Here is a 67,685-nt window from a genome sequence, read left to right on the forward strand (position 1 = left end):
AGCGATCGTACATGGGGCTGGGGGAGGCGGGGGACCAAGCACGATGCTTGGATTCTGGCATGGACAGCAGCCAGGTCGGCAGTGACTGACAAATAGCTTGAGTTGGAGGAGAAGATGTAAACTCCTTTTCCGTGGCACATAAAAGTAGATGCTAAAGCTGCCTCAAGAGATTGGGATGGGAGACTGGGAACTGTCAGGATGGGGATAGAGAGCTCACGTGAGCTCCGTGAGAGAGCGCACTGTGGCCAACGTCCCGTGTCCCCAGAGCGTGGACACACAGCAGGCACTCAAAGCACCTGCTGAATAAAACATTAAACGAAACCACAGCATCAGACGAGGTCACCTGGGGACTGTGTAGAGTGCATGAGGAGAGTCCAGGGCAGGGAACGCCTAAGTGATAAATGGAGTTATTATTATTACAATATGGGTTTTAAAAAGCCCATCGATTTTGGTGGCAACGAGGTGAATGACAACAGCCTTGGAAAGCAATTTCAGTGGCGTGAATGGGAGTGAGAAAGCGGACTGTGTTAAGGAGAAGAAAACAATAAACCGAAGGCTGAAGGGCGTGAGGGAGTCAAGACAGGGCTTGTTAGGCTGGGAGAGAATGAAGCACATTGCATTTTCACATTTTCAAATTTTAAAAGGATAAAAGTGTAACTGTGGCGGACAGATGGTTCCCACTACCCTTCCCCTCGGGACCTGGTGATGTGCTTCTAATGGCTGGACAGACTATTGCAAAGGCAATGAGGAGCCACTGCTGTAATTAGACTTCAATGTAAGACGTCATCTTCCTCACTCTAGAGACTTTCTCCCTAGCTGGCTGCAGTAAACGGTCCTGTGCTGGGACCCACGTGAGACGCAGCCTCCGGGGACTGAGGGAAGATGACCGCTGACGGCCAGAAACAAGCTGGGGCCCCCAGTCCCGCAGCTGCACGGAAATCCTTCCTGTCATCAGCCTGGGTGAGCTCCAAGTGGGTTCTTCCCCTGTCAAGCCCTCGGATGAGCAAGTAGCCTGGCTGCCACCTTGACTGTGGCCTTGTGAGACCCTGAGCAGAGGACAAAGCCGCACCTGATCCTGAGCACAGGACTGGGAGAAAATCAGTGTGTGCTTCTTCGAGCTGTTAAGTTTGTGATGCTTTGTTCTATAGAAACAGGTAACTAATGTAATAATGTTTTTCTGTTCTTTTTCTCCTACTTAAAAAAAAACAAACAACTAAATTCATTACACAACAAATATATACAACCTGATGAATTTTTATGTGTGTGTCTACACCCATGAAACTGTCACCCAGATCAAGACGTAGAGCATTTTCTGTGCCCCAGAAAGCTGCCCCATGTCCTGCTCGGTCAGACCGGCCACCCTCGTAGGGCATCCAGCCTGCGGCCCGCGGGCGGCGTGCGGCCCAGGGTGGCTGTGAATGCAGCCTGACGCCAACTTGTAAATTTACTTAAAACATTATGAGATTTTTTTGTGTGTGCTTATGTGTTGCGATGTATTTCATGTGCGGCCCAAGACAACTCTTCTCCTTCCACTGTGGCCCAGAGACGCCAAAAGGTGGGACCCCTGCTTAGGGCAAAACCACTCAGCTGACTTTTCTCACCATTCGTTTATGTTGCCTGTTCTTGAAATTCGTATCCACAGGATCATACAGCACATTCTTCTTCACTCAGAGATGTAGCTGCGTGTCAGGGGATCAGTAGTTTGTTTTTTACTTAGTCATGTTTTATGAATATACTACAATTTATTTACCTGTTCTGCTGTTGATGAACATTTAAGATGTTTCAAGTTTTTGCCTATTATGCATAAAGTTGCCATTTAAAACTCTGTACCTGTCTTTTGCTGGACGTAGTCGCTGATTTCTGTTGGGCATATGCCCAGGGGCGGATGGTTAGGTTACAGCGCATGCTTTAGCTGGTCCTGCCAAACATTTTTTCCAAAGTGGTTGCATCAAATTATACTCCCTCCAGCAATGTTTAAGGAGATGAGCTTCCAAAACTCATCAACACTTGTATAGTCAGCCTTTTTAATTTTAGCCATTTTTGGCGTGTTGTGATATCTCACGGTGGTTTTAATTTGTATTTCGCTAATGACTAATGAAGTTGGACACACCTATTAGCCATTTCGATAGCCTCTTTTTGTGACGTGCCTGTTAAGCCCTTTGTGCATTTTCAATTGCGTTTTCTCACTTTTCCTTATTTGTGTTCAGGGGTGATTTACATATTTTCACATGAGCTCTCTGTCATATATTATGTGTTTCAAAATCCTCTCCCCGTCTGTGAAGCACTTTCACACTTATGGCAGGGTTTTCTTTTTGTTTTTGTTTTTGATAATCAGAAGGCCTTAATTTTAATAAACTCTCATTTACCACTTTTTTCTTTTTATGATTAGTGTTTTTTTGTGTCCAGTTTGAGGAATCTTTGCTTATCCCAAAGTACATAAAATATGTTCCCATTTTTTAAGAAGATTGTTTTAGTTTTCAAATTTAGGTCTATGGCTCATCTTGAATTAAGTTTTATGTATGGTGTGATATAGAAATTAAGGCTCTTTTTTTTTTTTCTATACCAATATTCAACTGTGTCAGTACCTTCTATTGAAAAGAAGACCTTTTGTCTCCTGAAGTGCAATGGAGCCTTTGTCACAGGGCAAACGAGCTCTGCATGTGATGGTCTGTTTCTAGACTCTATTCCATACTGTTTCAGTTCTGCTGACGCTACACTGTCTTCGTTATTATTGCTTTCTAGTTAGCTTTGAAGTCTGGTGGTAAAGTCCTCCAACTTTGTTTTTCTTTAAGGTTTTCTTGGATTTCTTAGAGCCTTTGAATTTCCATAGGCGTTTTAGAATTAGCTTGTCAATTCCCGCCCCCCCCCCCCCAATAAACTGTTTGCATTTTGAACAGGATTGTTTTAAATCTGCAGATACACTGGGGAGATAAATGACATTTTAACAAAACCTAAAGCTTTCCAATCCAAGAACATACATGTCTTTATTTATTTAAATCTTCATTTGTGTTTCTTAGTAATGCTTTGTAGTTTTCAGAATCCTCTTTCTTTGTGGTAATTATTTCTCCAGCTCCCATAACCTCTCCAGGGCAGGAAACTTAATTTTGTCAAGTAAGGACAACTTAGTCCTTCCGATCCGCAAGCCATGATCTGTCCTCGCTGGTCTCTCACTGGTGGCCACTGTTTCCGCACTTACCTGCCATAAAACTCCAGTCTCACACAACCCACACGGCACACCAGCCCCCTCGGTCCCTTTTGCTCCCCTCTTGGGAGCACAGAAAGCTTTCTGGGGCTTTCACTTCCATCCACACGGGAGTGTAGGACTCCGTGTCTGTCCCCAGGCACAGCCCTCAGCCATCTGTACGGCACGACTGGCTCCATGCTGTCTGGACAGGCCACGTCTCTAAGGGCCTTGCAGTCTCCACAGATTGCAGCCTGGGATGTGAAAAAGCACCAGCTCTTTAATTCCTCTTATTTGATCTGTGGTGTTGGCCTCCACATTTCTTGAGGGACTTAGTCAGCAGGGGACCGATGTGACAATCCCAGCCTGAGGAAGCCCTCTCTTCCTTCATTTCCCTTCTCCCTCCCTCCCTCTTCCAAACTCCTACCCTCAGTTTAAAAATGTCTTGGATGCATTTCCTCTAGGAGGGAAACTGGTCTTCACCTTGCAACCGCATTCCCTGCACTCTGTCCTTTGCTGAGCGGACTCAAGGTCTCAGCTCCCAGTCCTCTCTTAACTTTGAAAGCCAAAGCTTGCAGTAGCCGCCACTCCAGTTCCGCCCTAGCAGGGCCCTGGGAGTGCCTTCCTAAGGGGGTCCTTGGTGGTCCCGCTCTCGTCTCAGCCCTGTGGCTGGATAGCACTTAGCCACCTAGCTGACCACCCCGCCTTTGGGAAGACCTCACAGAAGGAGCAACATGAAAATTGGATTTTGAGGGAGGAGCTAGAGTTTGTTAGGTGATGAAGTGGGGTTGCTGCGGAACGCAGCCCTGTCCCAGTCTTTGGGACGAAGAAAGAGGAGGAGGGAGGGAGAGGGGTTGGTGGGAAGCACTTGGGTTTGGACTGTGGGGCATCATGTGGTAATGAGCCTGGACATCAGATGGAGCTGGGTTCAAATCCCTGCATTGCCCCTTAGCAGATTGGTGGCCTTCGGTACTTAATTTAACCTCTTTAAGCTTCCGTGTCCTCAGCTGTAGAGTAGGGATATGAATGCCTGCTTGTCTGGGCTCGGGTGCAGACAGAACAAGTGTAAGGATCACACCACACAGACCTCACACCCCAGAGATGCCCTTTTGCTGTAACAGTGGGATAGTGACCCAGGTCTTCTGATAAATATGGGACAACACTTCGAAGCTGCCAAGGGTTAAAAACAAAAAGTGAGCTCTGGTTGGTGTGGCTCAGTGGACAGGGTGCCAGCCTGCGAACCAAATGGTTGCTGGTTTGATTCCCACATGCCTGGGTTGTGGGCCAGGTTCCCAGTAGGGGGCGCTCGAGAGGCAACCACACATTGATGTTTCCCTGTCTTTCCTTCCCTTGCCCTTTTTCTAAAAATAAAATAAAATCTTGTTTTTTTAAAAAAAAGTCGTTGAAATGTGACCAGCTCAAAATGTAAGCCACACCATTTATTTCCGTCTGTGGTGTGGGTGAGAGAAGCCATCGCCAGGGCCTCTGATACCAGGTGGAGGTGTCTCCCTAGCCCCAGGCAGCGCAGCTTCTGGTAACCTTCGGGCTGGAGGCGGGGGCGGGGACACAGGGAGGCCCCGAGCCTTCCCGGGAGGGGCCGAGGGTGCTCTGGCGGATGATGACGGGGTTCAGTGGGCTGGCTTCAGGCTCCCCCAGCAATGTCCCTGGCCCTTGGAGGTGGGCAGCGGGAGTCAACACCGACTCCATTTTACAGGCAAGGGAAACGAGCGTTTCTGGAGCAGTGGGCGGCAGTGCCGGCTCAGACCAGGACTTCAGGGAGCCCAGCGGAGCTGGGGGGCCGTCGGTGTCCTCTGGTTCAATGCAAAACTGAGGCCTAAGGACGTGGGGCAGCAGATGACAAGGATAGAGCAGGCCCTGGGGCCCCGAGTCACGAGGTCAGGCTGCTGCTAGCTCCGAGGTCTGGGGAGCTGGGCTCATTACTCCCTTCTGGAGGGTTCTGGGCTCTCTGAGCTTAATGATCTTCCCCAGGTCTGAGAGCTAGGGCAGCCCCTGAACCTGTATCCCAATGAGGCCGGGGTTTCCCCAATGAGCAGAGAGAAATGCAGAGACCCAGAAAGGTGGTGGGGCCCAGGGGCATGCCATTGATATCAACCAGCTGTTTTAGGAAAGAAATCGCTGTGGGAAATGTGTGGGACAAAGGTCCCTGGGGAAGACTTCACTCGAGGGCCAAAGTATGTGAGGAGCGGGGAGGGGGGTCTGCCCCAGATTAACGAGGTGGGGGTGGGGAGAGGCTGGGCCCAGACGGGAAAGGCTGGAGGTCAACAGGCCAGAGCGACCATCTACTCGGATGACTCCTTGGGCACATATGCCACATTGTCATAGGCGGGGGGCGGAGAGGCCGCAGGGCTGGGGATGTTGAAGTCTGTGTTGAAAGCGTTTGGCAGGAAAATCACAGGCTGCAAAGAAAAAGAAAACCCAATGACAGTCTTAGGGGAGCTCCAGCCTTGCAGGGGGTGTTGCTTTAGTGTCCCCTTGTGGGTATTCTGAGAATAGCACCCTAGTAATGAATTCTTCGAGTCTGAATGGGCCAACTCAGAAAGCGTGCTCCGTTCAAGTCATACTTCAAAAAATAGTTACTGGAGCCCACGATGGCCCAGGCTTTGGGATTACAGCAATGAACAAAACAGACAAAAGTCTCATCTCTCTAGAAGCTGAAGACCTCTCTGGTCGGCCCTGCATTGGTTCAAGTTTGCCATACATAGCACTAGCTTCCTTGCCGCAGGCGTGCCTTCAGCCCCCACCGTTCTCTCCTCCTCGTTCACCCCCTGCATTGGACAAACCCTCTTGATTGATTTCCCTGGGCCCTGCTCTACTCACTCTCCCCCTTGAGCACATGTCTCTGCTCAAAGGCTTTCGATAGCCTCATCTCCCATTTTGCATGAAGCCACCTCTCCAGCGTACCCTCCACGCTATGGTCTTCATTTTCCTGCCCGAGGCAGCCGTTACTCCAGCTGGTTCCCCTGCCACAGACACCCTCTTCCACCCCTTTTCTGGCTTCATGGTGTTTGGGAACCGAAGCTCACTTTCCAGTGAGGCATGCTGTCCTTTCTGATGGCCTCTGTCTCTCTCATGGCCCGCGAGCTTCTAGGGTCCTACTCAAATGTGTGCACCCCTCCGGCTTGTCCCCTGGGCGCAGGGCCTTCCATTGTTCTGCATCAAGGCTCTCAGAGCAGCGGGCTCATGGGTGCTGGCGCCCTCTTGTGGCCACTCACAGAGCAGCGTGTCCATTGGTGCTGGCGCCCTCCTGTGGCCATGAGGATAATAGTCCCATCTTCCTGCAAAGACTTCCTTGGATCCCTTCATTTATGAGTGGAGCTCATCGAAGCCCAGTCTTTCCGGGTTGCTTCCCAGAGGGAAGCAGGGAGGGTCTGGAAGCAGAGAGCCTTTCTGGCAAACAGCTTTCCTCAGCAACGCAGGTGGGGTGGAAGTACTCACCGCGTTGGCTTGGGCACGGGTGGCTTGGCACCCAAAGTGGGTGGCAATGACAGCGATGAAGAACTCCAGGATGGTGAAGATGGTAAGCACAGCCAGATACCCCCTGCCCACGTCCTGGGGACCGAAAACCCACAGTTAAGGCAAGGTGAGAATTCTAGAATCGAGAAGGGCAGGAGGTCAAGAGTGAGAATAACTGGTCCACGGTCACACAGCCAGTTGGTGGCAGAACGGGAGCTGGAGCCAGTCCTCCTGCTGCCTGTCCTGTGCCCTCCCCTCTCTACCAGGCTGTCTCTGGGTCCCCCCAAGCCCATGCCTGGGGCGGGGTCATGGGGTCAATATGCTCATGGGGTCTAGCAGGGCTGGCAGGCCCTGCCAGTGCCCAAGGCCTGGCCTCCCGGTGCCGCAAACTCCTGCCTTCCCCACCCCCTGGACAGGACTCTCCCACTCTCCATGTTCCCCCACTGCTGGGGGAGTCTGAAAACGCACCCAGTTAGTGACACCGAAATCCATGAGCAGAATGGCCGTCCCGGCAAAGGCCGCCATGGCACTGAGGATGTTTGTCCCCAGGCTGCTCCTCACCTGCACGAGGGGGAGAGGCGGGAGGGAAAGGAGGAGAGGGAAGAGGCGGGGAGAAAAACAGAGGACCAGGAGCCCGAGCCTCCCGCTGCCAGCCCGCCCCCCCCCCCACGGCCTGGGGGCAGTGACCACTGACTCCAGTTCTTGTTGACCCCTCTCTTTTCTTCCTGTCTCTCCCCAGGACCCCCAGGGAATGGCTCTGTTCAGCAGTCCCCTGCCCAAAGCCTGGGTCGCCTCCCTGTTGCCCACAGATGGCATCAGAACCCTCCATGATGATCTGGACCTCGCATATTTGCTTCTACATTCCTTCCACTTCCCTTCCCGGATCGTGAATGAAACCACGCGTGGCTTCTGCAGCCGCCCTGCCCATGGCCCCCCTTGCAGCCTCATGCTTTCCCTTCGGTGTTTCTCAATCCCTTCTGCTCACCAGGGCCCAGCCTAGCTGCCTCCTCCTCCAGGGGGGCTTCTTGCATCTTCCCTTTCTTTCTTTTTTTTTTTAAGTTTTGTTTATATTTTTAGAGCGAGAAGAAGGGAGGGAGAAAGAGAGGGAGAGGAACATTGATCAATTGCCTCTCACATGCCCCTAACTGGGGACCTGTCTTGCAACCCAGGCATGTGCCCTGATGGGAATCGAACTGGTGACCTTTGGGTTTCCTGGCCAGCACTGAATCCACTGAACCGCACGAGCTGGGGCACATCTTCCCTTTCTCTGAACGACCACGAGCGCTTTGTCTGAGGACTATCACTTTCTGCCCCATAGTGTACTTTGAAAGCGTATTGTGGCTCCTCCCCTCCGGCAGGTAAGGCAGGCCCTGCCTGGGCAGTTGGGTGCTGTCCTGCACCTGGCTCCCAGCGAGGCCCCGGGAAGTGCTGTGGAAGGAGCTGAATGGGTGAGTGTATTTGGGGTCCTGGTGCAGTGGAGTCTCGCCATGGCCCCACGCTTGTCCCCAGTCTCCTGATCAGACTTACCAGGCAGCTGGTGTGGTTCTTCTCGGCTGCCACCGAAAGGGACCCAGAGATGATGAACTGTGTGGGGGAGAGGGGACTCTGTGGGGCTTTGGCCATGACACTGAGCAGGGCACACCCTGCCTGGCTCTGTTGAGGCCGTGGGCACCAAGGAGAGGGCAGCAGCCTCTTGGCTGCCCCCTCGCCTGTCTCCTGGCCAGGCACCTTGGGACCTCTCTGGTTGCTAGGGACCCCTGTGCAGGGAACTAGCTGAAGCTTGCAAGACACTGTCATTGATATCTTATCACCAGAGCCTCACAGGGGAGGCACTGGGCCTTCAAACATTTACTGAGCAGCAGCTACGTGCCAAGAACAGAACAAAGTTGAGTAAGACCGACAAGTCCTCTGCTCTGCTGGGGCTTCTAGTCTAACCGGGGAAGACTGGTACTTAGCCAATAAACAATCAAGAAGTCCCATTAGCGAATGTTTCCTTCAGCCTTAGGCAACAATGGCCTGTTTGAGGGGCGACTGTGCCCCAGGTTCGGGAACCCCCACTCACCGGAAGGATGTCCTTCTCACGTGAGTCTCTGACTCTCTCTAAAGGGGGAAGCATTACAAGCGACAATCATTATTTGGTGCAGAATCAAGGCTTGGTCATTGGCTCCCATGTGCATTAACTCTTGATTTCCTCCAACTATGGGATGGGCAGGGCCAGAGTTACTGGATTTTTTGGAGAAGGAGGCTGAGGCCTGTGGCTTAGACCCTGCCCTCCTCACCCCAAAGCCTGTGCTCTCCTGAGGGACCACGCCAATGCAAACGTGCTCTCTTCAAGCTGGAGATTCTCCAGCAGGAGTGAGGGGCCAGGTCGGCCTGGTACAGGCAGAGGGAGGGGCTCAGGGTCTTCAGAGCTGGCGGGACTCCCAGACGACTGAGCTCATGGTGGGCTGGGACTCAGGAGAGGAGGTGGCAGGTTCCTGCAGGTCATGGGTTTGGACGCTGAGTGAGGCTTAGGATCCAGGTAACACAGGTGGTTAGTGTCCTTATCCTCTGTAGCCATCCCCTTCATCCCTTCCTTTCTGGGAGACTTCCCTGTGCCAGGCTCTTTGCTGGGAGCTTGGCATACCTAGCGGTCTGGCTCAGGTTTAGGATTGAGGTTTGCGGTTAGGAGTTAGACTTAGGCTGAGGCCCCCACCTAGAAGTGGCTGTGCTCAGGAGAATGTGATGCCGGGTACGCACAAGGGAGGGAGGTGAGCCTGGGCATGGCCCCCAGATGACTCCGCACTCACGCAAGCTCCTCCCCAGAAGGGGACGCCGCCTTCGATGAAGAGCATCCCCACGCGGCCGCGGCGGACCATGAGCAGCACGCTGCCGAAGCCCAGGTGGATGAGGCCAATGAGGATCTGGACCGTCTGCGGGGAGCGAGCGGCAGCTCAGCCAGGCGGGCGCCCTGGCTCCACGCCGCCCGCTGCTGGCGCGGAGGACAGAGTACCAGAGCCCCGCGCTCCCCCAGGAACTGAGAGGTAAACTCAGATTCCGTTCTTTTGAGCTATCTTTGCAACAACCTTAAAGACAGTTTTAAGAAGGAAAGGCAGTTCCCCAGAGCCTTTGGGACCCACCTGCCTGTTTCCATGTCTCTGCGGGTCTGCATCCCGCTTTGTGCAGTGACCCCTTCGCTGTCAAGCATCACTCTGTGCTGCTCACTGGTCTTCTTTGCCCTCATTTCATTTCCCACACACAGTGCCCCACCTTTTCCTTCCTCGCCTTCCTCATTCTGCACTGAGTATCGTCTTGGGCATCTTGCTCATTTCAGTGTCTCTCATCCCTTCATCCAGCCGTTGCTTGGCGCTGACCCTACCCAGCTGAAATCTTTTTTTTTTTTTTTTTTTAAAGAGGTGGTTTAGCAGCACCCCACTGATCCATCCCCAGAAGTGGAATGGTTTTCTCCCAGGTGGAGACATGTTGGCTTCTGGTAATTTCTGCCACGTTTCGTTCCAAATGTTTTTTGGTAATGAATGAATTCTAGAACTGAATGGCAGGGGCACTAGAGTTCCTTGGATTCAACCTCTGCCCAACCCAGGGGCCCTTTCCAGCTCCTGAATTCTACATGGACTCCCTCGGCTACAAGGTGCTCTCCACCACCCAGACCAGTGTGGTCCACTTATGGGCAGTTCTGCCTGTGAATAGCGGGGAATGTATTCTTGGGGCCCAGCATGTTCTAGCCACAGCTCCTGGGTGCTGTTGAGGCAGTGGGGTGAAAGCAGAACTTGACAGTCAGGTCATCCTAGGGTACGGGATGCCACTTAACAGTTGTGTGGCCTTGGGTCAGTGGCCTCGTCTTGGCAAGCCTCAGTTTCCTAATCTGTCCCGTGGGGACTAGGAGTCTTGTCTCACAAAGTGGTGATGCGAATCTAAGGAGACAATGCATGCAAATTCCTCGGCAGAGTGTGTGCACCCCTTGGGGGTGCTCAATAAATCAGGGCTACCATCATCATTATCTTATCATCATCATCTTCATCACCATTGCTTAAGCTATGTTTTCATCTTCCACTCGGAGAAATGGAGGCCAAAGGACAAACTGAAGATACAATACGTGTGTATCTAGACGAATGCGTGTGTCTGTCTGTTTACCTATTTATCCATCCAGCCATCCATCCACCCACCTACTATTCATATTTTATTCCCTCCCAGGGACCAATATCACAAGGCCATCTGAGACTGGAAAAGGTCACAGAGCCCGCCTTTCATGGACTGTCAGCTCAGTAGGAGCTGGCCCTCAGCTACCACTTCATCTGTATTTCCTCTCCCTCCTCTCTTTGCTCCTTACATTCCTGTCATGTCAACCTTGTCTTTTGCCCTTGAGAAGCCACGCACTTTCCCACCTCAGGGCCTTTGCACTTGCTGTTCTCTGCACCGGGGAGCCCTGGCCCCCAGAGCGTCTTCCCTTGGCTGGCTCCGGCCCAGCAGCTAGGTTTTAGCTTAAATGTCATCCCCCGGGGGGACTTTTCCATTCACCCTCCTGGTGCTGCCCCTCCCCCACCGAGCATTTTCGACCTCATTCCCCTGTTCGGACTTGTCTCCATCATTAGTTGACGGCTTTTCCCACAGGGAGGGGTCTCTGCCCCGCGCACAGCGGAATCCTCAAGCGCTCACCGCGTGTTTCTGACGGCCGGCCCCTTCCCCGAGGTATGCGCTCCAGCGCGGGGCGCCCACGCCTCAGCCGTTGGGAGAGGCCGACCTTACCCCTAAAGCTTTAGGCTCTCCCGTCAGGAATGTCCCCGCAGGCCGCAGGTCGGGCGGCTGGGTGGCCCCTGGAGTCTGTGCCCCGAGCGGTGGCTCCTCCAACTGCATAATCCCGGGAGGCTGGCACACGGAGGTGGGCAGGACGGCTGGTGGTGGGCGGAGGCCGCGGGCGTTGCTGGGCGGGATGACCACAAACACCCCGTTGCCAGCTGGTGCTGCCGACATCTTGCTCCTGGGAGCTCCTGGGAGAAAAAGGCTCCGCAGGTCATCGCGGTAACAGGATGGCTACACGTACGCATAGAACTCTTTGGTTTATAACCAGTATGCGACCTGCCCCTGTCCACTGCAGCCCCCTGCGGCTGGCGCCACAATCCTAGACTGTCTGTGTGGGAGCTTCACTTGGAGACGTGAGGGGCTGTCCTAGGTCAAGGGCTTCCAGGCTAAGCACGGCGGAGACTTGAATTCCAGTCCCTCCGACGCAGAAGCCACCTGCCTAATCTCTGCTCCATTACATGGAGAGGACCTTTAGGGGGAGCATGTATTTAAACCTCCTCCTTTCCCCGGAGAGGACAAGTGACTTGCTCAAGAACACACAGCCCGCGCGAGGCAGAGCTCAGCCAGCAGGGAGCCGTCTCCTCACCTGTGCCTGGAACTGCCCTTTCCTGACCCTCAGCCCTGGCTATTGAGCTTGTGTAAATAGTCACCTGCTATGTGAGTGTTTCTCTTTGGCCACCCAGTCGCCATGAATGTAGCATGGATTGTGGGTTATGGAAACTTCACGAATGTGTGTCTGGCCTAAGCAAACACTTGGGGGAAGACCGTCCAGCTGCCAGGAGATGAGTTTACCAGCAAACAGCAGGGAGAGGGATCGGCCCGATTATACCGTGATATTAAAGACAGTCATTCTTCTCAATGGCATTAAGTGGTTCAGCACGTCTCTGGAAATAGAAGCCAGGATTTGAACCCCGGGCCCTCTAGTTACTGTGAGACATGCAAAAAGATGGCCACCTTCCCTTGCCCCGGTTTCCTTCCCTGTAAAATGGGGAGAATAACGCTGGTAGGAATCTCATGGGGTTTGGTGTGAATTGGATAGAAATAATACATACAAACCTTATAAAAATCCCCCTTTTTAAGAGAGTGAATATAAACAGGAGTCAGATACAAAATCCCCACCCTCAGGGTGTCTACCGCTTAGGAGGAGGGGCAAGGGAAGTTTGCAATCCAGTCCGACACACAATTACTGAGCATTTATTCTGAGCCCCAAGCTTAGGGGCTGTGAATAAAAGGCAAATTAAGACCAAATGTCCTGTTCTCACAGGGTTGGGTAAGGCAGGGTCACTGCTTCTAGGGCCACCGCCAGGAGAGAGGGGTCGGTGGAGGGAGGGACGACCCATTCCACCCTGATTGTGGAACTGAGGGGTGACTTCAGGGAGCACATGCACCAACACCAGGGTCCTCAGAGGCGGCTGCTCCTCCTCCCTCCCTTCCTTCACCCCCCCATTCCTTTGCTTTCCCCTTTCTCTCTTTCTAATCTTTGCTTCCTCCCTCGCCCATTGGTCGTTTCCTTCCCTGCCAGCCCAATGGGGGATGAGTAGACAGTTGCCCCGTGACACAGGAGAGTAGGAAGCGAGGAAAATTCCTGGGCAAGTGGAATGGGGAAACTGAGACAAGAAAATTAAACTAGGTCAAACCGTTTGAGCAACTTACAGCCAGCTGGTGAATCACAAGACCTTATCTCCCCTAGCCTGGGACCCTTGAGAGCAAATGGCTTGTACTTCTCCTTCCTGACCAGCGAACACACACAACCTCTCTGGCCATAAACCACAGGTGTCCTGGGAAGAGAGGAATTCTAAAAGCAAACACAGGAACAGAGGGGGCCAGCTCAGGAAGAGGCCGAGAGACACCCCCCCCCCATCATCTCCCTCCCCTTCCAAAGAGGAACAGCACGTCTGCACCCCGCCTAGGAATCTCCCCTCCCAAATCCCCACATTTCCCCCATAGAAACTTGCTTCTGAAAGCTCAAGGGAGGGTGGATGTTAGGGTTTTTACCTGCCACCTTCTCAGACTGCTGCCCTCTGATACTAATAAAAGCGCAATTATTATCCAATCCCTGTCTCTGCTTTTTGGCTGAGCGGTGACAGACAGCACGACCCCGGGGCTCCGTTGCCCTCTGCTGAAGACCACCTGGTCTGAGAGCCCAAGGCAATGGGCGTGGAGAGCGAGATGGCAGTCAGATGGAGGGTCTGCACTGAGGAGGACCCCCCGCCCCGCCCCCCAGGTCTTTGCTTCTTGAGGTGTGAATGGTGACCTCGTAGGCCCTCGTCATTCTAAGGGCAAGACAGGCATGGGTCATTAGTTGTGCTTAGAGATGAGGAAACGGGTAAGGGGACCAAGGCCACTTTCTGGGGCCCCCTTTCCCAGAGCCGGCTGGGCCCCACAAGCCTGACTGACCCGAATTGTTTCATCAGCCTTTATCCTCAGGACTAGGAAATTACCAGAAGCTCCCTGAAGGCGCAGGAGCTCCAGCAACTTGTGAAACAGGACAGGCCAGACCACAATGACCATGGGACCCTGCACCCAAAGATGACATCGAAATACCTTGCGGCCCGGCTGAAACGCCTGGCTCTCCAACCTCCCTGTTCCTGGATAAAAACTCAAAGCCACAACCCAGTGCAGTGCTGGCGCCTTGCTCTGCACCCAGCCCTGTCCCTCCCTCGGGAAGGTAAACTAAAACCTTTACTCCCTGCACGTTCTTCCCTTTGTGAATTCTTTCCCAGCCCGGTCACCCACCGCCCTAACAACAGGCGTTCAGAGAGGGCAACAGCGCCTCCTGTGGTCACACACTGCCTTGGTGGGACCCCTGGGACAGGCCCCGGACTCCCATCTCCCAGGAGAAGAACTGCTGACTTTTGTGGAATTCACCGGCTCCGGGGTTTGAATCCCACCTTTGTCAGAGTGAGGGATCAAGACTTACACTTCGTTCCTTGGGGCAATAGATCTAAAACGCTCAGAGGCACAGATCAGTCAATTAAAAACACTTGGCCGACTTTCCACTCCCTCAAGTTCCCTTAAAGAAATCATCCGTGTTCTCACCACCGTCTAGAAGGGATACTTAACACTAGAGAGGGAGGAAGAACATACTTTTAGAATAAAAGGACAAAACCTTTAAGTGGAACCAGTTTAACTGGGTGAAAACCTCACCGTTTTGCCTGAATAGTTGTCATTTCACCAGGGATGGGGGAGGGCTGCCCAAGGCCCGTGGCGATTTGTGACGTGTTTATGAACATTTTCTGGGGTCCCCGAAGGTCGGTGCCATGGCTGGGCTCCTCCTGGGCTCTCTCACGGGGGCTGAGAGGCCCCAGGACGGCGCCCATGCGTCATTAACTACATCTCTCCTGGCAGGTGGTGAGAAATGTGTTAAAACCGAGACCTCAGCCTCCTCAGGAAAGGAGAAAACACCTACAAAAATAGGCCGTCTGCTGATAAGGCGGGTTAAGTGGCAATAAGTGGCAATTCCAAGCAAGAAAGTGGCACATAGTTCCGAGACTTGCAGCGTCCTCTGCCTACCTCCCATCCCCGCAGCCGCCGCCACCAGCATCTCTGCACCCTCAGGCCGGGGACCACCCCTCTGTCTATTTTGGAAGCCACCTGGCCCACGCCCCCGGCTATGTGCCACCAGCAAGAAACCTGTTTTCCTTACTAACCAGTCAGCCACGGACAAAATCAAACACTGGTGCATGTGTGCCAGAGACAGGCAGGTGGACAGAGGGAAGTCGCCGGTCCACCGAAGGGGACAGATGCCTGTGGCAGAGACACTGGAAACCTCAGACACCCACAACAGACATGTTATCAACAGCTGGATGGGCGGTGGTGGTCTCACTTGCGCTACTTTGTGCAGCCTGTAGAGCAGTCGTGTGTGCTAGACCATAGGTCCTTACCCTGCGCGGTCGGTCTCGTTCAGAAATTGGTGATCGGGGCCGCGGTGTGGTTGGAGGGTGGGACAGGCTGTGAGCCTTGAGTTTGGGCGTATTTGTCAGAGAGGTTAAACGAGAGGTTTCAGCTAAGACAACATCCTGGAGTAAGCTGTGGTGGCAGGTGGCTGAGAACCTGCTAGGTGACGTGGACACCCTCACCCACAGCGTTGGGAGTGGAGACTGAGGGTGATTTTGGAAAAGACCACTTAGGGTGGTGTGTGTTGAGGGGGGCAGCATCCTGTCCGCCCTCAGACCAGATGGAGAGGCTGGCTCTAAGGGAGATTTGGAGAAATGGATATGCATGCCCTGCATTTTGGGAAAGAACCTGTTGGGGGAGGTGCGCAGGAGAGAGACCCCCTCCCCCCCGCCACCGTGAAACACCTCTGCAGAGAAGTCCGCTTAAACACTGCCAGTCTCAAGGATGGTGACACATTTCCCTGTCCCCTCCACCTCCACCTTCCTCTTGTCCAGCCCTGCGGAGGGCGGGCGGAAACAGTCATCCAGCTGGAGTTGGGGGAGGTGGAGGACAAGCTGGTGGGAAAGCGAGGGGGAAGCCCACCGATGCCTCTTTCTACCTGCCTTGTGCTGGGCAGAGGACCCAGGCGTTCTACTTCACGTTGTGACAGAACACAAGATTAGACACTCTGATGACTAAATCAGGGCTGTTTGCTTCCCCTAGGAGCAGCCAGAAAAAACACGTGACTACCCACATTTCACCCTGACACAGTCGCTGTGAGCTCTAAAAGAGAGGATGCTCACCTAGTGCTCAGCACAGTGCCTGGCAGGCAGGGTGCATTCAAAGCTTTTTAGCTTCTACTGCTGTTAACAATAGCGCCTTAGGAGGGAGGCGCTATTCTTCCCATTTTGTTGATGAGGAACCTGAGCTCAGAGAGGTCAAGTGAGGTGTCTGATCTCGGGTCAGTCACTTATTCCCCATGTGCCTCAGCTTCCCTCACGTGTGGGATGGTCTTGGTGGGTCCCTAAAGCCTCCTCCAGCCACTCCTGGCTTCTCCAGAACTTGAGGTGAAGCAAACTGTGCTCTTCCTGGGGGCTTCTCACTAGAACCCCCCTGGGCAGGCAGGAGAGAGGGCTCATTACCTGTCACTTTGCCCCGACTGGGAATTGAAACCCAACCTTCCGGTGTAGGGGACGATGCTCCAGCCACGCCAGCCAGGGCACCGGTCATTCTGAGGGTGAGCACACCTGGGTCCTCTGGCTCCAGCCCCTGCTCTTCCCCAGCTCCCAGCAGCCCCTTCAATCTAGTGGCCACACAGTTTGGACACAGGGGTTGTACCAGATGGCCTCTGCGAGCCCCGGGACACTGACTCCACTGGCTTTCCTTGACTCATTCGAGGTCCCCTGGTCCTGCACTAACCCCAAAACAAACATCACTGTCTTTGGCTGGTCTGAGCCGTGCCACAGGCCACCCAGAGTCACAGGCTGAGCCACCCCTGAGCAGCGAGGACTGGCCCCATGAGCATTTCTGGGCATGATCTCAATTCCCGAGGGGCTGGAAGGCACTTCGGTCATTCACAGTCGGAGCAGCAGGAGCAGGCGCTACCAGCTGGAAGAGAGACGCTCTAAGGAGAGGGCCTTGGAAGAAAGGCACAGGAGCACATGGGGGGAAGGGGGAGGGAGGGCTGCACATCGCACATCTGGGAGGAGGCGGCTTTGCTTAGCGGGTGAGGCCACAGACACTGGGTTAGCTTGGGAGGAATCGACTCCGCCACTCCGAGAGCTCAGTCAGCTGCGTGACCCCGGCAAGCTGTTTAACCTCTCAGGGTCTCAGTTTCCCCACTTGTCGAATGGCTGGCTGTGATGTTGGTGGGAGGAGAGGTACCTTAGGCCTCCGAGGGTGCCCCTCTACTTCCCCAGGCTACAGCCCTGTATCCTGGCCACATCCCTTTGTTGACCAGGTCAGAATTTGCTCCTTCTGTCTAAGTCTGGCCCTGTGACATCAGGCTGCAGGAGGCTCCTCCAATCCCAGTCCTTGTAGGACGGCCCAGCTTGCCCCACTGGCCTGGAAGGGGTGTGAGCAGATGCAGACACAGGATGGAGGAGGGCAGGCCTCCCCACGCCACACCCGCTAGACGGCACCACATCTACTGCCTGGGCTCAACAGGCTCCGCTCCACCCTGCTGCCCAACCCCCACTGAGGGCCTAAAGGGGACAGCCCCGTCCCTTCTCTGGGCCTCCATTTCCCCATCTGTAAGTGAGGGGCGAGACAGTATTGGCCTCCAAGCCCCTTTCCAGCTCAGAATCCCAGCCAGGTCCTTCTCTTTTCCTTGGAGCACCTGCATCTGGGTTGGAACCGCCTTTCTGCCCAGCTGGCGTGGGGGATGGGAGTGAGCGCAGAGGAAGACACCACTTCCCTGGCAGGATGGTTAGGCTCCTAGATCTCTAGGGGATACCTGAGTCATCTCAGTGCCTGGCTCTGAGGACAGAAGCCAGATGCCCCTCCTGAACCCCTCCCCCTTCCCCACCCCATGCCACCTGTGCGGTGGGGCCGTGGGTCCTGAGCTGGCGGGTTGCTGTCAGTGGGAGGCCAGTAGTTCAGACTGCCATGGGAGCTGTCCTACCCCCGCTCAGTGGCACGCGGAGTAAGACCCATGGGTCACAACCTCCTCTGCCCCTGTGTCTCTTTCTCCTCGCGGGGGACCTGATGCGCCCCTGCCCAGTCTCCCCTGCTCCGGCTCAAGGACTGGCCTGCCTGGGCCACAGCTCCTGGCAGGACAGTGGGTACTCACCAGCCGCCACCGCTGCTGCACCCGCTGCTCCGCGCGCTCAGCGCTGCCTCTGTTCTCCCGCAGCTGCCTTCTCGACTTCACACATATTTTCCTGTGAAAGCCTCGCTGTTCGCGTGGGGCTTGGGAATCTGTTCTGTTGGGAGCTGCTGCCTCTGGGAAGTTCAGTCCCTCCTGGGGCTGAGTCCTGCAAGTACCTGGCCCCTGGCGGAGGCGCCCAGGACGCTGCGGGTGGAATTGTGGGCCTTCCAGCCACAAGGGCCCCATGAGAGACGGCCTAGCTCCTTCCTTCAATATGCAGAAGGGGAAACCGAGGCCCAGGGAAGCAAGTGTTCTGTTGAGGTCCCACTGTTAGTTCAGCGCTGGGAGCAGGATCTGCATTGGCTTTCCCCTTCTTGCAGCTGAAACGCTGAGGGTAACCAGGCAGGTGCCGGACCGTCTTTTCCTTGAGCTTGTCCAGCATTAGGTAAGAGAAGCCAGGTAGTGCACAGCTTTCCAGTGGCGGGGGCAGAGTGAGGGTGCTGGGTATGCGCATGCATGTGAGCGAGTGTGAGAACGTGTGTGAGGGTGGACATGTGTGAAGACGTGTGAGCTTGTGAAAACGTGCGTCAATGTGTGTGCACATGAACATGTATGAGCATGCCTGCATGTATGTGTGAGTGTGGGTGCCGGTGAGTGTGTGAGCATGCGAGCATGTGTAAGTGAGAATGTATGACTGTGGATGTGAATGTGGGTGTATGTACGGGAGTTGTATGGGGATGTGAACAAGTGAGTGTATGTGGGTATGTGTGAGTGTGTTTGAGTGTGTGAGCATGTCTGAATGTGTGTGTGCGTACACACAGAGTGGTAGTCAAGTGGCAGATGCACAGAGAAGTTGTGCACCATTTCTGGGTTCAGGCTCTCACCAAAATAGCCTCTGAGGCATCTGTGCAAAGTCAGAAAGATCTCACAAGACCTATGGGCTGAAGATGGCATGGGAGATGGTCAGGAATGGCCTCGGCCCCTAAACCAGGGATGGGACAGCGTGGCAGGTTGATTGCAAAATGGCCTTGGTTCGATCCCCCTCCATGTGTCCACATCTCTTACGGCTACAGGAGGAGTCTACTTTCCCACCTCTTCAATCTAGGCTGCCTTGGGCTTCCTTGCCAATAAAATGCAGCAGAAGTGGCCATGTGCCTGTTCTGACCTGAGGCCTTGGGAGACCTCGCCTGCCTCTGTCCTTCTTTCTTCCAGAGTTACCTGGCTATGAAGATGAGTCGTGTTCCCTAACCTCCCTGAGCCTCAGCCTTCCCGTCTGGCAAATGGGCTTGAGGTAACAATCCCTGTCACTTCTACCTACAAGTGGGCCATGGAGCTCTAATGGGAGAATCAGGGTGGAATTACAAATGGGGAGGCTAGGAGCACCCTTGAAGCTACTCTCCAAAGGAAGTCACTTCCTCTGCCATTGGGAGGGCTAGAAGGCAGTAGGGTTGGAGCACCAAGGGCAGATGTGGGGCTTGCTGGGAAGCCACTTCAAAGAAGACAAGGAACGGGACAAGAGCTTGCCCTCCCTAAAGGCTGCCATAATTATAACACCAGTTCCTGAAAGCTTGACTCTTCCAGTTGTGACCACGTTCTTCACAGATGGGACTTGTTCGTGTTCAAGGTGTTGACCCAGGCGCAGGTGTTCCCGTCACTGCTGTACAGAGAAAACAAACCTGGAACAAAGTCATCAGAGTGATAAGCTAGCCTAAGATCCAGCGACCCAGTGCTATGTGTTAAGGGCAATGTGGAAAACTCTAAATTTGTAATTAGGAAAAAGCAGATTATATCGGCCTAATAAATTTTTCTCATGGTGAGTTTTTTTTTTACATATGTATTTTTCTAGGGAAGGATATTTAACATCTTTTCCACTTTTCCCCCTTCAACTCAGCATGTAACAATCAATTTGGGTTTATCAAACAAATTTCAAAAATGCAAAGTTTAAAATAACAGTGGATTAAGGAAATTCTTTGACATGTCTGCTGATGTCATGATAATGCTAGAGATAAATGACACCAGAGCCACGCCCACTCAGGAAGAATTATGGGCAGATCTGGACAGTCACCCACCCGGGGGCAGCTCCCCTGCTTTCCAGCCAGATGATCTCTCTGAACCACTGTTTAAGATGCTTCAATTTCCTCATTTGTGAAATGACCATTGTAGTATTTCCTACCTTATATTGCTTTTCATAAGGATCATTGAGATGCTGGCTGAGAAACACTTCTAAATACTAAAGTAATCTGAAAAATTTAAAGTAATCAGCTGTTTGTAACACAGATGAATCTCCCAAACACAATGTCCTGTGGGAAAAAAATATCTATGGCCTTTATGCTAGGAGAGAGTCAACAGCATAAAGATAGGATTTAAAGCCAGTACTGAATAGCGCTAAAGAGAAGAGACCCAAGGACTGAGACCTGGGAGACCCCAATATTTTGAGTTCAGGGAGAAGATAAAGATTGTGAGGAGGTGATTTTGTGAACGTGGGTCCCTCTCAGCAAGGAGAGAAAGGTTTAAGGGGGATGAGCATGAAGGAGCGAATTAATGCTGCTGATGCGCTGTGGAGCCACTGGGGCTTTGACAAGAGTGGTTTGAATGGAGAGGTAGAAAACCTGGCTAACGTGAGTTCAGGAGGGATGGGAAGAGAGGAACTGGAGACAGCAAGCAGAAATTGTTTTTAAGAGATGTCTACAAAGGGGAGTAGAGAACCAGGGCAGCATCTCTAGGAGGTTCTGGGGGCTAGAAGAGGATATCATTTTTCAGAAGGGAGAAATGACATTATGTTTGGGTGCTGCTGGGAATAATTTAGTGGACTGAGAAAAACTATGATGTGGGAAACAGTGAGTAGATGAGAGGGGTGGAATCTTGATGTCAGGCGGAAGGAGCCGGAAAACTTCCTCTGTAGTAATTGGTGGGAGGACAGGCTCTGGGGCACAGAAAGATCTCGTTTTCCAGATGCATTCATTTTCCTGGGGAAACAGGAAGCAAGCTCATAAGGTGAGAATGAGAATCAGGGAAGAGGTACTGGGGTTTGCAGAAAGGGGAGAAGCTATGAAATGGTTGCCTAGAGGCTGGGAGAGAATATAGACTAGGGATATGAGAAACAACAGTTAGACGGTTATTGCTGGCACTAAGTAGACAGATGGTGGGGTAAACCAGAGAGGGTGGCAAGGGATTTGAGAATGATTTTAGTGATGAGCCATAGAGTCTAAGATGAGTGATGAGAGACTGATAGGCTGTAGGCCCTGTTGGAGTTGAGAACTATTGGACTTGGGTGGTAAGCTGGAAAGATAGAAGGAGGTAGATGTTGAAGAGAGGGACTCAGAAACTGAGGTTATGGAGGATTTGCAGTTGTGGAAATGACCAGGTTAAGGTGGGATTATTGGAGTGAGTGATTGAGGTGGGGTGAAAGCAGGGACCACTGAGGAAGAGGAGGACTAGCTGTCTTATATTCAGAGAAAAAGGAAGTCACAGAGGGTGGTGCTCACAGGCACATTTTTGTCTCCTTCCACCCTCAACACCCTCTTCCTTTGCCTTTGTGGTGTTTGCCCTTCTCTGTGTGGGGTTATGCTTGTGGTAGGAAATGCTCTTTGTTGCCTGGGTGTTTATTCACCATGTGGTTTATACCTTGGCTGGTTTGTGTTTCATTGAGTAATATTTGCTGAAACCTGTAACTCAATCTCATTAGAGACTGGTGGGTATACCACTGTGGACATTTATTTCTTCTCCCCTTTCTATTGCCCGTCAAACTCTATTTGTGTGGAGAGAGCTGTCTCTCTAATCAGGGTCATGTGCTTAGAACTGTCACGACCAGGGGAACCTCTGATTACTAGGGCAAGAGAGAGTGGGTGGGTCACAGCCAACCCATTTCCACTGTGAGTGAGTAGCTTGGGAAATTGTGATTCTAGGACACTCTAGGACTGTAACTTTGTCATCATTGCCACCATCACATGGTTTCTTTCTGTCCTGGGGCCAGCACTTCAGACATGACAGGATGAGATGTTTAAGGGCATAAGAGGTGGTGGCAGGGGCATGGGTTCAAATCCAGCTCCAACAACTACTAGTGGTATGGACTTTGGGAAATTACTTAACCTTTAGGAGCCCCAGGTTTTTCAGATTTCTTGTTCTTAAAACATAGATAATGTTGCTCTGTATTGTTTGAATATGAAATGTGATAGGGCATTGAGCAGAACAACTTGGCAGATATGAAGGACTCAATTAATGTTAATTACTTCTTTCTTTTAGAAGATTGAGTCCATTCAACAGGTATTTATTGAGCATCCACATCCCTGTGTAGTGTTCAGTAGTGGAGGGTGAGGGGTATTCTTTCATGGAAGGCTGACTTTGGTGGGCTGGATTTGGCCCACAGGCCTTAGTTTGCCAGTTCCTGTCCTGGATTATCACTAAATCTCCCTGTTTCCAGCTTCCTGCATTCACTACCCTATTTTTTTCCTACAAATTAGGCAGAATGATTTTCCAAACCCTTAACCTAGGTCACCATCCAATGGCTTTTAGCCCCCGAATAAATTTGAGTTCTCCATGTGGCCGCTGTCTGCTTTTCCAGTCCCTTCTTGAGGTGATCTCTGTCTCTGTTACTATGTTCCATCTGCACTGGAGTTCTTTGCATAGGTTTTTCTCTGCCTGGAATGGCTTTTACTGCACTTTCTATATGGCTAGTTACTCCTTTTCCTTCACGTCTCTTCTTTAGCGAGGACTTGGAGTCAGAAACTCTATCCCTCCTCCCATTCCCCCATAATATCTGTATGAGCATCCTATTTGTTTTCATTACTTTGCATCACTTAACTGATGATGTGACTTGCCTCTCTCACACGCTGGCATGTAATCTGGAGAACAGGAACTACAAGTGCTTAGTTCACCATTGTGTCTCCAGCACCTGAAATATAACAGCCACTTCATATTGCTGAATGACCGAGTGAATGCATACATAAGGGACTCTTTCCTAGGCATAAGAGGATATCTTTCATTCTAGAAACTATTCAGTGAACAGCTGTTCTCTGCCAAGTCTTATTCTGAGCATGGCAGGAGAGGTAGGAGCTGTCGAAGTCATTGTGTCTGCACTAGGAAGTCTGAGTTCATACAACGATGGTACAGTCCTTTCCTGGAAAAGTTTGGGTGCTGTGAGTCATAGCTTGGCACCTGGGAGTGGGTGGGTCCTGGGAAGTGTGCTCCTTTCCTCGACATGACGCACCTCCCCAATTATAATGCATCCTCCAAAGACTGAACATGCTTTCCCAATGTAATATCCCAAAGTTCTTGGGAAGGTTGGGAGGAGCTGTAAATGACACAAGTGTCAGTTAGCTACTGTGAAACATAAAGTCACAGTTCTATTTTTCAGCTACAATACAAAAATCAGAATTTTTTCCAGCCCCGTTAAAAAAAAATCCTCAAAGTTCAACTCTGAAGGCCATCACTTCCAGGTCACATTGTGCGCCTTCGCTCACACTCCCACCTGCAGCCTGCTTTGAACTTGGATGCTTCTGGCTGTGGGAACCTACGATGGGTTTCCTGCGGAAGTAGCCCTTGAACTTGCCAGGTGGAGAAGATGGGGTCCAGCATATCAAGCAGGAAAATGAATGGCTTCTTTCATAAGAAATCCCAAATTAGACAATGAAGTTGTGGGATCCAAAAATGGCACAAAAAATTTGCAGTGCTTTTGTACACTAATTAGCGCATTTGAATCTCACAGTCTTGCTTCAGATTTGAATCTCAAGCTCCCAGAGATGGCCTAGTGTACTCAGAATGCGAAGAGGACCAAGGGCAGCGCCATACTGGGGAGCAACGCTTGGGGCACAAGAGGAGCTGCTGGAGGAGAATGAGGGGTCGGCATCTGGAGAGGTCAGAGGACAGAACCAGGAGACAGTGTTTTAAACAGAGTGTGCATTGTTGGTCAAGAAAGGTAAGGCTGGAAATAAAACCACTGAGCTTGACAACACGGGATGTGTCGGAGACTTTGGTGACCATAGTGTGGTCACCCACACTATTAGAGAGAGAATAGAGAGAATGCTGCGTTGAGAGCGGTGGTTGCTAAGGCTGCAGAGACTCTGTCGTCTGACCTTAATCACCTGCTTTTCCCACCAGGTGTCTCTGCTTCTCTGCAAGGAGCCCTGGACTGGCCTTCTGGGGTTCTGGTTCTGGCCTTGCTTATGCTCCCCATAACCTTGGGCTGATAACCTTGGAAAAATTGCTTTCCTCTCCACCTGCGTGTTTCTATCTATCCATAGATTTCCCAGGTCTCTTCCAGTTTTTATGTGTCATTGTCTGGAGGGGATGAGAGTGAATGGAGGTGATTGGCTTGTGGAGAAGTGCAGAGCAGGCACACAAGTCATTGCCCGCGGGGGGCAGTGATGTGTCACCCGAGCTGGTGAAGGGGCCCTCTGGGATGAGGGGCCTGGCACACACAACGAATAATGTAGGTAGTAGGAGGGGAAAGGGACTCAGTTCCAACAAGCCCCCTGGTGATTTCAGCAGGGCAGGTGGCAGAGTCACCTCTCTCAAGAAGCATAAAGTGTGTTTCAAGTTGCTTTTTCTGAGGCAATCCAGACTGTAGGAGCTGAGACACATCTGGGGTGTGTGTTAACTCACAAACAGACGAGTCAGGAAGGAAGCTCTGAGAGAAGACTGGAGGATCTAGGTGGAGAATTGGAGATCTGCAGATGAGGAGGTATGGAATTGGATGGGGCACTGAGACGCAACGCTAAAGAAGATGGAGAGACGGCCAGGCTCACTCTGACCACCTCACACTCTGAGAATGGTCCACACAGGTCAGCCCTTCTTGGGGAAATGAATGAATGAACATCTCAGCTTATAAAACATAGGTGGAGGGCTGGTCTGAAACCAGAATGTTACATGCTCCATCCTCCATTTCTGTTGCCTGTGGTTTCCTAAGCCCTGAACAGTTCTAGAAAAGTCACTGGAGGCTTTGGAACATCAGCCATTTCTGACCAGCTGATGGGAAGCCAAGGGCGCCTGGTCAGAGAAGATGCAGGTGCAGAAGCAGACAGAACTCAGCAGAAAGCCATTTAGAGGAAACTTCTTAGGTAAAGTCAGAGCCTAAAATATACATATAAGAGTAAAATCATATTCTGTATTTAGTAACAACAACAAAAGTTATTGCCAGACTTCTGCAGTAAAAGAAAATGTGATGGTACCTGGACTTTAGAGATTGTTGCTGTAATCTGTTGACACATAACCATTTGGAAGTCAATTGGTCATCATGGATAACAGTATTTAAATTAATGTGTGCAAATCTAGAAGATATAGACGTAGCCATTTCTCTTTGAATTAGTCCCTATTTTGATATATAATGATATATGAGCATCATAATTTTGGAAGATATATTAAGACACCGTTCTTGAGTAGTGCTGCATCAGTGGTAACTGTGTATGAAAAATTGATCATGTTAGTGGATGACCCAGTGTCTCCAAAGGTCTTCCCAAAGCTGCAGTTTCTTACTGCACTAAAAAACAAACAAACAAACAAACAAAAACCCCAGCAACAAAGAACGAAAAAATAAAACCCCCACTCTCTCTTTTAATGACCCAACAAATGTTGATTCCTCAGCCAGGCTTGTTCTCTGCTCTCTCCATCACTGCCAGCATAAATCATTTCCCACTCTCTCCTCTCTGTCCATCCCTGCCTTCTGCCTTGCGTTACAGAAAGCGGCTTGCGTGTAGTCTTCCCTTGTGAAGCAGAAGTTCCTTGACATCAAGGCCTTTGTGTGCTCATCCATGTTCACCATTCCCCTGCCATGAATAGAGGCTTGAATCCAATATTCAGTGCATATTTATTCAATAAGTGAATGATTGAGAGAATGAAGCTTGGGCCGTTTCGACATTGGTTCCTCTAACTTCTAAGCCCACACAAGTAAGCACATGAATACACGACACGACATCCTGACAAGTGGCTGCCTGGGGTGGACCATTTTGCTAAAATCCACTTGAAATGTGTCTTGTTCTTAATAGAGGCACAGCACAATTTACCAGGCTGAAGTAAATGAAGTCCAGGGCGCACACAGTTGGAGAGCCATGTTCCTTAGTTTGTCAGGGAAGGAAAAAGATAAGTTTCCATAGCACAGAAAGGGGAGGTTTTCTTTTGGTCCCAGTGAAAGATGCTTCTAGAACCTTTGGCCTAGTTGGAGTCCTGCGTCATATGGAATAAGACAGTGGCAAGTTCACTGGTTCTGGGACAGCCACTTGGTTTGCCACGTAGATGGTTTGGTAGACCACGGTCCCCCGGAAAAGACAGCACAGGAGGTGCTCTGGTGAGAACCTTGCACACATGGAGGCCTTTGACCACTACTGGACACCCCTGCTCTTTTACAGCAAGGGGAAGCCTGAAGATCCCTCCAGTCTCCATCCTCTTTGGGGCATCTTTCACCCACTGAGGATCTTTGGAATCACGTAGGTGAGCAGTTGACAGCCAAAATGGGCACATACGGAGGTAATCCAGAGCTCCAGGAGGCTGAAGATGAGCAGCAGCAGCCCGCCGGATGTAGCCATTCCAGGTTTCTGGCACCAGAAAACTGGAAGGTTATTAGTGCTGCTCTGGGAGTCCAAGGTCTGACTCAAAGTGTGCCTCTGAATGGACCACGGCTATGGTGTTGAGGAGGTCCTCTAAACTTGTCTCAGCCTCACGGAGAAAATATCTCCCCAGGTTTTGGTGCTGATCAAGTGTGTTTGTAAAAAAATTATTTTAACAATAACTATCAGTGTTGTTGTAAGGGAAAGAATAGTCGTTGTTTAGGGAAACACCTTGATAACTTGTTTCACGTACAGGGGACGAGCCCTAAGAATGTGGTCTGGGGTCAGAGAGTGAGAGAGAGGAACCGTTCTGTGTAGGAAGTGAACAGAAATTTCGGAGCATGGACAAGCTGCAGGGAGGAGAGTGAGAGGGTTAGAGGAGAAAGATGGGGCGGAGCAACATGACGGGAAGGGGAGCCCGGAGACAAAGGCATCCTGTGGGAAATGAGGACTTGACAAAACAGGGACGTGTAATCTTCAGCCTTCAGTAGCTGCCTGGGATCCAGCGTAAACCTCCACCATCCCTCTGAACCTTTAGACAAAGTGGGCTACTGAAATGACCTTCCTGGCTTCTGACAGCAGCATTTGGTGGAGAGCAATAATTGGGGCTGTCTTGAATTTGGGAAAAAGTCAGTTAAAAGATCCCCAAGTTGAACTAATTCAGCAGCAGTAGATTTCACCTGAGGACCAGGAGACATCTAAGCCCTCCCCTGCTCTCCTCCAAGAATACCCAGGAGAATGGGGTCTGTTCCTGTATCTGGGGAGAGAATTGGTGTAGAAAATCCACTTTAATCCTAAAGGACAAGGGACGAATGACCCCAATAATCACTTAGATTCCTATTATAGGAGAGAATAAATATGAAAGTGAACGTGCCTGACACATGGTAGGTACCAAAAAATATTTGTTAATTATGGTTTTAAAATGGCGGGGGTGACAGCCAGCTGCTCAGAGAATCCTTTTTGGAGAAACTTCCTTAGTACCTTCTTCCTCTTCCCTCAAAATTTAGCAAGTATTTGTTAAACATCTGTTTGGTACAAGTGGCTAAGAAGGCACTCTGAGAGGGACAATCTTGTGAGGGAGGCAGATGCAGATGTAGATAGACAATTCACATCAGAAATGATAAGAGCTATAAAAGGGCCAGAAAATTGCCTGGGGCACTGAGGAGACAGAGGTCCATGCTTAGCAGGAGATTTAGAGATGGTGGCGCAGGACAGGGTGTCCACACAAAGGGAAATGCAGGATGATGACGTCTTAGTGAAGGAATCACAGAAGCTTAGGGAGGAGGAGCCTTTACAAATAATGTAGGTCCTTTTCAAATGTGTTTTTAACAATGAATTTTTTTTTTTTAAAAAAGACTTTATTTGTTTTTACAGAGATGGGAAGGAAGGGAGAAAGAGAGAGAGAGAAACATCAGTGTGTTGTTGCCTCTCACACGCCCTGCACTGGGGGCCTGGCCCACAGCCCAGGTATGTGCCCTGACTGGGAATCAAACCGGCAACACTTCGGTTCACAGGCCAGCACTCAAACCACTGAGCCACACCAGCCAGGGCCAAAATTCTTTTACAAATCAAACTTTTTAATGGGAGAAGGGTTGGGGGATGGATGAAAATGATGAAGGGATTAAAAAGTACAAAATCCTGGTTATAATAGTCAGAGGGAGGTAAATTGAAGTACAGCACAGGGAACATAGTCAAGAATATTGTAATAAGTATGTGTGGTGTCATACAAGTATTGGAATATGGGGGGTATATAAATGTCTAATTACTATGCTGTACACCTGAAACTAATATAATTTTATATGTCAACTATAATTAAAAGATAAAAATATGTCCATAAGGGACAAAGGATTCCTCAAGCAGCTTAGATGATATTTATTATCTGGGGAGCATTCATTCATGCTCGTTGAGCCCTGGGAGCACCGCATCATTGGCTTATCATTTGCAAAACTGTGATGAAGTCCAGCCCTTCTTCTCCAGACGCAAGGGTTGAGGCCCGAGGCGGGGTGGGTGGCTTGGAGGGGGTTGTTGTTTCCAAGAGCAGACCCTGGCAGAACTGAGCTCAGGAGCCAGGTGGTGGTGGCTGTGGCTGGAATCTGGGTGCATTTCAAAGGTGAAAGCGGCAGGATTGCCTGAGGCATTGGCTGGCAGGTGCAGGAGAAAAGAAAGGGTCAGTAATTTCACCAGAGTCTTGCGCTGAGTGACTGGAAGGATGCAGTTGCCCTCAATGGGGAAAAGGAAACCCGTGAGAAAGTTTGGGACATAAAATCTGGAGATCAGATTTGGGTGTGTTAATTTCTAGACGGTGCGTGGACAACTGGATGCAAGAGATTGAAGTTGGGGAGGCAGGTCGGGGGAGTCATTGTCAGAGAGAAAGTGTTTCAAGTCATCAGACCGGATGTGATTGCCAAGGCAGTGAGTACAGAGAGAGAGAGACAAAGACCGAGGACTGAGCCTGAGAGACGGGACAGGAAAAGAAACAGCCAGGGAGACAGAGAAGAGAACAACAATTGTGGGCGGGGGACACCAGCTGCAGGGCCTGGAAGACCCTGGGAAGTCTCCAAACGGAGGAATTTGGGGACCTTGAGCCAAGGAAGCTTTTGGAGAAGTGAGGCTGAACGTGTCTGTGGTTAGAGTCGGTTCAAGAGAGGTTATGAGAGGAAAGAAGTGGAGAGAGTAAGGCAGACAACTCTTTTAAGGGTTTTTCTGGAGACAGGGTGGCAGCTGCAGTAACTGGAAGGGTTTGTTTGTTTTGTGAGATGAAGGAAACAAAAGCATGTTTAGATAATGATGAAAAGCTCTAGCAAAAGGGGGAAATAGATGTAGAAGAGAGGTGGGGGCCTGGGAGAGGGGAGAAGCACTTGCGGTGACACCGTGAGTGGGGGGGAGGGCGGGGGGGGGGCAGGGCTGCAGTGCAGAGGGAGACACTGAGTTTACAGGGGGCTCATTTGTGACTTTCTTATCCGGTAGCCACGAGTCCCCCAAGGACCGGGGATGATATAAATGCAAAATAAACATTGGATTTCAATGACGTGGCCCCCAATATGCAAAATATTGAATTAATAATTGTTTTATACAGATATATATTGAAATGAGATTTTTGGATCCATTGAGTTAAATAAATGGTATTAAAATTAATTTCACCCATTCCATTTTTTCACTGTATAGTGTGGAAACTGAAAATTTAAAATCACATACATGAGTACATTATATTTCCACTGGATAGCACTGGTCTACAACCTTTGACAGCTCATTCCTTTATGCATTTTCTATGGCTGTTTTCACACAGGCTTGAGTAGTTGCTACAAAGACCAGAGGGCCTACAACGCCTTAAGTATTCACCATCTGACCCGGTGCAGAAGACCTTTGCTGACCTGTTGTCCATGGTAATAGCCAGGAAGGCGAACATGTGAGTAGAGATGCAGATTGGTGGGTACTTGTGTGTTATATGTATAACTGCATTTAATTCTCCCAACAATGTCAAAAGGTAGGTACTGATTTCTAAATATAGAGTCTAAGACTAATAAAAGTCACATGCTTAGACTAATAGCAATACAGCTACAGGACAGGGACTTTAAACTCCGTTCTGATCTGACAGCACCTCTGTTTGCTATAGTGTTTGGTGAAGAAGTTAAGTGTTCAGGTGTCTTTCCAATGATTTCCTAAGCACAGCTGAGCTGGAACCCAGGGGAGTGTTGGTCAAGAGGGATACTCACCACACTCCAGTTGAGGTAGGTATATAGGTAGTTAATACAGATATCTGTGATGAAGAGACAGATTCCCATCGCAGAAAAGATCGCACTGACGATGTTCATGCCCAAGCTGCCCTTCAGCTGAAGACGACACAGAGGGTTAGGGTGGGAGAGAAAAGCATCTGCAGCTCCGATGAGCAGACTCGATAAATGTTTCCTATTGTGAATTTCTGGAACCCTAGCTCTGCAGCAAGTAAAGAGTTGTTCTGTGCAAAAAGTTTTGGGGGTACATGAACATTGAAAAAACCTGAGTCAAACAAAATTAAACAGGTCTGATGTTCAAAACTTCTCCTAGCCTTTAATGAAAATTATTATCTCCCAGAGAGGGGACTACTAAATAGAGATTTTTTTCCTCCCAATCTTCATAAAGTATCTCCTGGGACAAATATCTCCAAGGGCAATCTTTGGGAAACACTTGACCCACTTATCCCATGGGAGATATGGAGGCGACTCGGCCCCAGTGTCTTGGGATGCGACAGGCTCTGATGCTCTGTGATTCTGGGCCAGGTGCAGAAAGGCATGCCCAGAACTGAGCTCCCCTTGGGAGATTTTCAAATAGATCTCATCTGGTGTGGGACCTGGCCATCCCGGGGCCCCTTGCCCTAGATAACCTGCTGTGAGAGAAACGAAGGTACTTCCTTGGTCCACTGCCAGGGGACCCGAGAGACTTGCCCGTGTTGGTTAGTCTGGATTCCTAGAGAAGCCCGTGCCTGAGCCTCCCCTGGCTTCCCTGTAGAATTGTCTGGAGGTCGGCTCCATGCGCTGCAGGCAGTCCCAGTGCCCTGCTCTCTGGAGGGGAGCCCTGAGCCCCAGGCAGCTTTTTGCCTCTTCCTGTAACATCTTCTTAGGAAAGTTTTCTTCATTTCCACACCCTGATGCCTTAACAAAGATGGCTGTATATACCTTCCTTCCCCTGAATCTTCTGGACTCCTTCCTACTTGTGACTTGGCCAGCTTGGCGTGGTCCTGTACGTGGGTGTGAGTGAGCATGCGTGTCAGTGCCCTGTGTTTCTGGTTATGAGCAGGTGCAAGGATGGAGGAGGGATTGTGTATTAGCTTCTTTACTTTGTTGTGTGTCCCTCCTTTAGTTCTACAGCAGGGAGAGCCAGTCTCAGCATGTGACTTACCAGGCAAGGAGAGTTTGGCTGCTGTTCTGATGCCACTGAGAGGGATCCTGAAATGATGAACTGGCAAAGGAGAGGGAGTTTAGAAAGAGGTCACAGGAGCCCCCCTTCAGGCTCCTGTGATTCTAGTCACACACATAAGCTTTCACACACCCTAAGTTCCCCTGCTGGGTCCTGTAGCTCAACATGGGGAAAAGAATGAATGAATGAATGAGCTGTTTTGTACCACATGACAGGGCATTGAACTGGAATAAATATAGATTCTAGGATACAGCAGACCTAGTTTTAAATTCTAGCATGAAGCTCCTCTTGGTTTAGTTACTAATTTCTGTGTGTGTGCATCTTCTCATCCACAAAATGGGATAAACTGCATGTCTTCCTCCTAAGTGTCATTGTCCTGAGATAACTTGTCTTTTGAATCTGGCATTTGTTATATCTTGCCCTTGGTAGATCCTGTATACTGTAGACACTCAGAAAGTTATTTATTTCCTTATCTTTTATTTCCCCACATGCACAACTTCTTGGTCTCCTTCCAAAATTCAGTCAGGCATGGGGGCTCTTGTTGGGTGATGGAAGGGGTTCCCCAACATTGTCCCTGCCTGTCTATAATTTGATGAGTCACTTTTGGTTACTGCAAAGCATGTTGCATCTCTATGGTGTTGAAATTCAAATATGAGGCCGATGGACTACATTGTATGCATTTATTTCAACAGTCATGTTCTGCAGGCAGAGTGGCTGATGGGATTCCCTGCTGTCACGGAGGGTCTGAGAGGGTGTTACCTAGGGGTTCATGGAAGCTTTGCCAAGCTTTACATGAAGTGCTTCCAACCTTGCCTTATTTAGCTGTATGATGGCCCATCAAACACCATTACTAGTCTCATCTGATAGAGGGGTAGACTGATGCTTAGAGATTTCAAGTAACCCAAATGAGACCATCAGCTAGTAGCAGAAATGGAAATCAAATTTAGGTAGTTGACTCCAGATCTCATGTTCTTAACCCTCATTCTATAGTCCCTCCCCCTCAGGGTAGATGCATGAGCCCTGCAGTGGAAAGGGGTGTTTAGAAAAACTTGCTCTGGCTGCCTGAGCCTTCTAAAGGGCATGACGACTCTCCTGTAAATGAATAATAAATCTCAATCTTATATCCCTCTGTAGAGACTTGATGGTGAAGGAAGGAAACAGAAGGCTGGACTTCTGATGTCCCTGCTGGTCCCTTTGAGGAACCCAAGGCCATCGGCCTTGATCTGTTGGAGGACACTAATGATCTCGAGGAAACAGAATGATACTCATGGAGTGGAGGAGGCAACAAAGAGCAGAATCGCCCTGCAGAAAAAAGGGAAGGAGGCATCATGAAGGCTGATGGACACCCACGCGTTTGAGCTGCTGAGGCAGCCACTGGGCACTTAAGAACAGAGATATAAGAGACTCTAATGCTCAATAGCAGCTGCTCTGTGGCTGTGGTACTATCATCTCCACGGCCCGAAACCCCATTGCAGTCTGTTATGCAGACACAGGTGCCATGGCCGAGCAAAGGAACTGGGTAAGAGTTTTCAGTCTGGGTCTGTGCAGAACCAAGAGAGGATCTCAGACTCAGGGGTGAGACATGGATGGGAACAAGAGAGAAAGGTTATCAGACAAAAGTGCTCCCAAGAACGTAAGTCCTACTGTTTTACAGAGGCTGTGTGTGCATGAGTGTGGCAAATCAGTCCAGACTATTTTACTTCAACCTTATGGGTTGGAGTGTCTTGGGTGTTGTTTAGGTTAGTCTGGAGTTTTGCTATTTGTGAGAAAAGTTGCACTGAGTCACAGATAAGTGTGTGGTTCAGGAGACAGATTATGTCATAGCAGGAAGAGAAAGAAGATGGGAGATGGGAGGGAGGAGAAGAAGGGACTGTGTGGGCGTGTGTGCAGGAGGGAGGACACTGAGGAGACTGCAAGGGAATAATAAAGGCAAGACACTGGAGAAGGGAAAGGACCTGCGATTCTTAACCTTTTAAGGGTTACTGATCACCCTGAGAATGTGATAAAAACTACAGACTTTTCCAGAAAAGAGAGTCATGTACAAAATACTATTCCAAAAGTGGACTCTGAGGCCATCTGTAAATTCCTGGTTGAGTCCCCTCCGCTGAATGACTGTCATAAGGCTGGGCAACCATTCTTAACAACTGGTGGAAGTGGTTCCCTCCTGGAGCTCAGGCTGGGGGCCTGCACTGAGCAATAATTGAGTGCTATTCCCAACACATCGTTGCTTGTGTGAATTGGAAAAGATGCCACCTCTGGGCTGATGATCTGGAAGAAGGTTTCCTGACCTCCGAGGGGAGCTAATTAGCAAAGGTGCCCAATCTGGGTCCGTGGCACCCTACAGGGCTGTCACTTGGTATTATGAGCTGAATCGTGTCCCCTCAAAATTAATCTTTTCAAGTCCTAACCCCCAGTATCTCAGAATATAACTGTAAAGATGGTTCCAGACTCATGATGGTGGATGTATGATTTTGTTGACTTTCAATGGTGTGAAGGTGATATACCTTCAGTAGAAATTGTTCTTTATATTTTGAATACTGATCTTTTCCTGGGTGAGTGGTATGTGGTGAGATGCTCTCTCGTGATTAGCTGGCCACAGCTCCCCGTCAGGAGAGTGATTACAAGGGTGAACAACTCATACTCTACGGTGTAATATTTAATGCATTTTTGACCTAGGATGTTTTCAACTGGTGATGGGTTTATTGGGATGTGACCCCATCACAGGCTGAGGAGCATCTGTATTTGAAGGTAGGATCTTTAAAGAGGTGATGAACGTTAAATGAGGTCACATGGCTGGGCCTAATCCAATATGACTGGTGTTCTTATAAGAAGACAAATTAGGGCATGGACCCACAGTCCCTGTGAAGACACAGGGAGGAAGATGACCCTCTGTAAGCCGGAGAGGCATCAGAAGAAACACTCCCACTGACACCTTGATGTTGGACTTCTAGCCTCTGGAACTGTGAGGTAATAAATGTCTGTTGTTGAGCCACCCAGTCTGTGCTATTTGTTCTGGCTATGCAAGCAGACTAACGTTCTTAGTGACCAAGGCCTGAGCTGGGTTCACAGCCCACAGGCTCTCTTGACTGCAAACCTCCTGCAGCAAAGTATACAACTTGACAAAGTGGCCCTGAGTGTATTGGCCACATTCAAGCACATTGGCTTTAGACTCCCCCTTGTGGCTCGCTCACTGCTCCATTTTCTTCTGGAGGCCACATGATCAACATGGATTCTGGAACTCATTTGCAAGGTGACTCATATTACTTACCGAGATGCCTCCCCAGAAAGCTCAGCCTCCAACAAATGAGATACCTTCATAGCCCCCAAATAAGGTGGCACCCAGGATGCTCTGGAGGCCAATGTGTATGAGGCCAATCAGGATCTGGAGGGCCTGCCGGGGAGCCACAAGGTGAGACCTTTGTTTCTGTGATGAATCCTTTCCCCTGCAACCCCCCTTCCTTGCCTCCATTGTATTTTTAATAAATTTGTTTTCTTGGTTTAAAAAGTAATATGGAAAATGTAAACATGAAAGGAAGACTTCCCATAATTTCTCGTCAGTCAGAAATAACAACCACTTACATTTTGGTCTATAACCTTCTATTAATTTTTCAAATATCTACAGTGATAATACAAAATGGCTCTGGAGTAGGTAGAATAGAGCTATTGGGCAGGTAAGAATGTTTCTTTGTTTTCATATTATAAACAATACTGCGATGAACACCTTTGTAGATAAGTCTCTGCTCATCTCATTTCTCTGGGATATTGTTTTGAATTGAATTGTGTCTGCCTCTCCCTCATCAAATTAGTATGTTGAAGTTCCTGTCTCCAGACTCTCAGGAAGGGTCCTCATTTGGACATAGGGCTGCTGCAGATGTAATTAGGTAAAATGAGGTGTACTTGAATAAGGTTTTTCCTAATCCTATAGGACTGCTATCCTTTTAAAGGAATACCGTGTGAAGAGACACACGTGCACACAGGAGAATGCCAAGGTAGGGACATGCTGCTTCGAGCCAAGGTCCTACTGGAAGCTTGGAGACCGGCCTTGACAGATCCTCCCCTTGAGCCTTCAGAGGAAAAAGGGTCCCATGGACACCTTGATTATGAGCTTCTGGCCTCCACTACTGCGAGACAGTAAACTTCTGTTGTTCTAAGCCATTCCATCTGCAGTACTTTGCTATGGCAGCTCTAGGAAACTGCTATATATTATTGCCCAAATGATATAAATACATTAATATATATTTATATGTATATGTGTATATACTACAAACATGACAGTGAATACAAATATATTATTCCTGTAAATTTACATAAATGGTTGCAAATTATATACAATGTCTGCCTCTAATTTTTTCCTATTAGTGATATAGCTTGGGGGTAGTTCCATATTGTTATGCAAGACACATTTTTTTTTTTTAATAGCACTACAAAATTTCATTCTTGGTTGTACAATACACTGATTTAACCAGTATTATAGTGATGGATATTTTGTTTTTTCCCATTCTTTTCCTATCACAAACCACGGCTGCAATAACCTCATGCATGTCATATTTCCCATGTGCACAGAAACATGGTCCACAGGACAAAGTTTCAGAAATGGAATTATTGGGTATTTTAAAATTCTGAAGATGAAGATAGCTCTCCACACAGGTTGCATTGATTGACATTCCTGTGAGGAGTATACGGAGATGGAGCTAGAGAAGCCTGGATCAGAATCCTTGTGTGTCATTAGTTAACCATGCATCGAAATGGGCTTCCCCCATCCTACTTAGGAGGACCCTCCAGGGCAAAAATCATTGTGAGCTCTTATTTTGTTGACAATTGGCAAAGATTCCATTCAAGCACATTGGCTTTAGACTACCCCTTGTGGCTCGCTCACTGCTCCATTTTCTTCTGGAGGCCACATGATCAACATGGATTCTGGGCAAAAGGATAAACCTTCCAATTTTCTGCTTCTTTGTTGCTTTTCTTTCTCTTTCATATAATGCCTAAGTTAGAAAATATAAGGCCTCATGCCAAGGCCCTGGTGATGCTCCACAGCTGAGCTCCTTACTAGACCTGAGTTTGGCAAGGCTGGGTCAGCCCCCGCCCCACTTGTGGATTTGGAGTTTCTGTATTTCCAACCCTCCTCCCACCCCGACTCCAGTCACGTGTGTGGTCCCAGCCTGCACGGTGAAAGCTCACTTACCCCTAAGATTTTGCCCTCTTTCAGGGTTGTTTGGGCTGGTTGTGCACTCGCAGGCAGCTGTAAGCCAGGTTGGTTTCCAGGATTTAGGTTGAGTTGGGGCAGGCTGTGTGGATACAGGGGCACCTGAGGTGTGCTCCCCGGGATTACAGAATGTGTGCTGGGGGGCCCTGCCACAACCACAGTATTGGCCATGGGTCCTGCTGAAGTCATTGATTTCATGCTGCTAAAAAAATAAATGCAGTTGAATCATCCTTCACATGTGCACTAATGTTTACATTAAAAAAGAACTTTTGCCTTCATTAACTTACTTGGGCATTGCAACCCATTATGAGTTTATTCATCCTGTTTTAGAGCTGATGAATATTCTGCTGAAACCCTCCCCTAAAACTGAAACCCAAAGAAGAGACAGAAAACCCTCAAGACAAAGGATGTCAGTGCAGGACCTCTCTGGGGCACACCCAAGCCTTTCCTCAGCCATGAGCTTTTTACTCTCTCTCCTAAACTCTAAGGGTCTCCACAAGACTTGGAACCAGGGGAGCAGCAGGCAGCGACAGCTCATACTGGCCTTACCTCCTGAGTCTCTCTCCAAGTTCCCCTTTTCCCTGACTTTCCAGTGAGCTAAGAGCAGCCTGCCTTGGTCCACTTCAGTCACTGTGACTTTTACTTCTCTGTGAGCTCATGCAGCCAGCGTGGCTTACTCCTTTCCTATGACATTTCTAAAAAGCCAAAGCAGAGCACCCCCTAGACTCTCTCCTATTGTCTCTTCTACCCTAAGTCCTCCCTTTGATTTACTGTCCCCAGCTTTAATAGACATACACACAAAATCACCTGGACTTGTGAAACCTTTCCTGCACAAAGTCAAGAACCCACACACTACTGGCGGGCCCTAGGCAGACCACCTCTGGACCTGGTTTCTGTGCTGTGGCATTCTTTGGTGACACAGATGAGACCTGGAGTTGTTTTCTCTTCCTTTCTGTTTCTCTAATTCATCCCTCCTGTCACTTCGCATAGGCGGTGTCGGGGAAACCTACCTGTTGCTGCGGTGTAGGTCTTTTGTCGCAAGGCGCCTCCCCTCGTAAAAGCTGAGACAGAATATAGGCCTGCCTTCTGGACAGAGTGACCCACCTACATGAACATCCCCAGTTGTCACCTGGGTGACAGGATCTGGTGGGTCAGGACCTAATTACCTGGCATCTGAAGGGACCCCTTCCCTCCCCCATGGTTGGTGGGTGTGGAGTTAAGTCCCCTGTCTGAGTGGGGAGAATCCATCCCCAGGGCGTCTGACTACCGCCCTGGTCCTTATAAGGACGCCCCCAGGGCACGGGGTAAACACGGCCACAGCACATTTCTTTCCTCATTCTGCATCTCCTGGCCTGTTTCGACAACTTCTGGCTGGTCACGCCACGTCTCACCTTTTGGATGTCACGGGGTTTTTCTTTCTCCTGTTGGAACACTCCTTGGGATGTTACACGTGTACTTCCTTAAATTAGGGCCAAGGTTTTTTTGTTTCCACGGGCCTTCAAAGCTTCCATTGAGAGTCTCAGCAGGTTTTCTGCTGGGCCGTGAGCAGTGGGAGCAAGGGTGAGGTAGTAACAGGAAAGTGCACCTTTAAAACTCAAGCAGCTGACGGCGCCCAAGCCTGATACCTTTCTTCCCCCTCCTCCAGGCTCCTTAAAAGCTGTCAAGAACAAATACAAAATTTTTTCTTCTCTACAATGATTAATACTGTGCATGTACGTAGTAAAAAAAAACAAACAAACAACAACAACAAAGAAACAAACAAAAAACTATCCCAAATGTTTTTTTTTCAGGAGCATGTGGTCTGGAAAAATAATTTTGTTGAAACTCTCCCCTAAAACTGACTTAACTGTTATTAATAACTTTTGGAGTTATTAACATAAGATAGTAAAACATTATTTACCAGAAAAGTCTTAAGTACACTTAGCTTTAGTTTTTATTACAGAAAAGCTAAAAAATAGTTATGCATTATATTTTGTTGATCAGGTCCTTAATTAACTCTTAAGATAAATTATCTCTCTCAATTTTAAGAACTAAAGTTTGTCAGCCTGTATTTATATTTCATTTATTTATGTCACTTTAGGTAAATAAATAGTTTAATGTTATTTCATACTAATATATAATCTTTAGGTGATGGTGATGTATGGTTTGACAAGCTCCCAGGGTTTAAATTTAAAAGACCTTTTCTTAACTTAGAAATAAATGGCTTTGGGCTATTCCAAAGGGTCCCTGGAATGCCTCAAAGATTTGCTCTTCATCCTTACAAATGCAAGATTTTAGACTAATGAGGCCTGTTTGATAGGCCTGAAACACATGGGGAACACTGTCGAATAAAAAATATAATAACTATGTCTTATTTATATATGTTTATGTTTCATTTTAAAATAAATGTCCTTGAAAGTATATAAAAATCTCCAAAGTTTACAAAATCCTAATGTATTTGCATTTGTGATTCTAATTATTATTTTGGCATATTATATCTCAAAAAAGTAACAAAATTCTACATCATTTATGGTATAATCAGATCTATAACTATGTCATTTTAAGTTTTTGTCTTTTGAGAACCATTGTTTTACTCTGATACATTTATAAATAAGTTTTATCTTTAAAAAATCCATGAAAAAATTGTTATTCTAAATCACAAATTTCTAAAAGTAAATTTTCAAATCGAATTGAACAAAATTTATACAACTTGAAGCAATAGCAGAATTGAGGCTTCGTCTTTGTCGCACCCCCTGGTGCTAGAGGCTCACAACCAGTCACCAGGTAAAACAGACAAAACGGTGGCGCTGAAAACGGGCCTGAGATCCCACCTGGGGTGCCTCCTTAACGGCTGGTCCAACTTTAAGAGCCACAAGCCGAAGAAATAATGCCTCATCTTTTTTAACTTTATTTTCATTCTCGACACCATTGCAGATGTCCGCATTCCCCTGCCCCTTCCCTCTGGCCATCACCGCACTGCCGTCTGTGTCTCTGTGACACGCAGACGTGTTCTTTGGCTAATCCCTTCATTTTCTTCCGCAGTGTCAGCCGGCCTCAGTACAATCTTGGGGACAGGGAAGGAGTCTGGCCTATAAATAAATCTCTGAAGTATAACACTATTCTCTAATTAGGTTTGTTTTGCAAAAATGAAAGCAAATGTAAGCACCTTATATTCAGATGTGTATGGCCTTTTAAAAATTATTTATGCTGTTATAGTTGTTGCTGCTTTTTCCCCCCTTTTCCTACGTCCACCCAGCCCCACTGTCCCCAGTCCCTCAGTCAATCCCCTTATCACTGTCTGTGTCCTTGGATCACACATGAATGTTCTTCTGTGGTTAATCCCTTCACTCTCTTTCATCCAGTTTCCCCCCTCCACACCTCTGGCCACTGCCAGTCTGTTCCATGTATGTAAGGTTCTGTTTCTATTTTATGCACTAGTTTATTGTGTTTATTAGATTCCACATATAAGTGAGATTATGTGTTCTTTTTACTTCATTGTTTGGCTCATTTCACTTAGCATAATATTCTCCACGTCCATCCATGCCACTGCAAAGGGTAAGAGGTTCTTCTTTTTCACTGCTGCATAGTATTCTACTGTGTAAATGTACCACATTTGTTTTTTTTGTTTTTTTAAAAATCTAGATAGACATTTAAGAAAATCTTGTAGGATGTGTGTTGCCAGGATCTCAGATAAATTAGGCATTTTCTTCATAGCCAGGGCTAGACGCTAACTTCCGAACTTAGTGGAGCAAACAGAATCCAGCAGAATGGAGGAATAGCCTGCTTCCAGCTCATTCCCCTGCTGCCCTGCAAAGGGCAGCTGCTGCTGTTTAATCCCTCGTCTACTGCAGAAATGCTGACACCTGCCCCTGCTGATAGTCCTGCCACTACCAGGAGCAGAACTCATTGTCACCCAAACCTTAACATGGTAACTCTGAAGGAAGTCGTTTTAAGGGGAACCTTGTGGAGGAATTATTTGGGTACATGTTCCATTTCCTGTGCATGACCTGGCTCTTTGCAAAGAAAAACTTGGTTGGTTTTCCAAAGACTCTAGAAAATTCACAGAGGTATTTAATCACTTAACAACACTTATGCTCTGTAAATGGAAGGCAGTGTACATAGAAGCTGCAAGGGCTTATGCTAATGAATTAACCCATCATCTCACACAACATCCTATATACCAACCAGGTGGACAAGCAATTCTAGATCAGGACCCTACTGGGTCTATCAAACTGGGACAGACTAAGGATGAGGGAAGGGACTGCTGGACCCATATGGTTACTTGGCTGATAGAAGCGATAAAACATGGACTATTAATTTTGTTAAGCGTAACAAAATAAAAGAGGTTGCTCGGCAAGGGATGAAAACTCTGCCCTTTTCTGGAGGTTGTTCACAGAAGCTTTAAGAAAGTCCGCAAACATTGCCCCTGAGTCTGCCGAGGGCTGAGCACTTCTGGGAATGCATTTTATCCAGCAGGCAGCCCCCACATCAGGAGGGAGTTATACAAACAAGCCTTGGGACCTCAGACCTTCCTGAGCAACAAGTAGAAATACCTTTCAGGGCTTTTAACAATGGAGACAGGGCAGATGAAGAGCAAAAAGCCCCCTGAGGGGCACAAAAGGCTCACTTGTTAGCAGCAGTCTTATGCCACTTCAGCGTCACCTAACCCCAAAATGCCATGGAAAACAAAGAGGCAATGTTATTCCTGCAGACAAGAAGGACAATACAGAGAAGAAGTGCCCACAACGGACTCAGGATCAACTCTCCCCAGGACTGTGCCTCCTCTGCAGGAGGGAAGGCCACTGGAGACATGAGTATCTTGGGCTCTGAAGGGAACCTGATGCCTCCAAACCAATTGTGGTTGAAACACCTGAGAACTGAAGGTGCCTGAGACCTCCCACCACCTCCACCGGCCATCTGACTTTCTCACCAGAGTAACCTCCGGTGATCCTTGACAGGGCAGGTAAGCCCATTACATTTTATTAGACGCGGGAGCTGCTTGCTCTGCTCTGACCCACTCACCAGGGCCTCCTTCCAAATCCTGTTTGATCCCCGGGGTAAATGAGCATCCTCAGTGCTACCATTTCACGCAACTCCTGAGCTGCTGTCTCGGGAATCTCACTCTTAGTAACGCCTTTCTAGTGTTCCTGGGGCGCCCACTCCCTTACTAGGAAGGGGCATCTTATCTAGTCTAGGAACTACCGTAGTGCCAGGCCCAATAGTCAGAGAAGATAATGAACCCTCACTGTTATGCCTGTTGGCCAATCTAACTTCTCACCCTAGACTGGAAGTTCATAATATTCTAGAATCTGTCTTCATTCAAGTCAACCCTGATATGGCAAACTGGAGTACCAGGCAGGGCAACAAAATACCCCCTGTCAAGATATCTCTAAAACGAGGAGTACCCTACCCTAACAAAAGACAGTGCCCTCCAAAACCTAAGGCCATACAAGGGATCGACCTTCTCTTTGAAAAATATTTAAATCATGGGCTGCTCAGGCCCTGCCAGTCCCCGTGCCATACCCCTGTTCTCCAGCACAAAAGCCAAACAGAGAGTAATGGTTTCTACAAGACCAAAGGGCAGTAAATGAGGCTGTAATTCCGGTACATCCTATAGTTCCAAACCCCTACACTATCTTAATTCAAATCCCAGAAAAGCCAACTATTTTACTGTGTTCGATTGAGATTCCCAGCACTTCTTTGCATTTGAATGAACTAACCCCCATAGTAGGGAGATCTGCCAATATATGTGAACTATATTCCCTTAAGGTTAGGGATGGTGTTCATTTGTTTGGAAACGTTATAGACATTTGACCAACAATTTCAGGTACTAACAAAAAAACACCTCAAATAAAAACTCCATCTTAGTATTAAACTTCCTTGCCGATAGGAGATATAATGTGGGTCCAATATCCGGGGTACCTACTGACCTTAGGAGTCCAGACCTTGTCACCCCAAAAGAAACTGGCCATACTGGCCCTCAGAGTCCCACACGGTAAAGAACAGCTTCAAGGATTTTTAGGACTAGCTGGTCTGCTGCCTGTGGTTACCAGGTTTGGGGCTAATTGCTCAACTGGTATATAAGGCTTTAATCGGAGATGACGAAGGGCCTATAGACAGGACCCCTGAAAGTCAGCACGCCTTCAAAGAGTTAAAAGTCAAAGTGAGCAATGCACCTGCCTTAACGATGCCAAATTTAGAAACACCATTTACCCTATCGTAGCAGAAAAATAAGAAATGGCACTTGGAGTTCTCACCCACAAGTTAGGTGTGACTCTAAGGCCAGTAGCTTACCTCTCAGAACAATACATTTTATAGCAGCTGGTTGGTGCCTTTGTTTTCTTATTTTTTTTTTAAATTAGCATACTACACTTTAATATTCTCAAACCAACTATGGTGTTCAGTGAATGATCACAGAGCTTTGACATCTATATTTTGACCCACCTCCTTTACATGCACATTACATGTTGTAAGGAACATTTTTCTTTTACAGACAATTTGTCTCCAATGTGCTGTTGGGCCATAAGCTATCTCTTTTTTACATCCCAGAGGGAGAAAGTTGAGTGGAAAAGAGTCTGCAGTTTAACTATGAGAGGACATTGTACATGTCAGTAGAAGCAAAAACAAAAAATTCGTCAGAAGCTAAGTAGATAAATTAAGGATTCCATAATAAGTCTTGGGATATAAATGCTGTGCATTTGTTTGTCTGTTTTCAAAGCTTTTTCTCTTACTGTGGACACCATTACAGATGCTCCCCAATCTGTCCCCCACCTTTGCCCGCCTCCACCCAGCTCCTGCCACCCCCTCCCCTGGCCTCCACCACACTAGCGTCTGTGTCCACGGGCTACCAACATGTGTTCCTTGGCTCAATTTCACCTCCTTTTACCCAGTCCTCCCACTCGCTCCCTCTCAGATTGTTCACAGGCTGCAGCAGCCACTGCTCTTTCCGCAGGAGAGGCCCGTACGCCTGCTCTGGGCAGCCGTTGGAAGTTCCCCACCCCCATCAGGTACAAGCTGTGTCAGAAATAAAGGGACGCCAGTGGCTCATGGGGATGGGAAGGCTACGTAAGTATGGCAACAGGAATTAAAAACTTTATGCAACTCTGATGAAATGTTAGACCCAGCTTGTTCCTCTGGCCTGGTATTTTTCTTTCATAACTAGTGCTTACGGGTTAAACGTCTTTTTTTAAGTACACTTTACAGGAATCAGCAGTTTTGGTTCCTGTGTAAACCTCGGCAGCAGCCTGACCTCAGGACCCCAGGAACTCAGCTAATGAGAAACCTCTGATGGCCAGCGGAAGGTTGCGGGGCATAGAGACCCACATCGAGGCCTCGGGAAGGCCTCCTGCAGGTCCGCAGCCCCCACCCCCTGACTTCTTTGTTCTGCTTTCCCTCTTCTTCCTGATAAGACCCCTGCCTGCACCGAGATGGAAAGATGGCCTTTGGGGCAAGAGTCCCTCATCTTCTCAGGTGGCAGGCACTTGATTAAACTGCTTTCCTGGATGTCAACGTTACCCTTAGGCGTCATGAAAATAGAGCTGCACCTTAAAACACACACATACACACACACACACACACACACACACACTACAAGTAAACCCTTCGAATCCACCTACTGGCATGTGTTTTCTCAGATCTGACCTACTGCTAGATAACATCGAGTCAATGTCTTACATGATTAATGTAGGACAGGTACAAGAGGCATTACAGGAGTATGGAACAAAATTCCACACGCTTGTACACCTGCCCTCGATAAAGACTCCCAACACAAACAGGTTCAACCAGGGGACAGGGTCTATTGAAAAACCTGGAGGGACGACAGCCCTAAGTACCAAATACAGCCCAGGGAGAAGGGTCCACGTCAAGCGCTACTAAGCACCCCGACTTGAGCAAGCTCACAAAAGCAGCCAGTTGTTTTCACTGATCCCAAATTAAACCTGTTTCTTGTGAGTCCCCACAGGAACCATAATCTGAGACCTATTCTTGTGAGCCCATCAAGGACCTCAAGCTCCTCTTCATGAGACCAGAACCTGTTACAGATATATAACATAATGTCCAGGCTTTAATATAATGGTCTTTCTCAGATTTCTGACACCCTTTCTACTAGCCTGTCAGTATGCCCAGCCTCTTAACTCAGGAAAAATATTTTTCTGTACACTCCACTCAAATTATTCAAATGTTAACCAACAATGTTTATCCTTCCTATTTTCATATCCCTACTGTATTTAAGATTCCTACAAGCAGAGTGGGAGAGTTATATACTGGTACACTTTCTGATATCATTGCTGCTGAAAATCAACTTCCCAAATGCTGACTCTGCCATAAACAACCAATCCCAAGAGCCCTCCCACCTCAGGGTCAACCTATAACTCTCAACGTAAGTCTAACTCTGTTATTAGGGTCCCTCAAAAATTGTGAAAAAGCCAGTCCTTTTTTAGAACCTCCTTCCAGTTCCCGATGGCTTTCCTTGCACCAAACTCATCCTGGTCATTAATCAGACTAACAACTCAATATTTAGGCTCCTATGTTGCTTTTAAAATACAGCAATTCCATGTCAAGGCAATGACTCTTTGGGGATTCCTGCATATCCTTTCTTCAGAAGAATCAGCCAATAGCCTCTCTGTTCTGGTCTCAGACCCCACCCACTACCTTGTCTCCCTTTCATCAGGCAGGGAGAGGCACCTTTACCCTGTGTGGGCAGGGACGACAGCCCTTATCAGCAGAAAGCAGTTGCTGAAGACATACCCTTCTCCTGCATCACCCCTGAGAGATTTCAGAAATGGAGGTCTCTGAGGAACAAATAAGGCAGAACAGTAGGAAGCTAGAAAAATTTCTACTGGTATGGAATGGGAAAACTGAGACAAGATCTTTAAACAAGGCCAAACAAACCAGACCAATGTACAGCCAGCTAGTGACTCACAGAACCTCATCTTCCCTACTCAAGAACACTGGAGAACAAATGGTGTATACCCCTCCTCCCTGATCAGAGAATAAATAGTTTAAAACAGTAGTGAAAGATAGAAGCTAGGAACCCAAATAATGGGATTTGTGCTAGCGAAGCCCTGAGACAGATGAAGTCATGGCAACAAATAACACAACCCTGATTAGAGCCAGATAAACACAAGACAAGAACAGTAAAGCTGACCAAAGAATAACCCCAAACTCCCCTGATCACTCATTTCGATAGATCAGCATATGAAAGAACACACCCAGAAAGCTGGTGAATAGTCTGCTGAAAACCTCCCGTAATATTGTCATCTGCCGAAGACAGATGCTCTTAAGACAAAAACACCAGTGTAAGCTCACTTTAGAGCATGCCCATGGCTCTCTTGGACCTGAACTTTTACATGCTTCCTCCTCAACTCTAAGGGTCCCCATGACACCTGCAACCAGGGAGGCAGCAGCTGGACCTTGGCTTAACCCCTGAACCTGTCTCCAAGCCCCCCTTTTCTCTGACTTTCCTGTAATGTCACAGCAGCCCACCTTGGCTCACTTCTGTCACTGTGACATCTACCACTCAGTGAATTCACACAGCCCAGGGTGGCTCACTTCTTTTCTATAATGTTTCTAGGGATCGAAAGCAGAGCACGACCGAGGCTCTTTCCTATCACTTCTTCCACCCTAAGTCCGTCCTTAGTTTAACCGTCCCCAGTGTTAATAAATGTATTCTCAAAATCAACTTGACCTGTGATGTGACTCTTTCGTACATCAGGTCAAGAAACCACACGCTGCTGGCCAGAGAAAAGTCACATCTAGTTCAGGCTTGGTTCCTGTCCAGTGACTTTATTATAAGTCTCATTTGACAGGGAAATATTACCAGGATCCCTAAGTTACCCAAAGAAATCATTAGAGTGAGTGTGCTCACTTTGTTCAGCCTGCAGCTAAGTCTCTCTGGCTCCTCTTGCCCAGTGCTTCTCTGCAACTTGTTTTTCCTGAAGAATAAACACACTGGGTTCTGATGGGGGTTATGTTCAGAAAGAACTAAAACAAAATCCTTCTGGCAATGACAAAGCTGCCCAAAGCTGAGCTTTCTTAACAACATTTCCTTTCTGTAATTGGCAAGAAACCGATGAAAGGTGGTTTAATTTGTTAAAGTGTTTACTGGTCTCTGTGTGGAGAAGAGTTGTGCTTGATGGGCTGTGAGGCAGAGGTGATGAGCACAGCTGTGTGTAAGGCAGGCCAACAAGCGGCTCAGCAGAGAAAGGGAGCCCATTCACGAACACATGCTTTACTGGCTCTCCTCTCTCCATGTGTCACTTTTCTATCCTCTCACAATATCCAAACCCTTAAGTCATTGTCTTTTTTGGGGGAAACCCAAACTAAGACACCCACTGCTTTGGTGTCAGGAAAAACTAACAAGGAGAGAATAGAAGACTAATGACTGGAGTAGGAATGGAGGCTGTATATCTAGTTAATCTCCTCTTCCACCAAGTGATGCCCATGGATCTTGAGTGACACGCCTGCCGGTTGTGAATACTTGCAGGAGTGCGGAACTGTTGCTACTCTGAGTTCTCTTGTCGGAGAAAGGTGACATGTGGGTTATTATCCCCTACTCACCTGGAGAGGACGGAGCGTATCCATAAGATTCCGCCACTGTACACAGACCCCACCCACCCTGGGCACGCGGAGGCTTACACATGCTTTTGTGCATCTGTGTCCCCTGAGACCCTGGAGGAAAACCGAGGGCAGTCCCAATGTTTTTAAGTGAAGGAAGATTAGGGAAGGGCCCATTTACAGAAATGTGGGAAGGTATGGTGGCCACAGGGGCTGTTGACACACCAGGAAACCACTAACACCGGGAGGCTGTGCCCCTCCGACGTAGGGACCAGAGGCATGAACCATGTCACTATGGCAGCCGGCAAGGGCTGCAGCCAAGGACGACAGCCGCCTAATGGGAGCTGAGGTCTCTGCTGCCCGAACTGTGCCCAGCAGAGGGAGGGTGCACTCTCACGTCTCCCTCCTCCCGACTTCCACTTTCCCTGGCCGAACCACCAGAAGGATCAGCGCACAGGGCTGTGGGTGATGCCGTCCACATGGGCTACAGGGTACAGGCTAGGTTCTGCCCTTAACAACTTTGGGGTGTTATTCTATCGCCTGGGATTTCTCTGCATCCTGCCCACCTGTTGGAAGAAGGCCCTGTATTCAATATCCCTCAAATTATCCTGATGGAATGTTCCATCTCAGTCTTACCAGTTACCTGGCAGCTTATACAGCAGAAAATGGATGTGGATGGGCAAGTGGAGACCTGTTCCTCAGTTTGGTGTCCCTCCCCCTGCCGCACATGGAGGCAAACAGGACATCTGTGGCTATTTTTAAAATAAAGGAAAAACATAAAAGCCTCATGCAAATTAACTCAGGGCTCCCAATAAATTCATATGCCTTGTCCTTCCCTGGAGAAGGTCTGGTTCATATTTATCTCAGGGCAACTGTGTCAATATGACTTTTTTCTATTGAATGGATACATTTTATACTCCATCTTGTGATAAAAAGAAGTGCATATAATCTCCAACTCGCTTTAAAATTAAATACTTTTTCATAAATAGAGCAGGTTATTTAGGTTATTTTCCTTCTTAAAAAGTTCTGTGAAAAGAGAGCTGAGCGTGGGGACCCATGAGGACACTAGGACACCCATAGGGACTGAGGTCTTTCGATTCAAAGCCTTCTATTTGCAGGCCCTGCAAGGTGTTCAGTGGTAAAGCTGTTCTGGAATCCTCACATTTGGATGCCTAGCTTCTCCTGTCTTCCAGACAAATGCAAATGTTTCTGGTTCTGATTTCTAGTTCTAAGATTAAGGTGGATTAGTGAGGGGTGGAGGAGGAAACATTTCCTTCAGAGGGTGCCCTCTGAATTGGGTGGATAGTCCACCCTGAGGCCATGAAGGCCCGAGGGCCGTGATGTTTCTCGGAGCAGGGCAGCTCCAGTTGAAGGGGTCCAAGACTCTGTTTAGGTCCTGTAAGCAAATATAAGTGAAGACTTCCAAAAACTTCTAAGGAAAAAAATATTAAAACATTGTACTAAAACATCTCCATGCTGAGATAACATGAAAACGTAAGCTCTGCGGTCGCTGTTTACAACGGCAGCCGCATTGTGAATGACACTCTGTAGTTTGTACAAATATGGTGAATAGGTGAAAAAAGTTGGTTGTCAGAATCTTGTAATAGTTTTGTACTTGGGAGATTTCCCAAGAGAAAATGAAAAGAAAAAAAGAAAGCTGTGGTTTCAAAGTAAGCATTACACTTGGGAATTGTAAAATGAAAGAATGTGTAAATCCTGTAAGGAATAAAAGTTTAAACAGGGCCCGGGTTTTAAAACATAAGCCTTTTTATTGTCTAACAGGTTTTTAATGAGGAAAAGGACATTTAACATTGTGATGACCCCGGTTCCTCTGCCTTGTTGTAACGTAAGAATAAGAGCCTGCAAACTGACCACAGAGTGACAGGAGTTATGAAGAGGAGATTTTTTCTTTTTTTTTTTTTTAAAAGCAAACATAGACGGATGCCTGCAGCATATTCTTCTTCTTCTTCTTTTCTGTTTGTTACTGAATGCAGCTTTGTTACATGATATTAAATGCCAAATATTGGGTTATATGACTAATTCGATTTCTAAAATTCTTAAACATAAGGCATGATTTTCTCTCACCTTGTTAGTTCCTCAAATGTCCTGGACTTAGAGTACATCCCTCCTTTCTCTGTGTTTATGCACAAGAAGCTCCTGTTGGTTCAGGGCATCCAGATGCTCCTGAGGCTTCTAACAGCTCAGCCTCTATTTAGTGAATGCTCTTGAAAGATCTACTCTGCAGTTATAGTCGGCATACAAACTTATAGTAGCTCTGGGTGTACAACATCACGATTAGACATTTATGTACCACATGAAAGGACTACCGTGATAGTCAAGCACCTGCCTGGCACCATACAGGGTTATTACTATGTTATTGAGTTCTTCCCGTATGTTGTCCTTACATCCGTGTGATTATTCGTAGCTGGCGGTCTGGTTTTCTAAATCCATTAATGAATTTTTCATAAACTAACTTTTCTGGAATGACGCGCTCATAGTTGGGAAACAGTTTACATTAGGGAGGAGGACTGGTTGCGTCACGAATGTGAGGAACAATTCTTCTTGAAATCAAGGACCCCCCTGTCAGTACTTAGATGAGGCCATAGAAGATCAAGCACTGTACACACAACTTAAAAACTCATCCCTAAATAGGTTAAAAGAATACCATGCAATTTAAAAGTAGAGTCCGTTATCCACTGTGTGATTTTATATTAAAATTTTGAGTGACATATTTGGAAGAAACCCCTGAAATTATTTAGTCTAAGCCTATTACTTTGCAGATGATGTAACTGCTGTGCTTAGAAGGGCAGTGATTTGCCTGCCACTCCAGCTCATTGGTGGCAGAACCAGGACCGTCCAACAACTTTCCAGCCCAGAGTAACACCTTCACTGTCATATAAAGGGCATAAATACTTAGGAGTCTATATAATATGTAATAAAATATCCATTTCATTGTGTAAAATTTTAGGCTTACATATATTAGAAGACTTACTAGATGCCTGTACATTTTTATAATATTAGTTTGGATTTAAAAGAAGAAAATCAAGTGCCATGTGCAAAAAAAGAAGGAAAAGAAAAGAAATGAAAGATCCAAGGTGCGGCTGGAGAAGGTAGAAGCTACACTCACCTTATCCCAGGATCAAGCTGGAATTACAACTAAATTATAGAACAATCATCTTGAAGAACCCACTGAAGATTAGCTGAAGAGAACTCTTTTACTGCAGATTTGGGTTAGAAATCACCTCGAGCCTGGCAGGAAGGGTGGAGACGGCAATAGTGCCGGTCCTGCTTTCGTGGGTGGCGGGTGAGGTGCAGAAGGGTATCGCCGCCGTGGGGCGTTCCCCTGGAAAGCATGCCGTCTAATTCCCAGGCTGGTCTCCACAGCTCCGAGCATGGGTGCCCAGAAGAGGCGCCCACATGACACCTGGCTGTGAAAAGCAGCAGGGTTTCTTTCCATCAGGGAGAAACTGAAGCCCAGTAGAGACACAGGCACTCCCTTAATGGGACAAACACAAAATTTTGTCCTCGGACTCACAGCCTGAGCTCCAGAGGCGGGAGGGCTGAGGTGACTAATATTGCAGTAGGAGAATCGAGGGCTTTTGGCTCTGGGGAGAGAGCTGAAGGGGCAGCTGCCAGGAGCCCTGAGCTGAGTCATGCTCCTGTTCTGCAGAGGCCATCTTTCTTGGGTGGAGCACTCCTCTGGGTGCGGCAGCAGTCTGGAGAATAACAATGGCCTTACCCTCTGGACTTCTTTTCACCCCACACTGCCAAGCTTGTGACCTGCTGACAAGTACGGCCAGAGACGCTTTCAGCGAGCGAGTCTGACACACAGCCAGCGGGCAGAGGCAGGCAGAGGTGCATCTTGAGGGGCCTTGGGGCTTCTGCTGAACTGCCTTGTGCCTGGTGCTGGTAAAGGTCAGCGTTGGTGCACAAATGGGTCCTTCCCCTGCGTACCTAGGTCCAGCAGGGGCAGCCACAAGCTGTGGATGGCTTGTTCCTTCAAACAGGTTGCCCAGGGCTGGTCTAAGGCAGACTCTGACATTGGCCTGGAGCAGAGTCTCTTCCTAGAGGCCCCAGACAAACTTCCCTGGTGGCCAGCTAGAGACAACATCAGGCCATAATCCAATAAGCTTCACAAACAGCACATCCAAAGGGAGAACTCGGCAGGCACCAAACACCACTGAGGAAAATTCCACTGTTTGTGGTCCATACACGTACTTCATCTACATGCTGTGGTCAGGGCTGAGTTTCATAGTCAGCCAGTCTGAGTGTTGATACCTTGCATGAACATGGCAATACCAATCAAAACTCAATTACAATAAGAGGGCCCACATAACTGTAAAAGAGAACATTCCTATAGCACCCAGGTCAGGTGATCAAGGAGACGGTACCACTGCACACCACAGGGCACCTACTATATAAGGCAACCTCACAAAGACTGAGAGTCATAGCAGATCTATCTAATACAAAGAAACAAACAAAAAAAGGCAGCCAAAATGGGGAGACAAAAACACATTCCAAAGGAAAGGACAGGAGGAATCTCTAGCAAAAGAGCTAAATGAAATGGACACAAGAAATTGATCAGTTATACAGTTCAATATAATGGTTATAAGAATGTTCAATATCTGTGAAGAAAGATATATAAACCATAAAAAAGAACCGGTCAGAAATTAAGAATACAATACCTGAAATGAAGAATACACTGAAAGTAATAAACAGTAAGTTAGATGAAGCACTTGATCAAATAAGTAATTTGGAAGACAAGGCGGAAAAGAACACCCAATCAGAGCAGCAAAAAGAAAAAAGAATAAAAAAAAAAGGATGTTTAAGGCACCTTGGAACAACATGAAGAATAACAACATCTGTATCATAGGGGTAATAGGAGAAGAAGAGAGCAAGGGATTGAGAGCCCATTTGAAGAAATAATGACTGAAAACTTTCTTGACCTAGTGAAGAATAAAGACACACAACTCCAGGGTGTTGGAGAGTCCCAAACAAGATGGAACCAGAAAGGTCCACACAAAGATATATCATACTTAAAATGAAAAGGGATAAAGAAAAAATGAAGATCTTACAAGCCACAAGAGCAAGACAGTTAGTTACCTACAAGGGAGGTTCCATAAGACTCTCAGCTGATCTATTCATAGAAACTTTGCAGGCCAGAAGGGATTAGCAAGAAGTATTTGAAGTGATGAAAAACAAGGACCTACAACCAAGATTACCCAGCAAAGCTATAACTTAAAATTGAAAGAGAAATAGACAGCTTCTGAGGCAAGAAAAACCTAAAGGAGTTTGTTACTACCAAATCAGTATTACAAGACATGTCAAAGAACCTATTTTAAGAAGAAAAAGAAAAAGAAGGAACAGGGGGACATAGTTAAAAAAATAAAATGACAACCTATCAGAGTCACTGTAAATGTATACAGCGCAAATGCTCCAATCAAAAGATGTAGGGTAGCTGAATGGATAAGAAAATAAGACCCATATATATGTATACATAGGGTCTCCAAGATATCCACCTCAGATTGAAAGATACACATAGGCTAAAAGTAAAGAGATGGATAAATATATTTCATGCAAATGGAAAGGAAAAAAGCTAGACAATACTTATATCTCACAAAATAGATATTAAAACAAAGGCTCTAGTAAGAGACAAAAAGGGCACTATGTAGTGATAAAGGGGGCGATTTAACCAGGACATATAACCCTTGTAAACATTTCTGCACCCAACACTGGAGCTCCTCCAGATGTAAAGCAAATCTTGATGGACTGCATATGAGAAATGGACTATATTACTGTCCATTGACAGGGGATTTTAGCACCCCATTGACCTCAATGGATAGATCCTCCAGACAGAAAATTACCAAGGAGACAGCAGCCCTAAATGACACACTAGATCAAATGGATTTAATTGCTATTTACAGAGCGTTTCATCACAAAGTGGCAGAATAAATATGTTTTCAAGTGCACGTGGAATATTTCCTAGGATAGATCACATGTTAAGACACAAAGCAAGTCTCAGTTAATTTAGGAATGTTGATACTGTATCTGTCCTCTTCTCTGACCGCAATGGTATGAACCTAGAAATCAATTCCAAGAAAATAATAAAAAAATACAGAGTCATGAAGGCTAAATATCATATTACTAATAAAGAGATTGGCAATGATATCAAGGAAGAATTCAAAAGATACCTTGAAAGTAAAGAAAATGAGAACACAATAACCCAAAATCTATGACACACAGGGAAAGCAGTCCGAAGAGGAGAATTCATAGCATTGCAGGCCTATGTCAAGAAACACAGAAGATCTCAAAGAAATAATTTAACTTAACATGTAAAAGAACAACAATCAAAGCTCTAAGTGAGTATAAAAAAGGAAATAATAAAGATCAGGACAAAAATAAATGAAATGGAGTCTAAAAAACAATATAAAAATCAAGGAAAATAAGAGTGGGATCTTTAAAAAGATAAACAAGGTTGACAAACCTTTCACCAGACTCATCAAGAACAAAAAAGAGGACCCAAATAAATAAAATCAGAAATGAAAGAGGAGAAGGAAGAACTGACACCAAAGAAATACAAAAGAATGTAAGAAAACATTATGAACAACTACATTCCAACACATTTGGCAATCTGGATATAACAGATAAATTTCTAGAAATATACAGTTTCCAAAACTGAATCAGGAATAATCAGAAAACCTGAATAGTCAGATTAAAGCTAGTGAAACTGAAGCAGTAAACAAAAAATCTCCCAACAAACAAAAGGCTTGCACTGGATGGTTTTACAGGTGAATTTTACCAAACGCTTAAAGAAGTACTGACACCTAACCATCTCAAACTATGCCATAAATTCAAGAAAGGGAAATACACCCAAGCTCATTTTCAAGGCCGGCATTATCCTAATTCCAACCCAGGTAAAGACAGTGAAAAGAAAGAAAATTATAGGCCAGTCTCCCCAAGGAACAGAGACCTAAAATCCGCTACAAAATGTCAGCAAAACAGAACCACCAAAACGTTACAAAGATCATCCACCATGACCAAATGACGTTGATTCTGGTGATGTAAGGTGGGCACTTTATTGCAAAGCAGTAAATGTGATACACCACGTGAACAAAATGAAAGATAAAAATCACATGATTATAGCAATAGATGCAGAAAAAGCATTTGATAAAATCCAGCATTCATAGAAGATAAAAGTTCTCATCAGAGTGGGAATAGAGAGAACATATCTCAACGTAATAAAGGCCATATATGGCAAACCCACAGCCAACATTATACTCAGTGAGCAAACACCAAACATGCTTCCCATAAGATCAAGAACAAGCAATGATGTCGTCTCTTACCATCTCGTTTAACATAGCACTGGAAGCTTTAGCTCGGACAGTCAGACAAGAAAAGAAATAAAAAATATCCAAATTGGGAAGGAAAAACTAAAACTCTCATTATTTGCAGATAACGTAACACTGTATATTGCGAATCCTAAAGGTCCCACCAAAAAACTACTGGCACTGATAAGTGAGTTCTGTAAAAGAGCAGGGTACAAAAATAAATATCCAGAAATCAGTTGCGATTTTATACACCGATAATGAACTATCAGGAAGGAAAACTTACAAAACAATTTCGTGCACAATTGCTTCAAAAAGAATGGAACACCTAGGAATAAAGTGACCAAGGATAGAAAAGATCTGTGCTTGGAAAATTGTAAGGTGCTGAAGAAAGAAATTGAATAAGATACAAATAAGTGGAAGCAGATACCATAGTTTTGGATAGGAAGAATTAACATTAAAATGTCTCTACTACTCAAAGCAATCTATAGATTCAACACAATTTCTATCGAATACCTATGACATATTTTATAGAACTAGAACACATGTGCCAAAAATTTATATAAAACCACAAAAGACACTGAAGAGTCACAGCAATCTTAAGTAAAAAGAACAAAGTTGGTGGAATCATGCACCTTATGTCAGACTATACTACAAAGCCATAGTAATCCAAACAGAATGAGATTGGCATAAAAACTAATCTAGATCAATGGAACAGAAAAGAGAGCTCAGAAATATACCCATGTCTTTATAGTCAATTAATATTTGACAAAGGAGGCAAAAACATACAATGGGTTAAAGATAGCATATTCAAGAAATAGTTTGGGAAGACTGGACAAATATGTGCAAAAATATAAAAGTAGAACACCTCCCTACATTATACATAAGAATTAACTCAAAATGGATTAAACACTTAAATGCTAGACTCAAAAACATAAAATTCCTAAAAGAAAACAATGACAGTAAATTTCAACCATTTCTTGTAGCAATATTTTTTCTGATATAGCTCCTTGGGCAAGAGAAAACAAAGAAAAATAAACAAATGGAACTACATCAAACTAAAAAGTTTTTTCACAGCAAAGAAAACCATCAATAAAATCTAAAGACAATCTGCTGAATAGAAGAATATATTTACCATTACACCTGATAAGGGGTTAATATTTAAATTGTATAATGAATTTATGCAGCTAAACATCCAAAACATAACAAAACAAAACAAATCACAAAACAATCCAACTGAAAAAATGTTCTAAGGACCTGAGTAGACACATCTCCAAAGAGGAAATACAGCTGGCCAATAGATATATGAAAAGATGCTCAACATCATTAATCATCAAGAGGGATGCAAATTAAGATCACAACGAGATATTGCCTCACACTTGTCAGAATGGCTGCCATCAATAAATCATCAAACAAGAGCTGGCAGAGATGTGGAGAAAAGGGAACACTGACGCGCTGTTAGTGGGAATGCAGATTGCTTTGGTGAAAAGCAGTATGGAGTTTTCTCTAAAATTTAAAAACTGGAATGGCTTTTATGACCCAGTGATTCCACTTTTGGGAATTTATCTGAAGAAATCTGAACCACTAATTTGAAAGAATATATGCATCCCATGTTCACAGCAGCATGATTTACAATAGCCAAGATTTGGAAGCAGCCCAAATGTCCATCCGTAGATGTGTTGGGAACCATCTCGCCTGGTTTCAGGGACTGCAGCTTCGCTGACAGGCGAGAGAGCCCCAAGGTTGGAGCTGAGCAGGGAGGCCTTGGGAAACTAGGCCACTGAGGAGACAAAACCTGTCTCCCTGCTTGGCCCTGGAGGATGGCTGGTTAGTCAGTGATGGGTAAGACCCCTTGATGGCAGGGGCAACCTAAGACATACACAGCCACATAGGGGCCACCAGGAAAGGACTTGGGGGACGAGGAGAAGGGGCAAAAGACCGTCACCCCTCAGCTTTATTGTGGCCAGAGTCCTCATTCTACCCGAAAGAAATCTCCTTAGCTTTTGGCTGCTTTGCTCCACCTGCCTGGCTCAGCTTGAAACAGTACTAAAGGCAGGTACAGCCCTAAACTGGAATGGGCTCTTCCTGGGGGCAATTAGGAATGAAGGAAATCCTACAAAACTTACTTTGCTAAGAATGCCCTCGAGGTAGTGAGTACTGATGTTTGGGGTCAAGCATAGAATGTGATCAGTTTCCAAGATTTCAGGGCCCAATTGGATGTTGCTCTGTCTACCAGACCCTGACCAGAGGCAAATCTCTGTGTTCCTTCAGTTGTTATCTATGATCTCTATTGGTTTGTAAACATAGCCTTTTGACATTGATTGATGAGCTTTGCATCCCTGCTGTGTACCCTTGTGCCTACGGCTCTCAGTAAAAGTCACTTCGAGAGAAGGGTTTGGGGCATTCTCCACTAGAGGGAATCACCACTCCCTTTTCTGGGCAGAGCAAGAAGTGTCTGGAGAAACTTAGTTTAATTTCCTCCATCGGCAGAGACCCGGGGGGCGGGGACTCTGTGCGGGACAAGATGCGAGAGCCGCAGTACATTTACACAATGGAATGTTACTTGACCATAAAAGTAAAGAAAAAAACCGTACCCTTTGTGACAGCGTGGATGGACCTGGAGATCATTATGCTAAGTGAAATGGGCCAGTCAGAGAAAGACAGGTACCATATGGTTTTACTGATATGTGAAATCTAATGAAAAAAAAAAAAGAGCTAACAAAACAGGGACAAACTCATTGATGGAAAACAGCTGTGGGGCGGGGGTGGGGTGAAGGGGTTGAGCGAAAAGAAACCCTCATGGACAGGGGCAACAGAGTCTTGAATGCCTGGGGGAGGGGAGGGTGGGGAGAGGTAGAGGAGGGTATAGGGGAGATAAATGGTGATGAAGAAAGACTTGACTTGGGGTGGGAACAAGCTATTGTGTACAGATGATGTATTACAGAATTGTGCACCTAAAACCTGTATAATTTTTTTAATAAGTGCCATCCCAATAAAGTCAATAAAAAGGAAAAAAGGGAGTAGATGTATGAGTAAAAATGACTACTGTAATTAATAAAGAGAGAAGAAAGTTCTAAAGGAATAGACTTATTAGACTAAGGTAGGAGAAAAGAGAATAAAATATTAACCTGTGTAGGCAGATCAAGGCCAATTACAGAATGTTGAAGTAAAGTAATGAGTGTTCTCATAATTAACCAAGGCAAATGCAATGTCAGTTCTCTGTGTTATGATATGAGATGAGGAAGTAAAAAATATCCCAGAAAATGTATGTGCCCTGAGAGATCCCACCATGGGCTGGAACTTGGCTTCCATCACCTTCAAAAAGCAATGGGATATCAGGATGAATTAGGAGAAGAAATGCTTATAAAAGAGGCTTTCCTGGAGTTAGCATCAGATAAGACTGAAAACAACAGCGAAAATCCAATTTATAACCCTCATATATAACGAGGGAGAAAGAGAGAGAGAGAGAGATTTATTATAAGGTGTTGGCTCACCTGACTGTGGAGGTTAATGAGTTCCATGATCTGCTGTCTGCAAGCTCGAGACTCAGGACACAGGAAAGCTGGTGGTACGACCTGAAGACCTTAAAGCCAGAGAATTGATGGTGTGGATGCCATTCTGAGTCCAAAGCCTTGAGAACCAGGAGTGCCAATGTTCCAGGTCAAGCAGCGAGGCAGAGAGCAAACTGAACTTTCTTCTGCCTTTTTGGTTCATTCAAGCCCCCAGTGCGTCAGGTGAAGTTCATGCACATTGGAAAGGGCCATCTGCTCTACCCAGTTCACAGTTTCAAACAGTAATCTTTCCTGGAAACATCTTCAGGACACACCCAGCAATTGTGTGTAACCAGCTGTCTGGGCACCCTGTGGCCCACTCAGGTTTACACATAAGATGGCAATAATGTGAAGTATTAAAAAACCATCATTATTATTTTTTAAAATTAAAGAAAATTAAATGAGCTCATGCTTATTCCCATTTCATAACTGATTTTATGTCAAAGGGGACGTACTTCTCCTCTGTGAGCTGTTTGCATGAGGTAGCAACAAACGTAGACTGATAGGGCTGTGCTGGAGCGCTGACTTAAGCACACGTGGCTTTGCCTTTTTCCCTATTATCTTACATGGCGAATCCCTCCTGGGACCTGAAGTTCCAAGTAAAGCCAAGAAGGTGGCTGCTACATGGCTAGAAATTTTTACCTATGATAAAACCATGAAAAGTGTTCATGAAGTTCTAGGCTCGGATAATGATAAATGGGTTTATCTTCTTTGACAAGAAGGAACTCCTCACCCGTGAAATGAAGAGCAGGCCTGGTGGCACTGCTGGGGACTCCTCTGGTGGCCCCATACTGGCAGGAATGCACGTGCTACAAAATGCTGTGTTAGCTATCACAGAGTATTAGTAAACTTTGCCAGTGCATTCCAATATTTTCGGGCACCCATTGTGCTAGGTGTACAGGGGAGCAGAGAGCTGTGAGCAGAGAGCTGTGAGCAGTGTGGGAAGGCAGGACCAGCGGCCTGGACGAGGGCACTCGGGTTCATGCAGTGGAATTGGTGGTCTCTTAGCTCTGGTGGTGAGTGGAGGCGGGTGGATGGTTCTTTCATTATAATGTTTCCATTTTGTTATTAAAAGATTCTCATGTAGGCCCTTAAGGCTCAGAAGGGCTCATTTTAAGCCTTCAATATCACATGTGAGTCAAAGTTTACCTTCTGCCCTGAGGGTGGGCCAGTCTTTTGGCTCCAAGGGCTTAGTGGGGTGGTTGATGGGAGATGGGCCGCCTCCTATCTCTCTCCTCTAGTTATGCTTTGGGAGCCAAGGCAATAGGTGAAACATGGCTATCAGTGAAGAGGTGACTGTCATTGCTCACTAGGAGTGTATTCACTGTGTATAACCCGGTGTCAGGATATGGTCCTCTTTCTGTAGATTTATCTGTGTGGGTACATGGAGGCTTTTTTCAGCCCCTGTCAAGAGGCACTTGATTCTGAGCAGTTCTCTCTCGGGCATTGGTGTCCTCTTTTGTAATCTGGCCTCATTGTTCTACTGGCCCTGGACTGGCAGCACTTTGCTGAACTGCTTTGATAGGCAGTGCTTTCCATGCTGCAGTGATTCTTGGGGAAACTCAGTGAAATAATTCTTTTTTTAATTTTTAAATTTTTAAAAAATATTTTATTTATTTTTGGGTAGTAAGGAAGGAAGGGAGGAAGAGAAGGAGAGAAACGTCAATGTGTGATTGTCTCTCATGCGCCCCCAACTGGGGTGCCTGGCCCGCAACCCAGGCATGTGCCCTACTGGGAATTCAACCGGTGACCATTTGGTTCATAGGCCAGCGCTCAGTCCACTGAGCCACACCAGCCAGGGCTCAGGGATTAATTTATTAAGCACAATACAAAAAGCATAAACCATAAAACTTCACACATATTAGACCACATTAAAATTAAGATCTTTTCTTCATCAACAGATACCATAAAGAAAGTAAAAGGAGAAGAGAGTTTATTGGAGGAAGACATTTGCAACATACAACTGAAAAAAAAAGAAGACATGCAGAATAGAGAACGGATCCCGGACAGCCAAACAGACAAGTCAAGCAACCCAATAGGAAAACAAGCAAAAGAAATCAACTGACTTTTGAAAAAGGGGAAAACTAAATAGCAAAGGATACATGAAAAGGTGCTCGACTCATTGGTACCAGAAATGTAAAACCAAATCACTGAGACAGCTGATACTACATCTGCTAGAATGGCATTAATTTGAAAGTAGGAAAATATCAGGTTTGAAACAGGCTGTGGCAGAAGGAGGAGACAGTTTTTCAGATGTTGTTGGATCACATCCTGCAAAGGTCAAAAAGAGTAAGTACGAACACAGAATCATCAAGCTTGGCAATGTGGGGGGCATGGGTGACGTCGTGTAGGAGTGTTGCGACTGGATAGGGCATGGGGGTGAGGGAGAACGCCGCACTGAGAGCGGTGGTTGCTAAGGCTGTAGAGACACTGTCTTCAGAACTAAATCGCCTGCTTTTCCCACCAGGTGTCTCCTCTTCTGCAAGGAGCCCTGGACTGGCTGGCTGGAGTTCTGGTGCTGGCCTTGCTAATGCGGCCAGCTGGGTTGATAGCTTCAGGACAATTTCTTCTCTCTCCACCTCTATCTTTCCACCTACGCGTAGACTTCCCAGGTCTCTTCCAGTTTGTATGCGTCATCGTACTGGTGGGGATGGGAGTGAATGGAGGCGTGCAATAGACGGCTTGTGGAAAAGTATAGAGCAAGCACACAATTTTATTGCTCACAGGAGGCAGTCATCTGTCACCCCAGGCTGGTGTAGGGGCCCTCTGGAGTGAGGGGCCTAGCACACAGAGCAAATAATGTAGGTAATAGGGTAGCAAAGGGACTCTGTTTCAACAAGCCCGCTGGTGATTTCAGCAGGGCTGCTGGCAGGTGGCGCCTCTCGCAGGAAGCATAGAGTGTGTTTCAAGATGCTTTCCCTGAGGCAATTCACACTGTAGGAGGTGAGACACCTCTGGAGTGTGTGTTAACTCACAAACAGGCGAGTCAGGGAAGGAAGCGCTGAGATCAGAGTGGAGGATCCAGCGGGGGATTGGAGATCTGTAGAGTGGAAGGTATGGAATCAGATCGGGCAGTGAGGGGCGACACTAAAGAAGAAAAGGGAGCTCTGCCTGGTATGATTCTTCCGGTTTAGCTTCATCCTGCAAACTGAAGACTCGGTGGTTTGATTTCTGGTCAGGACACATGTCTGGGTTGTGGGCCCAATTTGCGGGTGCGTGTGAAGTAACCGACTGATGTTTCTTTTGCATGTAGATGTTTCTCTCCTTCTTTTTTCCTTACTGCCCCTCTCTCTAAAAAATAAATACAATCTTAAAAAAAAAAAGAAGAAAGTGGCAAGTGGCAAAAGGGCCAGATCACTCTGATCCCCTAGCCCTCCAAGAGTGGAACAGACCGGTCTGCTCCTTTTGGGGAACACAACGAACACCCATCTCAGCTTACAACACAGATAGGTGGAGGGCTGGTCTGAAACCAGAATATTACATGCCCATCCTGCATTTCTGTTGTCTGATTTTCTAAGCCCCACTCAGTTCTAGAAAACACTACAGAGGCCTTGCAACCTCAGCTATATCTTTTTATTTTTTATTTTATTAAAATTTTTTTATCGTTCAATTATAGTTGTCCCATTCCCCCCCCTTTGCTCTCCCCTTGCTCTTCTCCCACCCCACATTCAATCCCCCTCCCCATTGGCTTTGTCCACGGGCCCTTTATACATGTTCCTTGACTTGACCCTTCCTGTTCTTACCTCCCTCCTCATGCCCCTGTGGTCATTGTCAGTTTGTTCTTTATTTCCATGTCTTTGGTTCTATTTTGCTTTCTTTGTTTCTTTTCTTTTTTTTATTAGGTTCCACTTATAGGTGAGATCATATGGTATTCGTCTTTTACCACCTGGCTTATTTGTATTTAGCATAATGCTCTCTAGTTCCATCCATGTTGTCGAAAGGGTAGGAGCTCCTTCTTTCTTTCTGCTGCATAGTATTCCATTGTGTAAATGGACCACTGGTTTTTGATCCATTAATTTACTGACAGACACTTAGGCTGTTTACTGCACTTGGCTACTGTGAATGACGGTGCTGTGAGTGAAGAGCAGGCAAAGAGCTCTGGCCAGAGAGGCTGCAGTTACAGAAGGGGACAGAGCTCGGAACAGGAAACCATTTACAGGAGGCTGCTTAGGTAAAATCAGAGCCTAAAACTATTTACAAGAGTAAAATCATGTTCTGTGTTCAGTAGTGCCCCCACCACAGAAAAAGTCATGGTCAGGTTTCTGTAGCAGTGACTTCTGATGGATCTGGACTGTAGAGGTAATGGCTACAACCAGTCATCACGTAACCTTTTGGAAGCCACTTGGCCATCATGAATAACAATATTTACATTAATGTGCGCACGTCTAGAAGTCATAGACATAGCCATTTCTCTTTGAATTACACCCTGTCTTTCCGTAAATAAAGATATACTAGCCCCATTACTTTGGAAGATATCTTAAGACAATGTTTGTTCTTGAGTGCCACGGTTTTGTGGGTAAGAGCGTATAAAAACCTGATCATGTTAGGGGATGCCTCGCTGTCTCCAAAGGTCTTCCCAGCTCCGCAGTTTCTTGTTGGACTAACACAAAAACAATAAACCAACCCCTGAAAAAAAATCCCACCAAAAACAACAGCAAGAACATCAGTAAAAAAGTGCTACTCTCTTTAATGTGCCAACAAGCATTTAGTCTTCAACCACACTTGTTGCCTGCTTTACCCACCACTGCCAGCGTAAGCCATTTCCCTCTCTGCTCTCTCTACACAGCCTCACGTTCTGTCTCGTGTTAGAGAAAGTCACTTGCATGCTGTTCTCCCTTGTGAGGCAGAAGTTCCTTAAAATCAAGCACTTTGTGTGTTCATCCATGTTCACACTTCTCCTGCCATGAACAGAGGCTTGAACATTTCAAATGTTCAGTTCATATTTACTCAATGAGTGAATGATTGAAAGAATGAAGCTTGGGTTGTCTGGACATTTGTTCCTGTAACTCCTAAGCCCACGCTGGTAAGCCTTGAATGCGTCATATGTGCACATGGCGTCTCCACATGTGGCTGCCCTAGGGAGAACCTCTCTGCTAAAATCCACTTGAAATCCCCATCTCCTTTTTAATGGAGGCACAAAACAATTTACTTCAGCCTGCTGAAGTAAATGAAGCCCAGGGTGCACACAGTTGGAGAGACATGTTCTTTAGTTTGTCGGGGGAGGAAAAAGCTAAGTTTCAGAAGCACAAAAAGGGGAGGTCTTCTTTGGATCCTAGTCAAAGTTGCTTCTAGAGCCTTTGGCTTTTGTCCAGCACCTTACTGGGATCAGATGAATGAGAGTCCTCGGGTTGTTGGGCATCCACTTGCTCGGCTTTAGAGTTGTTTGGGGTTTTCTGAAACTCCTGGAAAAGACAGGTACAAGAAGTGCTTTGGTGAGAACTGGACATGCACAGAGGCCTTTAGACTTTCCAGCACTCCCCTGCTCCTGGCCAGGAAGGGGAAGCCTGAAGACCTCTCTAGTCTCCACCCTTTTGGGAGCATGTTTCCACCCACTGAGGAGCCTTTGGACTCACTTTGTGCTGTCTGATGGCAAACCAAGCACACGTGAAGGCAATCCAGAGCTCCAGGAAGCTGAAGATGAGCAGCACCCCAGAAGTAGCTCTTCCAGAGAACTGGAACCAGAACAAACGGGAGGTTATGAGGTCTGGCTTGAAGTGTGGCTCTGCAATGGACCGTGGCTATGGCTTTGAGGAAGTCCCTTAACCTTGTCTCAGTCTCGTGGAGAAAATATCTCACCAGGTTCTGATGAGGGTGAAACACTTATTACTGGTGTTCTTGTGAGGGAAAGAATAGCCATTGTCTAGAGAAATACCTTGATACCTTGTTTCAGGTACAGGGGATGAGACCTAAGGATGTGGTCTGGAGTTAGACAGTGAGAAAGAGAAACTATTCTTTGTAGGAAGTGAATAGAAATTTGGGACAAGCTACGGGAAGGAAAGTGAGGGAGTTAGAGGAGAAATATGGGACTGAGCAACATGACATGAAGGTGTAGCCCGCAGACAAAGGCATCCTGAGAGAAACGGAGACTCGACAAAACAGGGATGTGATATCTTCAGTCATCAGTAGTTGCCTGGGCTCTGATGTAAACCTCCACCATTTCTCTGAACCTTTAGATAAAGGTGGCTACTGAAACAATCTTTCTGTCATGTGACAGTTGCGTTTTGTGGAGAGAAATAATTGGAGCTGTCTTCGGTTTGAGAAAGGAGTCATTGAAAAATGACCTCCAATTTGAACTAATCCAGTGGTAGTAGATTTCACCTCATCAAAGTCCTTTTCTTGCTCATTCCAAGAACACCCAGGAGAGTGAGGTCTCCCACTATATCTGGGGAGAGACTGTGCAGAATCCACTTTAATTATAAAAAAAGGGATGAAATACTTCAGTAACCATTTGGTTTTCAATTATAAGAGAGAATAAATATCAAAGTGAATGTGCCTGACACATGGTAGGTACAAAACAAATGTTTGTTGATTATGATTTTAAAGTGCCATGGTTGATAGCTAACTTCTCAGAGGATTGTCTCTTTTGGAGAGAACTTCCTTAGCACTTTCCTTCTCTCCCCTCTAAATTTAGCGGGCATTTGCTAAACATGTGACTTGTACGAGTGGCGAAGAAAGCATCCCAAGAGGCACAATCTGGTGAGGGAGTCCGATACAGATGTAAGCAATTATAATTCATATCAGACATGATAGAGCTATGAAATAGCCAAAATAATTCTGGGGCACTGAGGAGACAGAGGTCTGCGCTTAGTAGAAGATTTAGAGACGTGGAGTGGGACAGGGTGTCCACACAGAGGGAAATACAGGATGATGATGTCTTAGTCAAGGAATCACAGAAGTTTAGGGAGGAGGAACTTTTACAAATGCCGGTCCATTTCAAATGTGTTTTTAACAACAAAATTATTTTATAAATAAAACTTTCTAATGGGAGAAGGGTTGGAGGATGGCTGAAAATGATGAAGGGATTAGAAAGTACAAATTGGCAGTTATAAAATCAGTCCAGAGGGGTAAATTAAAGTACAACACAGGGGATACAATCAAGAATATTATAATAACTATGTGTGGTGTCATACAGATACTGGACTGATTCAGGTGATCATCTCAGAAGTTACATAAATGTCTAAACACTACGCTGTATGCCTGAAACTAATATAATATTGTATGTCAACTACAATTTAAAAATTAAAAAGAAATGTTCCCTGAGAGAGGAGGGGTCCTTCAAGTAGCTTAGATGATATTTATTATTTGGGGAGCATTCATTCATTTTGGTTGAGCCCTGGGAGCACCCCATCATTGGCTCAACATTTGCAAAGCTGTGATGAAGTCCAGCCCTCCTTCTCCAGATGCAAGGGCTGAGGCCCGAGGCGGGGTGGGTGGCTTGGAGGGGGTTGTTCTGTTTCCAAGAGCAGACACTGGCAGAACTGAGCTTAGGAGCCAGGTGGCAATGGCTCCAGCTGGATTCTGGATGCATTGTAAAGGTGAAAGCGGCAGGATTGACTGAGGAGTTGGCTGGCAGGTGCTGGAGAAAAAGAGTGGGCCGATGATTTCGCCAAGGTTTTGCCCTGAGCGACTAGAAGGATCCAGTAGCCACTGATGGGGAAAATGGAACTTGAGAGAAGGTTCGGGAGGTAGAATTCAAAGATCAGCATTAGCTGTGTTAATTTCAAGGTGGTGCGTGGACAACTGGATTCAAGAGATTGAAGCTGGGGAGGCAAGTTTGGGGAGTCGTTGTCAGAGAGAAGGTCTCCAGACTGGATGCCCATGGGCTACAACAGTAATGGAGGGAGAAACAGAGGACCGTGGACTGAGCCTGAGAGACTGGGGACAAGAGAAGAAGCAGCAAAGGAGACAGAGACAAGAACGACCATTGCGGGTGGGGGACACCGGCTGCAGGGCCTGGGAACCACTGGGAAGTCTCCAAAGAGGAGGAATTTGGGGACCTTGAGCAGAGGAGGCTTTTGGAGAAATGAGACTTAACATATGGTTAGAGTTGGTTCAGGAGAGTTTATGGGGGGAGAAAATTGGAGAGAGCGAGACAGACAATTCTTTTCAGGGTTTTTCTGGAGACAGGGCCAGAGAAATAGGGTGGTAGCTGCAGTAACTGGAAGGTAGTTTGTTTGTTCTGGAAGATGAAGGAAACAAAAGCATATTTAGATGCTGATGAAAAGCGCTAGCAAAGGGGGAATTCCTTTTGATGTAGAAGAGAGTTGGGGGCCTGGGAGAGGGGAGAAGCACTTGCAGTGACAACCTTGAGTGGGCGTTGGCGGGGGGGTGGGGGGCGGGGGGCGGGGGAGAGACGGGGCTGCAGTGCAGAGGGAGACACTGAGTTTACAGGGGACTCATTTGTGGCTGTACTTTCTTATCCGGTAGCCATGAGTCACCCAAGTATTTGAGATGTGGTGAAAATGTAAAATACACACTAGAATTCAAAGATATGGCACTCAAAATGCAAAATACTGAATTGATAATTTTCTTACATGGATTGCATATTAAACAGAAATTTTTGGATGTATTGGGTTCAATAAATGTATTATTAAAATTAATTTCACCTGTTACTTTTTTCACTTTATAATGTGGCAACTTGAAAATTTAAGATCACATGCATGCTTACGTTATATTTCTGTTGGATGGCACTGGTCTACAACCTGAGATAGTTCATTCATTTATGCAATTTCTATGTCTGCTTTCACACAGGCTTGAGTTTGCAACACAGACAAGAGGGCCTGCAATGACTCAAATATTCACGCTTCGGCCCTGTACAGAAGACCTTTCTGACCCGTTTGCCCATAGTAATGGGCAAGAAGGTGAGCATGTGACTAGAAGTGCATGTTGGTGGGTACCTGTTCATTGCATGTATAACTGCATTGAATTCTCCCAACAATGTCAAAAAGTAGGTACTGGTTTACAAATATGGAAAGTAAGACTAAGAAAAGTCACATGCTTAGGGTAACAGCAATAAAGCTACAGGTCAGAGACTTTAAACATTGTACTCATTTGACAGCACCTCTGTTTGCTATAGTGCTTGGTGAAGAAGCTTGGTGGGCATGTCTGTTTCCAATGATTTCCTAAGCACAGCTGAGTTGGAACCCAGGGGAGCATTAGTCAAGAGGCTACTTCCTCAAGAGGCTACTACTCACCACTTCCGCGTGGGGGCTGTAATATGGGCTGTTGATAATGATCTCTGTGATGAAGAGACCGGTTCCAGTTGCAGAAATCATTGCACTTACGATGTTTGTGATGATATTGCTCCATGTCTGAAGAAGACACAGTATGAAAGTGGGAGAGAAAAATGATTGTTGCTGAGATAGCAGAGGTTCAACAAGTGTTTCTTAATATAATTTCTTGTAATCTTAGTTCTGGAGCAAGTAAAGGGTGTTTTGTGCAAAAAAGTTTTGGGGGTTGACTTTTGTCCAAGATGGAGGCATAGGTAAACACATTTCACCTCC

The 67,685-nt window shown here is 46.9% G+C and overlaps 2 protein-coding genes across 2 annotated transcripts; both read right to left on the reverse strand.

The window, feature by feature from the left end:
* Positions 1 to 5,481: 5,481 nt before the first annotated feature.
* MS4A15 (membrane spanning 4-domains A15) lies at positions 5,482 to 11,641 on the reverse strand. Its single transcript, XM_054563675.1, has 6 exons — positions 11,399 to 11,641; positions 9,445 to 9,567; positions 8,183 to 8,239; positions 7,124 to 7,216; positions 6,638 to 6,751; positions 5,482 to 5,598 (listed from the first exon to the last, which is right to left on the reverse strand). The coding sequence occupies exons 1-6, from the start codon at positions 11,621 to 11,623 to the stop codon at positions 5,482 to 5,484; spliced, it is 729 nt and encodes a 242-aa protein (XP_054419650.1). The 5' UTR covers positions 11,624 to 11,641.
* A 14,658-nt stretch (positions 11,642 to 26,299) lies between these two features.
* Positions 26,300 to 36,971, reverse strand: LOC129062672 (membrane-spanning 4-domains subfamily A member 8-like). The gene is given in 7 exon segments (XM_054563698.1): positions 26,300 to 26,410; positions 26,555 to 26,662; positions 30,388 to 30,504; positions 31,550 to 31,609; positions 34,836 to 34,958; positions 36,753 to 36,875; positions 36,954 to 36,971. Coding segments are annotated over 7 exon segments (660 nt in total).
* Between the last annotated feature and the right edge of the window lie 30,714 nt (positions 36,972 to 67,685).

Source organism: Pteronotus mesoamericanus, unplaced genomic scaffold (genome assembly GCF_021234165.1).
Source record: "Pteronotus mesoamericanus isolate MK-2021 breed Mesoamerican mustached bat unplaced genomic scaffold, CSHL_Meso_final scaffold_83, whole genome shotgun sequence".
NCBI lineage: Eukaryota > Metazoa > Chordata > Mammalia > Chiroptera > Mormoopidae > Pteronotus > Pteronotus mesoamericanus.

Excerpts from the sequence above, each read along its gene's own strand:
- MS4A15 (XM_054563675.1), bottom strand. The coding sequence starts at position 11,623 with ATGTCGGCAGCACCAGCTGGCAACGGGGTGTTTGTGGTCATCCCGCCC. Across the intron at positions 8,240-9,444 it reads CCTTCTGGGGAGGAGCTTGC|TTCATCATCTCTGGGTCCCT; the intron begins GTGAGTGCGGAG and ends TCCCCCACACAG. Across the intron at positions 5,599-6,637 it reads CCCGTGCCCAAGCCAACGCG|CCTGTGATTTTCCTGCCAAA; the intron begins GTGAGTACTTCC and ends TTTTCTTTGCAG.